Source organism: Biomphalaria glabrata, chromosome 1 (assembly GCF_947242115.1).
Source record: "Biomphalaria glabrata chromosome 1, xgBioGlab47.1, whole genome shotgun sequence".
Lineage (NCBI taxonomy): Eukaryota > Metazoa > Mollusca > Gastropoda > Planorbidae > Biomphalaria > Biomphalaria glabrata.
In genome coordinates, this window is record NC_074711.1 from 81,726,724 (window position 1) to 81,798,812 (window position 72,089).

The 72,089-nt window shown below is 36.3% G+C and overlaps 1 protein-coding gene across 3 annotated transcripts; it reads left to right on the forward strand.

Annotated features, from left to right (window-relative positions):
• The first annotated feature begins 14,529 nt into the window (after positions 1 to 14,529).
• On the forward strand, positions 14,530 to 57,769 carry LOC106063298 (disintegrin and metalloproteinase domain-containing protein 9-like). Of its 3 annotated transcripts, XR_008776224.1 has the most exons (23): positions 14,530 to 14,668; positions 19,674 to 19,789; positions 28,646 to 28,722; positions 37,742 to 37,817; positions 38,898 to 38,980; positions 39,075 to 39,181; positions 39,298 to 39,350; positions 39,557 to 39,640; positions 40,420 to 40,491; positions 40,851 to 41,020; positions 41,106 to 41,190; positions 41,588 to 41,721; positions 42,308 to 42,479; positions 44,481 to 44,576; positions 44,899 to 45,030; positions 45,372 to 45,547; positions 46,103 to 46,307; positions 46,941 to 47,018; positions 48,054 to 48,165; positions 48,514 to 48,534; positions 50,777 to 50,912; positions 51,030 to 53,134; positions 53,171 to 57,769. XR_008776224.1 is itself a non-coding variant. In XM_056018053.1 (22 exons), exons 1-22 carry the CDS (start codon positions 14,596 to 14,598, stop codon positions 52,777 to 52,779), a joined length of 4,008 nt encoding a protein of 1,335 aa, XP_055874028.1. In that variant the 5' UTR covers positions 14,530 to 14,595; the 3' UTR covers positions 52,780 to 57,769. The 3 variants fall into 3 exon arrangements, 2 of the variants coding, with proteins under 2 accessions (XP_055874028.1, XP_055874030.1); XM_056018053.1 differs by having other exon boundaries at positions 51,030 to 57,769; XM_056018055.1 differs by lacking the exon at positions 48,514 to 48,534 and having other exon boundaries at positions 51,030 to 57,769.
• Positions 57,770 to 72,089: the final 14,320 nt, after the last annotated feature.

Below are 72,089 nucleotides of genomic sequence, written 5' to 3' on the forward strand. Positions count from 1 at the left end.
GTTTCTTCAAAAAAAGAAGAAGGTCTTATCGCTGTTATGTCACTAATTCTGAATGGTTCATTATTTTGTAACTCATTGTATGTGACAGATTGTGGTTTGACATATTTTGAGCTATTCCCCTCACTTGGAGTCAATGTCCATTCTGCCATCTTTGCTTCATGCTCTACTGATCTCCTCCATGGTTGCTTTGGTCACCCAGCCTTTTTTCTCTTTCCCAGGGGGTTCATGTCCAGACCCTGCCATATTTTCTGTGGTTCTTTGCATTGTATGTCCTAGCCAGCCCCATTTGTGTCTGTCCTCGTTTAATGTTAGCGAAAAGGCCTTGGCTATGTTTTATCACGCTCACATCTGCAATATTTTAAGTTTCAATATCACTGCCTGGTATGGCAATCTGAGCATTAAAAATAAAAATAAACTTTATAGAATCCTAAATGCTGCTGGCAAAATCATAGGCAAAAAACAAACCCCATTTGGGCAGTTTTTTGAGACAAACATCTCTAAAAAAGCTAACAAGATCCTCGAAATAAAGAATCACCCTTTGTGTCAGGATTTTGTGATTTTTACCATCACAAAAGAGATACAAGACACCGATAGCAAAGACAAACAGACACACTCTTTTGTTCCCCTGGCAATCAAATCATTAAATAAGAACAATCTGGTATAAACTTTGTCACATGTAAATTATGAGTGAGTCTGGTTTGAATGTACACTTTGGTTTCTTATAGTTATAATGTTTTTTGTTTGGTGTAATGCACAAATTGTAAGACAAATTTCCTTACGGATAATAAAGATTATTATTATGTTAGAAATGAACGACTAGTCATTCTCTGGCGCTGCCAGGGTCGAGTTTCGCTAAAGAGAAACAAAATTCATCGTAGTCCCTTTAACAGTTTCCACTGAGGAATTTTCTGGTGATGTGGCAGGTCTGCAGCAGTACCGCCCTCTGACAGGCAACGAAGATGTTCCTAGGAATGTTAAGGGCCTTGAAGGTGTCTGTGAGGTCAGTTGTTATTATCCTCTCGGTTGATATAACAATGGGGTATATTGTTATTTTGGACAATTTCCATAGACGCTTAATCTCCAAGCCTAGGTTCCCATATTTTCTTTGTTTTTCTATCTCAGTTTTTCTTAAATTATGAGAAAGTGGTACGGCGATATCGATAATGGTAGCGGTTTTTTCTTTTTTATCGATGAACAGCAGATCCGGGCGATTGAAATCTACCGTTTTGTCGGTCAGAATAGGCCTATCCCAGTACAGCAGATGTTCAGTAGACTAGAGAACCTCTTGCGGAGAGTATTTATAATAAGGGGAAGTGTCCTTACCGATCAATTTGTACGTCAAAGCCAGGTGTTGGTGTATTAACTTTGCAACTTTGTTATGGCGACCTAGGTAGGCTGATTCTGATAGGGCTAGACATCCTGCCATAATGTGTTCAATCGACTCGCCCACATTTCCACATTTTCGGCATTTGTCGACAACATTGAGTTTCAGGATATGCTTCTCGTAATTTTTTGTCCTGATTACTCTGTCCTGTATTGCTGTAACAAAGCCTTTTGTTTCAGGGTAGAGATGACCTGCTTTGAGCCATGTTAAGGAAGCAGCCTTGTCGATGTTGTCCCCATGTAATGAAGCCAGAAATTTTCCGTGGAGTGTTTTTTTTTCCCATTGGCGAATCTCATGCCCTACGTCGTCCAAACCGATATTGACATCAGCATTGTGTAGGTTCAGAGGGGTTGCATCGGAGTCGTATTTCCGTAGGAAGGAAACTAATTTGTTGCTGGAGGCGAGCAGTTTTGATCGTATTTTTAAAACTTGAATCTTACACAATTTGAAGATGTTCTGCAATCCACGACCCCCATCCTTCCTGGGCAGGTATAACCTTATGGTGGAGGACTTGGGGTGTAGGCATCGAAACTTGGTTAGTAATTTTCTAGTGAGTCTGTCAATGTCATGTAGGTCGGTGTCAGTCCATTTGACCACACCGAACGTGTAAAGGAGCACAGGGACGGCCCAGCTGTTAATTGCAGTGATGGGATTACTGCCAGACAGTTTGGTGTTGAGGATTTTATTAACTCTTTGCCTATATTTGCCAAGAAAGTCCTCTTTTAATTTCTTATGGTTTATCTTGGCATTCTGGTTTATTCCAAGATATTTATAAATAGAGGCGGAGTTCAATTCCTCGATGCCTTCAAATTCAATGTTGGTGTTCGTTGCCTTGCCCTTTTTAATGCTTATGATGCCACATTTATCCAGGCCAAAAGACATACAGATATCGTCACTAAAGCATTTTACCGTTTTGATTAAGGTGTGTAATTTTTGCTCGGTTTCTGCATATAGCTTTAGATCATCCAAGTATAATAAGTGGGACACACATTTTGTACATTTAGTGTCAACCCTAAAACCGTTTGCAGAGTCTTGGAGTAATGTAGATAGAGGATTAATCGCTAGGCAGAACCAGAGTGGAGATAGTGAGTCACCCTGGTATATACCTCTTCTTATGTGCACAGAACCTAGTTTATCACGATTTAGGTGCAGGTTTATCTTCCAATTATCCATACAGACTTTCAATAGTTGTTTTATTCTTGGGTTGATTCTATGGATGTCCAGGGTTTTTAATAGCCAATCATGCGGAACTGAATCGAAAGCTTTTTTGTAGTCGATTTAACACATGTGTAAATTTCTCTTTCTTCTATTAGCTTGATGCAATATAATACCATCTATAGTTAGCTGTACTTTACAGCCCATCGACTCTTCAATGCAACCTTGTTGTTCATCTGCTAGTAGCTTATGGGCAGAACAAAATTTATACATTTTACTTTTTAAAAGTGAAGTTAATAGTTTATACACCACTGACAGACAAGTGATAGGGCGATAGTTTGATGGTTGGTTCGGATCCCCTTTTTTGGGGAGGAGAGATGTTCTCCCTTCAGTGAGTTCTAACAGCATTGAAGACGGTTCTGATATTAGCTCGTTAAAACTTGATGTTAGTGGTGCATGTACGGCTGTAAGTTTTTTCAGCCAAAAGTTGTGTATATTGTCCGGTCTAGGAGCAGTCCAGTTGTGGGTTTTTGAAATAGCTGCGGAGACTTCCTCAGCTGTGAAATCCTCATCAGGCATTTCTGGTATTAGGTTGTTTTTAGTTTGGATTTCCTCGATTCAGTCAGCCTGCACATTGTAATGTAGCGGGTCGGACCAAAGCGCCGCCCAGTAGTCGGTAAAGGAGCCGTGTTTATTATTATTATTATTATTATTATTATTGGTGTTTGCTGGGTTGTTTCCTTCACAATAATTTGAGTTTTTGTTCGGACATAGAAAACCTATTATATGTCGCAACTGACAAGAATTTGTTGGTGAATGTCTGGAGTTTGTCTGTGTCGCAACTCGCAAGAATTTGTTGGTGAATGTCTGGAGTTTGTCTGTGTCGCAACTGGCAAGAATTTGTTGGTGAATGTCTGGAGTTTGTCTGTGTCGCAACTCGCAAAAATGTGTTGTATAATGCCTGGAGCTTATCTGTACTATATTGCAATCTGTCACTGTCACATCACAAACTACTAGTTTAAGTCATGAAAACCAAATATTTGATGTCTGAAAAAAAAAAAGAGAGATATGTATCTAAACTTGTGAGAACCTTCCTTTGAGTACATGTCTGTTTTTAACTTCTTGTCAATGTCTAGATCTTTGCACCAAATAGTTTGTCTGCTGACGTCATTTCCGTTTCATTGAATCATTTCTCTTTATATAATATAGGCGTACTTGACATCTCACCAGACAGCAGGATAAAAATAGATTTCAATAATCTTTTATTTATCACATTATGACTATGACAATATTTTACCTTCTTAGTTTTAATCTTGGTTTTATAGTCACGTTCTATAACTTATTGATTTTTAACGGCCCCCGAAATGGAAAAAGACGCTTTAGTTTTGTGTGGAACGTCTGTCCGTCCGTCCGTCTGTCCCGTTTAGATCTCGTAAACTAGAAAAGATAGTGAAAATCCAACATCATAATATTTTAGAACATTCATAATTCTGATGCATAGGCTACTTTTTTCTTTTCTAAAAGCGAAAAATCTAATTTTTTAAATCACTTATGCAAGCAGTTTTGTCATAAAAAATACACCACTTTTACAACTATTCACTATTAATAGTAACAAACACTGGAGTCTCTTTAGTAGGGGAGATTACAACCTAAAATGTCTGTAACACATTTCTGCAAAAGAATTTTTTTTCTTGAGGCTTTGAATAAGAGACTGACCCTTGACAAAACAATTAGATATTCATTATAAGACATCAGTTAACCCAGGTTCACATCTAACTTCACATTCACTTTCACCTATCCTTTGGTCTGCTGGGGCACCACACAAGACCTGTCAACCTTCTTTTCTTTAAAAGTTTGAGAAACACTGCACTAACGCGACAACGAAGTGTTGAATAATTTACACTCCCCATCCCTGTTGACGTAATGTCATAATAATCTCTTTATGTTTTATACAATAAAAACAGATCTGGTGTTGTTGTTTTTAGATAGGTTGTAAAATGAATAGCCTTCTCTCTTTCCAGACGTAGTTGGCAGTGTCTTTGAATTTCTTCTGCTTACGTCAATCAGTCTGAAATGGACTCCGGGGGTTGAGCTTATCGTAAAATCTGATCAAGGAAAAAGTTTTTCGAACCTTGCTTTAAACGTATTGCACCACCGGAGACGCCTGGCGAAAAGAAGAAAATTTTGATTTAAAGGCTTTAATTTTTTTCTCTTTTCAATACACACAATAAGTTTAAGTGGGTTGATTTCTTTACCTTAATCTTACGTAGGCTGTGTAGTTAGTAGAAGCTAAACTATACATTAATCAGGCTTAATCTTACGTAGGCGGCGTAGTTAGTAGATGCTTAACTGTACCTTAATCTTACGTAGGCTGCCTAGTTAGTAGAAGCTAAACTATACATTAATCAGGCTTAATCTTACGTAGGCGGCGTAGTTAGTAGAAGCTAAACTGTACCTTAATCTTACGTAGGCTGCGTAGTTAGTAGAAGCTAAACTATACATTAATCAGGCTTAATCTTACGTAGGCGGCGTAGTTAGTAGAAGCTAAACTGTACCTTAATCTTACGTAGGCTGCGTAGTTAGTAGAAGCTAAACTATACATTAATCAGGCTTAATCTTACGTAGGCGGCGTAGTTAGTAGAAGCTAAACTGTACCTTAATCTTACGTAGGCTGCGTAGTTAGTAGAAGCTAAACTGTACCTTAATCTTACGTAGGCTGCGTAGTTAGTAGAAGCTAAACTGTAAATTGAATTTAAAAATAGATCAGTAAACGTATATAGCAGTGGTTCCCAAACTTTTTTGTCTCGAAGACCCCCTTACCATGTTTTCTGAGCTACGGTATATATATATATGTTTGCCGGTTCATCATCAATTTCTGCAGATATTATGTTTCATATAGGAATTTGTTGTTCTCTGAAGTAGTCCTTAAACATTATATAATAATTAATACATTAATTAGCCTTAAGTATCATTGTTAACGTTTTCGCAAAGAGCAGTTTCTCGTGTATTTCTTGATATTTCACGTCTGGCTCAAATATTGGGTCCGCGGAACTGTTTTCACTAACAGGAGAAGGGGCGAAGGCAAGTAACAGTCGACTACACCAGTAACTTCAAGCATGAAGTGCTCATTAGCCTTCGCTTGCAGCCTACCTAGCAGATGGAAAACTGAATTCAAACCTCTGCTGCCTTGCAGCTGTACCCAAACATGGGAAAGGTTTCGTGGGTCAACCCTGAGGAAAAATAAGGAGCCGGCGTTCCTTAGGCAGTTTGCAACACACAGTGCTACACCCTGTGAAAGCCTGTTATGCCGCTGATCCCAAACTGTATATGTCGTTTGCAAAGAATTACATGAGAAGCTTTTAATGCTATAACTAATGTCATCGATGTGCCCTTGAACTGTATTGTTGCTTAAATAATTTCAGAAGTAGGTTTGTGTAAAACAGTTTTTTAAACTACTTCCACGGCTGGTAAAACCTATGTTTTATCTGTAGTGTTATTCTGTATTTGGTTATAAGTAAAAGAGATATTGTAAGACGCTCACAAACTATCATCTTGTTTATATGATGTAGAAGAGAAATTGTGTGGGTCTATTTTGAACTTTATGTTTGGGAATTCAAACGTTTTTCAAATTTGTATCTTTTTATCAGGGTGGCATCGTCTCAAATGATCTTCCAGTGTAATTAGTTTCATGTGGTCATAAAAGACACATTAACAACCGCTTGTTTGACAAGGGTGGAATGAGTCCCATTTTTTAATTAATCAACGCTGTCCAATCTACATTTCTTTTTGTTAAATATTTATTACATGTAGACAAAATTAAGCTATTTAAATAAGTATTGAAATTAAATGCAACAGTTTTTTGCTTCATTAGAAGGATAAATATTTAAAGAATTACATCAGGTATTTAGCCTGAGGGGCTAAATGAAATAATTACTTTAATGAGATCTGAAAATTAAAGTCACGACCTGCTTAATGAAATCCATGATCATAGACCCCCGTGGACATCTCATAGACCCCCAATTTAATTTTTCACTTTCGTAGACCCCTTAGAAGTTCTCGTAGACCCCTGGGGGTCTATATAGACCATTTTGGGAATCACTGGTATATAGTATTACATTTGATAAAAATCATTTCAAAGCTATTACAGTTATTTACAAGTGGAGACAAACAGAACATATTTGTACTGATGAATTTTCAAGATAATCTCCCTTTTCCATCAGATCGCTTCGAGGGTAAGCTAGGCACTTCACATTAGCTTGACCACGCACTAAGGGAAAGAAAACAAAAAAAAAGAAGGAAAACTAAATCCAAAAGTTTGGTAAAATCCCAGACATAAGAAAGGCTTCTGGATTCATCCATTGTACCAGAGGGCCACGACCTCAACTGAAGAAAACATTAAAAAACTGGAACAGACACAAAATAGAGCAGTGAGATTCATAACAAACGAATATTCACATATTCACATTTGACTAGAGTAACACCTTTAGTAAAATCACTAAATTTAGAAAGCCTTCAGGACAGAAGGCTCAAAAGTAAAGTAGCAATCGTACATAAAACACTGAACCATAATCTTCAAATACAAAAACAAAATTTAAGAAAATACTCAGAAAGACACAAAGATAAAGGCACATTCCTTGTCTCATATGCTAGGACAAATTTGTACAAACACTCCTTCTTCCCTAGTGCTATTAGAGCATGGAATGGGTTGCCTGAGCTAGCCAGGAAAACCAGTGACTTGGCAGAATTTAAGTCATTGGTTAATATGCATGACTAAATGCATGACGCGTAGGACGTAATCATCTTCTTTTTTGAAGTAACGTCTGTATTCTATAAGATAAGACAAAAATAGTAGAATACTTATACACATGTATTGGCAGGAACTTTGTCATGGCCCCCCTAGACTTCTTCGAAAGCATTAATAAAAAAACACTTTTTAACACAAACACTTATATCTAAAAGTATTCCATAGTTTAGAACGAAAAAAATATAGTAATTGTACATTTAATATAATTTTCTTTCATTTCCAATAAAGAAAATATTTAATATGCATATTTTAGTTTTAAAAAAAATATATTTCTGAGTTTGTTTACGCACTGCCATAAATTCGGAGCTGAATTTAGGCTATACAACGAGCACGCTATAAATGGACACTTCTTAACCATGACAGTGTTGCCAACCATGACAGTTCATGACAGTGTTGCCAACCATGACAGTTCATGACAGTGTTGCCAACCATGACAGTTCATGACAGTGTTGCCAACCATGACAGTTCATGACAGTGTTGCCAACCATGACAGTTCATGACAGTGTTGCCAACCATGACAGTTCATGACAGTGTTGCCAACCATGACAGTTCATGACAGTGTTGCCAACCATAACATGTATGTTTTTAAAATTGCCCAGAAAATGCACAAATATAATATTTATTTTAAACACTAAACGTAAAAATGGCTGACAAGTCGAAATTTTCATTTTTTTTTTTTTTGTAAAATCTCTATTGTGGGGGGGGGGGCCCTCTCTAGTGGACTCCCCTGGGCAGTAGCACCGCGTACCCTCACCCAAATTGGGCCCTGGATTAGACGAATTTTTCACTGTCAAAAGTTATCCTTAAAGGTACAGTGGAGTGAGCGCGAAGAAAGGGTCGTCCAGAGAAAAGCTGACTGGGGAAAATGTTTCACGAACTGTCACAGAGAGGACTACGTGGAAAGTCAAGGAGCAGATGATGAGGACAAATTCTTATAAGTGCTCCTTATTCCCTAGCGCCATTAGAGCATGGTATAAGTTACCTGAATTTAGACAACGCCGTAGTGCGTTATAATCTCTTATTAACATGTCCTTGAATGACTAGATTGACTGTATTTTATAGATGAGAAATGATGTAAACACTGGGGTACTGCCTACAAAAATCTGTATAAATCTCGTATTTGTCAAGATACTATTTAAAATTAAAGCATAAGCATGCAGTATTAGAAAGTTGCAGACGCATTAAGACATTCTAGTTTTATCGCATGGTGAAACCTGGTCTAGGAAATTTAATTTGCATTGCATACAAGTAGATGTTTTGTTTTTTTTTTAAGCCGGTTTAGTTATTCACAAAAAGAAGAGAGATAGGGGAGATAACTAGAATTAAAACGTTTAAACTGCAATAAATCTAGTTACCTCCCTTCTTCAATACACTTTAAGTCACAGCAAGTTTTGTGATGAACTGGTATATAGAACAACATCTATACCGGGATTGGAATAGCGGGTACATGAAATCACTGTTTCCATGTAGACATTGTGGTCCTTAGTGTTCATCTGAACATTTTCTTTTGCCCTCCATCGAGTGTGAGGTTTGACCAGCAAGCACAACAAGCTATTCATATTCCTCTGAATGAAATACCAAGTACCTATTATACCAGCATGGACCCTCTTGTCAAGGTTCATTTCTTGCTTGGCTCATTAGGGGTTACTCAATCACAATTAATTATTACTAAATAAACTCCAACGCCAGCTATCCAGGAATAATAATAACAGGCCACTTTAATATCCAATAAAGCACACAATGACATAACCTCTCAAGAGATATTAATACACAAACACCAGTCCAGGAAGCAACCTTCCTGGACCGGGAACAAAACCCCACTGACTAACACACTCTCTCGCACATTCAAGGAAGACTAAACCATTCGGTTCACATCACGTGCAAGACTACTCACATTCATAACTTGGGAGTACATAAACAAGGGATATAACTAGCATACCAAAATATCAACAAAGTAACATTTTCATTCTCGCCATACCTTACTCTCTGGAATCTCTACGATTGCAGGGCAGTTCGGTATGACTATGAAATGTTAATTCAATATTATAAGGAAACAATCTTGGCATTACTTTTAATATTGATATTTAAAAAAAAAAAGAAATGAAAAAGCTTGGGGCAAAAAAAAATGTCTTCGAGTCCGCAGATTATAGATACTCAAGTAATTTTTGCGTCACTTCGAATATCCATTTGCAATCCACATATTTTGACTTGGTTACGGATTGACCACCAACAAGGGGGACTCGAGTTTCAATCACAACTTGATCGGAGGTTTGCTTAGTGGCTAGCTGCAGCACGGAAACCTTCTTCCAGATACCCCCTCCTTCCCTTTTCCACTAATCCATAAAATGCATTGAACCATAGCGCACTGAGCATACTATAAGCATGAAGCATTAAAGTAGTTGCGCTGTATAAAAGCAATTTAAAAAAAAAAGAAGAAGCATCTATCTAATTCTAATCTATACAGATAAAAAGGAGTAGTGTAAATTACAAAGTCTAAGGCCTGAGCACTACTGCAATATTTTCAGTTTCAATATCACTGCCTGGTATGGCAATCTGAGCATTAAAAATAGGAATAAACTTAATAGAATCCTCAATGCTGCTGGCAAAATCATTGGCAAAAAACAAACCCCATTTGGGCAGTTGTTTGAGACAAACATCTCTAAAAAAGCTAACAAGATCCTCGAAATAAAGAATCACCCTTTGTGTCAGGATTTTGTGATTTTACCATCACAAAAGAGATACAAGACACCGATAGCAAAGACAAACAGACACAAACACTCTTTTGTTCCCCTGGCAATCAAATCATTAAATAAGAACAATCTGGTATAAACTTTGTCACATGTAAATTATGAATGAGTCTGGAGTGAATGTACACTTTGGTTTCTTATAGTTATAATGTTTTTTGTTTGGTGTAATGCACAAATTGTAAGACAAATTTCCTTACGGATAATAAAGATTATTATTATTATTACTGGGCAGAATATTTTTTTAGAATATTCTTAATTAATGCAAAAGTAATTGAAACCATTTTCTTGTTTTATTTTTTTATTTAAAAAAAAAGGATTTTTGTTTTCATTTTTTTAAGCTTGTAGAGTCCTCTTTGATCGTGACGCCCTGGGTGGCTGCAGTGTCTGCACTGCAGTAAAATTAGCCCTGAAGCATAATTAGAAAGCCTTTCCAGCGATCAATCGGGATAATGGCGTCTTACTGGACTCTGTTGAATATAGCTCAAGGCAGAGTAACTCCAGCTCTAAGGAGAGGATGCAGTTTTCAAAGTCAAAATCTTGGTAGCCAGTTAGAAATGAAAATGGTCTAAAAGAAAAAGAAAATCGCCACCTAATGAGCTTCCCTATACATTGCAAGCCTAGTTTTGAATGAGTTTTCAGTTGTGTCTGTCCTCCTTTAAAAGGCTTTGTCCTTTCTTTTATCTTCACATAAGCTCGGGCCGGATCTATTAATAGGCAACACAGGCCATAGCTCATGGCCTCTAAGAAATATTTAGCACTGACATAAAAATCAATCTGAGCTTATAAGGCCCAAGGACTCCAAAAGGACCCCATAACTCATATAGCTTAGGGCCTTTTCACGTCTAAATACTTCACTACATGTGCTTGTGTGTGTGTCTGGTTTAATATTGGTCTTATGGTCTAGTCTCACAAATTGCGTGCCCTAGGTTTATAATGGTCATCCATTCATAACTGTCCTCATTAATAGACTATGTCATGTTTGAAAATGCATCGAAAACTCGAGTGTTTAGCTTAACTTTTATTTTATTTTAAATGTAGCTAGGTTGGTAGATCGTAAGCCTATATAGTCTAAAATTGATTTATCATGATCCGTCTGTGTTCTTTCTAAGCCGAATTCTATATGACTATATAGGTATTTAGCTGTTAGGTAATCACCTAATACCGCTATGTAAAAGGAAATAAAGCTCACCAGAAGCAATGTACAATACACGAATGTTGGCTATTTTATTATTACGGAAAATGTGTTGGGTGAAGGACACGACCCAAAAGGAGTCCTCCTTTTGTTGGATGTAAAATGTTTTACATGTTTCGAATGTTCCTTCAGAGTTGAAGATAGTTTACTATTCCAAATCTCCCGCAGGACGACGGGGGGATGGCAGCGGGCAGGGTATGAACCCAAGACCATCGAGACGACCCAACGACACTCCAGTGTGCATACCGCACGACCAGGCAGCCAGGATGTCTGGTAACCCTCTATTTTGGCAGGTGGAGTATTACACTCAGTAGCTTAGCTAGGGTTTATGATGCCTGGTGCGGCAGCTCCTCATGATGCCCTCCAAAAAACAACAACTTTTTTTTTTAATAATGTGTATAAATAATTAAAATATTGCTAATTCGCAAATAACAATTTTACAAAAAGATTCTACAAATGAATCTTACGTGCTTTCTTGTTGGAGAAATTATCAATAATTATATTGAAATCATTTTTTTCCACCAGCTCTTGTTCAATGAACGAATAGCCAAATTAGCGAGTAGTAAATTTGTTATATTTATATAATTCTTGATCAACATTAGTCTTTAAAAGCTTCGCCCGCATGTAACAACATTTCCCGCAAGCGCCAGAAATATGCGTGTCACGATAACGATATTTGGGAATGATTCCGAATGATAGCCGATTTTTTAAATACCAACTGAAGGGCTCAACGGATCCCTGTTTCGAAAGATCGGAGGCATTTTCGCTCCAGACTAAATTCGTTGTTTTTTGTTCTTGCTGTTGTTGGTGTTGTTTGTTTATTTGTTAGTTTGTTGTTGTTTTTTTCAATGTCGCTAGTAACACTATCGAATTTGATTACGACCTGTGGATTCAATAGTTGAAAAGACGCCAAAATTCGTATTTATCTGCCACATTATAAAGTTGCTCAGATCGGGTGATTATTTGTTGATCAATCCGGTCCAAGGAAGAATAAATTTTCTCACCAAAAACTATTTCTTGTATGTAAATACAGATTCTTCACAATTTTTGCCTGGCATCTTTTTCTTGTGGCCAATACATCTTAGAGGTTTTACAATGATCCCCAGATCTGAGCTCATGTCCTCCCGACTTGTAGTTAAAAATGTCTTCAATGTTTTCATTTCGAGTGGTTTGTTTCAGTTATGTATGGCCCCAAAACCCAAGAAATGTTATAAAATTAAAAGACTGCATAGCAACTAACTATTTGCCTGCTTCAGGTCTAGCTGAAGAATTTGTTTCAGCTCTTAAAGCTTCAAACTTAAACCTATATTGAACAATGAAATTGCAACATGAAGCATGTTACTCAGAAGAAAGTTATCTTGTAAGAATAAGATAAGATAAGATAATTTTATTGATCCAATCAAATGGAAATTCAGTTTGACTACAATTGACAACCTCAGCGTGACAACTTTACAAAAACAATATGGATAAAAATTCGAACAACTTTCACTCACACACATACACATTCACAACTAGCGCTTTATGAATTTGACTTCTATATACTTCTCGATGACGACAGCTGATCTTGTAACACTCTGACCGAAAGTGGGATGAAGGAGTCTTTAAATCTTTCTGTTTTAGTCCTAATGGAAAGGAGACGACCACTTCGTTCAGGTCTGATGTAACAATGGTTTAATGAAAGCATTGCTTTTAGAGCTCAGACAAACAAGACATTAACATAGGCCTATAGGCCTACTAATAGCAGCACTAAGCAGGGTCGGAATGGGTCTTCAGGGATTTAAAGAAATCTAGTATGTTTGATTTAAGATGGTCTACAGGCAACAGCGTAGATGTAATTTAAGAAACAACATCGGAGATTAACAGAGTATCAAAATAAATACATTTTAAGTTTACATTTCATATAGGCCTACAGTAATTTGTGTTGCGTTGTTCATGTGGGCCTATTAGCAATGTGTAGTTTTTATTGAAAAGCTCAGAATAATACTCGGGGAAAGTTTTGATGCCCTTCACCACATGCTGCACATGCGGCCCGCACCACCCGCACATGGCTGAATTTACAATGTAAAATCTGACAAGATATTTAAGATATTGTAATTCGAGCGCTGATCATTGTACTCCGTGGGCCCATATTAAAAGAGACCATTCTAAAATCTTAAGTGTATTGTTATAAACTTGGTGGTGGCACAGAGAGGGATAGTGGTGTGTGTGTAGTCAGCCGACGCAAATCGCCCCAGGCCAGCGCTAGACGAGCGGTCAACCGTGACGAGCTACGACGTTCGAGTAGGATCGGCGTCGTGAACAGAGCTCAGGAGCATCACGAGAGTCGTAGTCACCTGACCACCCAGAAACGTCGAGCGGCGTTCTGTCCGGTTCTAGAAGGCCAGTAGGGACCCTATATAAGAGCGGAGGTGTCGCAGTCAAGACGGTTCAGAAAGCGGGTTCACGACAGGAGTTCAGAACACGGTCGACTACAGCACAGTTCAACGGTGTGGTTCTGTACGGAGCATTACGACGGTTCAGTGCGGAGTACTGTCAAGTACAGTTGAGACGAACGGCGTCTTGATCTTGGTCTGTGATCGAGTCCGACACAACGAGCCCAAGTGTGTGAAGTCAGTCCCGAACTGTTGAACCCAGTGCAAGCCCGGAACGAGACGGAGAGGCCAGTGCAAGACTTGATACGGCGGAACGGTGTTATTGGAGAGATATTTGTACTGTTCTACGTGCTGCCAATTGTACAGTATTGGCTGTTATTTATGGACATTAAACCTTTACGTTATTTTGGAGCCCTGACTTGTCAAGTTCTTTAAGTTGGTGGTGTATGGTGCAGTTTGCAGAGAGCCTAGATAGTGAGATTCGTAACAGTATAAAGGGCCTTACTGCAACTGAAATCGAGCCTTTCAACGTTGGTCGACTGGCCCGTTTGGGTACAGGCCCACCGGGATTTTGCTCAAATGCTCATATAGTAGGCCCTATAGGCCTATAGCCAGTCCACCACAGGGTATTCCTTACCTATCATACACTGGGGAAGTAAAGGCGGTTGCTCGATCTGCTTGATCATAGAAACTGATAAGCTTCTTCTGACCCATAGATCTTGGGGGTCTGAAAGGAATACCTTTACTGGCTTTACCTTTTAAAAATTTTCGGACTATAATCTTTTAATATTAGCAACATATGCAACCAAGAAAAATAACTCAACTCCTTTTTCCTACTGGTCCGTACATCCGTGCACGGAGCATATTTTAATTCCGTCGAGACGAGAACGGAGAGCGTCAGACGAGTCTGCTAGTTATGCAGTAATGGAGAGGCAGGAGCGATGGAACAACGGAAAACATGGATATATGGAATATTGTGTTATGTACTTTCATTTACCTTGACGTTTTACATAGGTATTAACTCATTTCAATCAATTAGTCTTTCTGTAGATTGCTGTCATTCTAAAGCTATCTGGATCTATTAAGTATTATTCTAGTAGGAATGGCATGGGATTGGGATAGGCCGTCAGTGAAATGTTTTATTTCTTTATCATTTCCAGACAACTCTTACTGCCTTGACTCTTTGTTGTGTGTTACTCATATTCTTCTTATCTCTGACTAGAGTCTCGATCTATAATTATTACTATTAATTATTATTATATTAAATTATATGGATATAAATAAATACCACTTATTTGACGTAGTAGACTTAGTAGTCTTATTCAACTTTTTCAAACTTTTTGTGACTCATCTTTGACTTAATTTGAGTTTCAAGTTTGAGCTTAATAATAATATTTAAATATTAGTTATTCATGGCTTGAACTTGCCAAGAGCAAGAGTCACAAGTAAGAGTAAGAGTAACACTGACTGTGACTGACTCAGACATAGACCTGGTCATAGACATAGTAATATTAGTAGTGAATCTATTGACTGTTTTTACATACTTTATTACTAGAACTAATGCCTAGACCTAGATCTAGATTCTAGTAACTAGTCTGTAACTAGATCTAGAATCTAGATGTAGATCTACATGTCTAGATTACTCTAGATCTAAGTATGTATCTTATCTTATGATACAGACGTTACTTCAGAAAAGAAGATGATTACGTCCTACCTACGCCTCATGCATTATAATTATAACTATACTAGATATAATGTACTAATATTAATATTGTATTAAATATACTAAAAATGCAAAATACTTAGTCTAGAATACATCTAGTCTACTCTAGTCTAGAGTCTAGTAGAAGTAAGTAAATCATCTAGAATCTCGTCTATAGATGTCTAGACAGTAGATCTAGATTCTATTGACTATTCTGTTATAAGTTATAGTATTTTATGATGATTAATATTGATAAATTTAGATTTTTTACTTGTTTATCTAGAGTCTAGAGTATTTGTCTAGAATCTAGTCTCTAGAGAATCTAGTCTAGATCTAATTATATTATAAATCAAAAACTATCATGATAATCATAATCATGAAATCCCTATATAATGATTTTTTTTTAACTCTTAAAAATCAAAAAAAGCATTAGTGCCATTAGGGTTTATTAAAAGAAACTTCTTCAAAATTAAATAAGAACATAAATCTAAAATGTTAGGCCAATATAGAATATAATATTATAGTAAATTATAATAATAATAAGGCTTGTCTTCGAGTCCGAAGATTAATAAGGAATGCAGTATTTCCAGCGGCTGCGCAGCCCCAGCTGTGACCTGCATATTTTGCCACAGCCAGGGCAAGCATAACCATTGTCTGCAGGTGGTCGATTTAGAATTTCTTTTCCTCGTCTGTGTTTGTCCTCGGCAGCAAATTTTCTTTTGGTCTCAAATGTGTATCCGCGGCCTTTGTGAGTGACCTCCAGCTGTCTCATTCCGACGCCGCATGCAGCCAGGTGCTCTCTTCTATGTCAGCCAAGAAAAGTTGACGCCTAAGCTGGTCTTTGAAGCGTTTCCGTAGGGTGCCTCTGTTACGTAAATTATTCTACTTATATATATGCATCCCCTTTGTTTATGGGACCCCTCAAGAACAGAAACTAGAACAGACACAAAAATCTATATATAGAGCAGTGTGATTCATAACAAGTGTGAACAAATATTCACATTATATTTGATTAGAGTAACACTTTAAGTAAAATCATTAAATTTAGAAACACTTCAGGATAGAAGACTTAAAAATTAAATAGCAATTTTTATACATAAAACATTAAACCATGCTCTTCAAATACAAAAAGAAAACCTAATAAAATACTCAGACACAAAGATAAAGGCACAATCCTTGTTCCATATATGCTAGGACAAATTTGTACAAATGCTCTTTCTCTAGTGCTATTAGAGCATGAATCAGCCTGCCTGAGTCAGCTAGGAAAACCAGTGACTTTTGGCAGAATTTAATTCATTGGTTAACATGCATGACTAGATTTACCTAGGAACATGCATAGGACCTAATCATTTTCTTTTTTGAAGTAATGTCTGTATTTTACAAGATAACATAAGATAAGAACTAATAGACAGTCAAGAGACTAGATTTCACTAGACTCTAGATTTAGATTTTTCAAGGACTACTTTCTATACATAGGTCTAGTCAATCTAGTAGTATTAATATATAAGATAATTAATTATAATATTTAATACTTAAGGTACTCATCTAGTACTGTCACTTGGAATAGACCTACAAGATCTATTAGATCAATATATTGATCTATAATATTCCTAAAGACATAAATAGAGATCCAACTCTAGCTAGAGGCTAGAGTACAGTCTAAGTACAATCTGGGGTCTGATTGTACCTATAATATAAGTAAAGTCTAGTAAATTACTCTACTTCTGATAAAATGTCTACTATGTGTAGTCTAACAGTAGATCTAGATTTATACAGGGCCAGCCTTAGGCATAGAAGGCAAACTAGGCAGCTGCCTCTGGCCTGTAATAAGTGGGGGCCTTGCACATGACTAAAACAAATTTTGAGAAAAAAACTGAACTCCAAAATAGTAGAGCACTATGACTTGAGTTGATAGTCCAGACTACTTAACACACGACCTGGTAAACATAGATTATATTAATATATTAATAATTAGTAAAGGCTCTAAACTAGACAAATAGGCTAAAACCTAGACTAGAAGTATAATGGCTGATTATATCCCCAGCCCTTGCCGCCTCCCCTCTCATTGTTAGCATTACAAGTTAGTCCAGATCTAATCTAACTTCCATTAATTGTTTGCTCTTTAAATGAGTGCACTTTATAAATTTGAGCTCTTTAATTGGTCCAGTTTTCAAAACAAATTTTAAGTTTGTTTTTTTTAATCCATTTTATATGTGTATAAATACATTTTAATAAATAAATCCCTTATTATTTATAAGTAATGTGTAATAGAGAAAACAGTAGAAAATTGTATAATTTCTGTGTTTCTTTATTGTAAATATATCCTATTTTTTCAAACAATAATGTATTATATTTTGCATGGAAATATATGATCACTAGAGCCTTCAATGGGATGAATGAGTGCAAAAAATAATAATTTATGTGTATGCTACACTTATTATTAATCATCAATAAAGTCTATTAAGCTTATGTATACTCAAGTAGCTAGATTTAAGACTAAGCACTCTAAATATGCTCTCTTTGGCCTTGATACAAATGATATGTTTAATTGAATTTTAGTCACCAGTCCTAATATTCTAAGTTTGAGATGTTATATATGAAAAAAAAAAAGATAAAGAAAATGGTGTATAGTCTACTAAAAAGCTAATAATATTTATAGAATTCCAGTGATAAGCCTTTATTAATTCAACTGAGGTACATGCAAATTCTTGATCAATGCTCTCCTCTCTAATTAAGATACTGTAGTTGTTTTTTTCTGTGGGAATTCTAGAGTTAATGGCAAAAATAGAAAAGGAAAAAGCAATCCCATAATGAATTTTTCATCACTGATATATTTTGGTTTAAATGAGTAATCTTTTAGTCTGATTTCTTTGATTTATCCTGCTAGTTTGCTAGTTGTCTAATTGCTGCTGCATTTGAAGTTATCTCTGCTGAAAAGAAATTATGATGTTTAGGGTTTTGTACCAGTAGTAGTTAGTCTGTCAATGTCAGGATCTCTCACTTCTATGTAAACACAGAGGCTGATACACTGGGTGGTTGAAGACACTGGTGCTGAGATTTGCAGGCTACAAAGTCTAGCCTCTGGGAGTGATGACAGTGGCCTTGGAGTGAGAGATAAGTGACTCTCTGTCTGTTGAGAGAAGTAGCAGTACTAGATTTAACTCTGGAACTGATCAGATGGCGAATGATGTTTAGTTCTAAAACCAGGCTGTGTTATCACAAGTACCTATCAGAGGTGAGGAATTGGTGGGTGGAAAGAAAATAACAGAAACTCTGCTTGGCCTCAGTCCCTTAAAAACATAAACATAGATTGAAAGATTTTAAAGACTCTGATGACCTGCTAGCCACTGTCAACAAACACAAATCTGAAACTTTATGGCCATATCACAAGGTCCTCAAGGCTCACAAAGACCTTCCAGTGCCAGGAAAGGAAAATAGGCAGAAAAAAGTAATGGGAAAACAGCATATATACAAGAATGGAATATCATTGAAAGAGATTCTATCCAAGGGACAAGTAATGGAGAAAGATGATCAACAGATTATATGTGGTGCCCCAACTGTTCAACAGTCTATGGAATAAGTGAAGATGAAATAAAATAAGTTATTGTTATGATAATACTAACTGGTAATAATAATAAATAAAAAAAAAACTTTTCCAGGAGAAAATGATTCATTCTAAAGAATAAACTTCTATCCTTTAGATAGACCTTGACTTTTCTGTGAAGCTATGTAGTACATAAATGTTCAATGTTTTAGTAAAGAACAAACCATTGGGCATTTTCCTTAACAAATGTCAGGCATCCATTAGAGCTACTTTCTCATTCCCAAGTACTAATCCCACCTCAGGAAGTCTACACTATAATGTGAAATCTGTACCCCTGTAGTTGGCAACTATACACTCTCAAAGCCTCTACCAGCATTCTCTATGATTGTAAATAGTAGTTGTTATAAAAATATATTTGAAATGGTATTGAAAATGAAATGATAAAAATGATTGTTAGTACATTTATGTGAAGTACAAGTGTTGAATAATTAAGAACAAAAAGTGTGTTTTCATGGGGAGGGAGGGGAGACCAGCACTACATTGAAGTAAAACAAAAAAGACAACAATGACACAATGTTTTAGCACCACAATAATATCAGCACACAGAGTTATCTGATTCACTGTCAATAGTTGTTCCCAATGGGACGCATTGTCTACAGGATAGAAGAACATCTCAAAGCATATATAGGAACATCTGAGTCACTGTTGTAGAAATGATGACAGTCCTATTTGAAATGTTATTGAATTTTTATTTTTTTTTTGTTTTGTTTCAGGGGAATGTAGAGAAGTAAATAAAAGCAAGAAAACTCCATTCTTTCATCGACACCATGATTGCCTTGTTACTCTATTTCACAATGGTCATATCATAAACACTACACTAGTAGATGGGGTAAGGCACAACTTTTGTTTTAACTAAAGTAGACTTTTTTTTTTTAATCTTGCTGTCACAACATCAGATGGTACGATGTCACGATGTGTTGTGACGCCGGGGATTTTACTTGAATTCAATAGTTAACAAAAAATGAAGATCTAGAATCACAATTGACAATTCTTTGATAAAACAAAACTCTGGAACTTTATTTAAATATAACGTAAGTACAGTTTATGTACAAATTACAAATCAATGAGCATGAACCATATTACAAAGGCTTTTCAAACAGAGCTCTTAGAAACGTGTCTATCTACAAGAACCTTATTTTATCGACTGGCTTTTCTTTCTTACTACCGCCAATTCTCTGGCGCTAACTCTTTTCAAAAATGTCTTTGTTTAAATTCAAATCAACCAATAGATTTCAAACATACTAATTACGTCCCTTGGGTAAATCCTGACTTGAATGTCAAGTGTCTAAATTTGAGGATTAAATCCCGAGACTCATGTCGAGGGCTTATATTTCTTTCAAAAGTGAAATGTACAAACAATTCTATAATGTAATCTGTGACATATTACCCCCCCCCCCTCCATTTAGCATTTGTATGGTAATAGAAATGCTCATATGTATTAAAAATATTTAAATATACACAAAATACCATACATGAAATTATAGAAAAATGGTTGAGGTAACATATGACAAAATAAAGTCAACTTGGAGATAAAAAATATGTAAATGCAGTGAATAAAATTATTGATGACTTTGAACACCTGTTTCACTATACAAGTGGTTATGAAAATGAGACAATGCTTGTCATGAACAATATCAAAAGTTGTACAAAGCATAAATCTTGAATTGAATAAGTTATGAAGCTTCATGATGAAATTAAAATATGACATTATAACTCATTTGTGAAAATGTGTACATGGAAAAAAATATATTGCATATGAAAAATTGACATAGAAAAAAATAATTGTGATAGTACATGACAATCTTCTGAGAAAATAATACTCAATGTGATATAAATCTCAACATGAAAAATTCCAATTGTCTGTCATGTATCTGTACTATCATAATAGGATATATGCAATAATAATATACCTGAAATAAAATGCTCATGATTTAAAAATTAAAATGTCTGATGCATGTCATATGCAAAGATGCTGAAACATAATTAAAAAGTATCTTGAATGAGTGACCTTCCTCAGTGGGTTGCTTGGTGCTAAAATAAATGTAACATCTGATATAGAATACCTGTTGAAAAAAATATGTGGAAGAAAAATATATATACAATTATGTTAAGAATTAAATACATCTGGAAAGTGTGTCAGCGAAGACATTCTCACGTCCAGGAATTGTCTTGACCTCAAATTGGTAGTCTGTAAGTTGTAGACTCCAACGAGTCGTGAGTTAAACGACTGTTCGCTAACTTCTTTGAGTTTAGAAATGCTAGTGGTGCATGATCAGTTAGGAGTGTGAAATGGGCACCTAGTAGATATCTGGAGAACTTGGCAATGGCCCATACAATGGCTAGACATTCCCGTTCGATGGTTGAGTATCTGGTTTCAGCTGGTGACAACCTCCTGCTGATGAAAAATACTGGGTGCAAAGTCTCTTGGCATTCCTGTGAAGTGTCTTGGTATTTCTGCATTAGGCATGCACCTATAGCTGAAGATGAAGCATCTGTGGCGAGGTAAAATTGCTTCTCTGGATTCGGAAGTTTGAGAATAGTGTCTCTTGAGAATTCAGCTTTAATGTTCTCGATAGTGGTATGTAGCTTTGTAGACCATGGAATCTTCGTTGGTTGTCCTTTTTTAGTGAGTTCAATCAATGGAGCTTTGAGTGCTGTGTAACCTGGTATGAAATGTCTGTAGAAATTACACAGACCCAAAATACTTCTCACTTGCTTTTTACTGGTGGGGACTTTGATGTCTAGTATGCGTTGAATAATGTTCTCTTGTGGTCTCAGCGAATTGTAGCTGACTTTATAACCCAGGAAGGATATTTCTGACATGGCTAGTTCTACCTTACTAGGCCTTATGGTAAAACCATGTTGTTTCAGTATGCTGAAAACTTCTTGTAGCCCTTTGATATGTTCGTTCCATGTCTTATGGAATATGCAAATGTCATCTATATATGACACTGTGTCGGAGCGATTGCCTAGTATGCTGTGAATGGCTCTATTAAAGGTGCTGCTGGCGTTAACTAGACCAAATGGCATGAAGTTGAAATGGAATAGTCCATAAGCTGTGGTGAATGCCGTAAACTGTTTGCATTCTTGTCTGACTGGTATTTGGTAATAACCTCTGGATAGGTCTATTTTGGTGAAGAACTTTGCCTCTGAAAACTTGGTCATAAGATCTTCAGGATTTGGCATAGGATATTAGTCGAGTTGGGTTATTTTGTTCAACTGTCTGAAGTCGACACACATTCTTGGAGTTGTCGTTTGCTTTCGTTTGACAAGAACTATTGGTGCAGCATATGGAGAGTTGGAATGTTCAATGATTCCTTGCTCTAATAGTTGATTAATTTCTTGTTTAAGAAAGTCTCTGTAGTGTACTGGTAATGGATAAGGTCTTGCTTTAGTAGGCTTGGAATCAGTAAGTATTATATTGTGTTCCGCAATTGACGTTTTGCCTGGAACATCTGTGAATATTTCTGAATTTTCTTTGAGAATGGTAGTCAGTTCTTTCTGCTTTTGCGGTGTCATTGAATTGAGTTTGATGTCTTGCCAAAATTCAGTTTGTTTGGTAGTTGTTTGTGGCATATTGATGTCGTCAAATCCAGACGTGTCATTTTCATCTTCTTCTGGTATGACTGCAAGACATGATATGGCTCTTTCATTTTGTTCTGGGCTTGTGGAACCTTCAGTTATTGTGTTATATTTTTGTAACATGTTGACGTGATAGATTTTCTTTTTGTTGTGTATGTCTATCTCATAATCAACATCTGTTATCTTTCTGAGTATGGGGAATGGACCTTGCCATTTGATGAATAGTCTGTTGCTTTTGTCTGGTAGTAACAGACATACTTGATCTCCTGGTTCAAATTGTTTCAGTGTTCTGTTTCCATTGACTCTCATTCTGGTATTGGAGTTTGCTATGGCTGTGGCTTCATTTGCTTTTTCACATGCAGATATGACTATGTTTCTGGTATCTTGCACATGTTGAAACGCTGTCTTGGTTTCTGATGAGATTGAGTTTTGGCGAATAATAGCTTCTTTGAGGATTGCCATTGGTCCTCGTGGGTTGGCGCCATAAACCATCTCGAAAGGTGAGAATCCTGTGGTTTCTTGAGGACTTTCTCTGTATGCAAACAGAGCTGCTGGTAGCAATAAGTCCCAATTTTGCGGATTGTCGTGTGCTATTTTTGAAATGCACCTCTTCAAAGTACCGTTGAATCGTTCGCAAAGCCCGTTGCTTTGGGGATTATAGGGCGTTGTGAACTTCATCTTGATGTGGTACATGTTCATGAAGTCTTTGGTAATGTCAGCTGTGAACTGTGTGCCTCTGTCAGAGAGGATAACTTCTGGGAAACCAATTCTGGAAAATATCTCTGACAAAGCTCTGGTTATGTCAAGTGCTGTAATGTTGACTAGAGGTACTGCTTCTGTCCATCTTGTACATGTGTCAATCAATGTCAGGAGATATCGATGGTTTCTTGCTGAAGCTACTGGCATAGGACCAATCAAATCAACTGAGACTTTTTGGAATGGCTTGTCTGTCAATTCCATATCTTGAATTGGTGCCTGTGATTTGTTGTTCTTAGGTCCTTTGACTTGGCAAATATGACATGACTTCACGTATTTCTTGACGTCTTTAATGATACTTGGCCAATAAAATTCTTTGAGGATTCTGGCTTTAGTTTTGACTACACCCATATGGCTGGCGTGTGGAATGTTATGTCCTGTTGCCAGTATTTCTTTCCTGTATTTCTGTGGCACTATTATTTGCTGAATGGTATTGTCTTTATGCATGGCATTCTTCACCAGGAGGCCATCTTGAAAATATGGTTTATTTGGTAGATTCAGCTGTTTGTTTGCTTGAGCCTTCTGATAAAGTATTCGCAATGTTGGATCTCGTTTCTGTTCTTCTTTGAAGTCATCATGTGTGAAATATGACTTGTCTTGATGGACTTCAGTTTGACTAGTTAGAGTTCTTGTATCATTGTTAGAGACTCTGGGCATGTCGTCTTGTTCTTCAAAGTTCAACAATGGACATTCGGGAATTGGAGGTGGACTTATGACCGGTAGGGATGGGCTTGATGTAACTGGGGGTGTCCATGTTGAGTGTTCTTGATTGTTGCTGGCTACTGGACTAGTAACTGGTTCTGTTGCATTCTGCATATCTTGAGTAATTGAGGTAGCCATGTGATTATTTTGGCTAACTTGTTCAGGTGCCCAATGTTCTTGTTGTCTGGACATGGATCTTGTCATTACTGCTAAACATTTTTGACCTTGCTCTATGGCATTTGTCCATTCAGTAAGTTCTTGAGGAGTGCATTCTTTAACTCCTTCTATGTTTCCAATGATTAGGTCCACTGGTAGATTGGGTGTTACTAATGCTTTTGTTTGACCACTGAAGAATGGTGTGGTAACATAAATGATGGCTTCAGGCAACTTGCTGACAGTTCCGTTGAAGGCAGTGGCTTGGACGTGGTTGCCTGTGAAACGGTTTGCGTGTACGAAGCGTTCATGTACTAATGTGGACGTGCTTCCGGTGTCACGAAGAACTTCCACCTTCTTGTCTCCTACAAAGCCTGGATAAAATTTGAGACCATTTTACTTTGCAATGACTGTCATAGTTGAGTGCTCATTGTAATAGCTTCTGTTAGGCATATATTGTGGTCTGGAGTCCTGTGAATGACTTCTGTAGCGAGGTTTGTTGTTATCTGGTTTATTATTTCTAGGTGCTTTGTTGAGATTGTATTGCTCTCTATTGCTGTATCTTTGAGTTGGTGATGTGGGTCTATCAAAATTTTGATTTTTGGAGACTGCCTGTTTTTTCCAACATTCGTGAGTTTGGTGACCCTTTTTATGGCAATATGAACATTCTGTGGTTCTGCTGCGGCATTGAGACGTGAAATGCCCTAGTTTATGACATTTGTTGCATTTGACTTTGTCATCTGACTTATATCTTGCATTTTTGTCTTGAGCAACGCAGACAAAATTTTCTTCAACAGATGGTTTGACTGAATTGTTTGGATAGGCTGCTCTATATTGTCTGATGATCTTGGTTAGTGTCTGGATATCAGTAGGATTTCTCTCTATAATGTAGGATTGAATATCTTCTGAGTGAGCATGGGTGATGTTGTCGATAATAATATGTTGACGAAGAGCTTGGTAACTTTCTTCTATTTTTGCCATGGATACCCATCTATCAAACCACATCGACATATTAGCTACAAAAATTTGAGGATCATCATTTTGCTGTGGCCTTTCATTATAGAATTTCTTTCTATAGTTGGCTGAAGTTGCTCCGTATTGGCGCAGTAGAGCTTCCTTGATATCAGAGTAAGTGCTGCGTTCATTGATTGACAGTTGTGAGCAAATGTTGACAGCTTTGCCAGTCAAGAGGGTAAGGAGTGAGCTCGACCAATGTGCTTCAGGTAGACCGGATGTTGTAGCTATTTCTTCAAATCTTATGAGATACGAGTCCATATTGTCAATGTTTTCGTTGAAAGCCGATATTTTGTTCATTAATCTGTATTTGTCAACATACTTGAGTGACCTTGAATTGGAATGCTTTCTTTATTTTGCCTTTCGAATTCCATTTTTTCTTTTTCATGTTGTCTTTGCTTTTCGGCGTCTTGCAATTTTTTTTCTTCTAATTGCCTGCGTTTTTCAGAATCTTGCCTTTGTTTTTCAGCTTCTTGCCTTTGTTTTTCAGATTCTTGCCTTTGTTTTTCAGCTTCTTGCCTTTGTTTTTCAGCTTCTTGCTCTTGATATTCTTTCTCTTCTTGTTTCTCTGCCCACTGGTCTGGCTTTGAAATTTGCTTTTCTTTGGCAAATTCTATTAATTCGAAGAATCGTTGTGTTCTAGAACTGGAAGCCATATTTAATTTTTTTGTTGTTAGTTTCTTGTATTGGAGCAAAATCTACAATATCTGGATTTTGGCTTTATCTCAGATATAATAATAATATAATGACAAAGTTCTTGAAGCCTCAATTTGCTAATAAATTCTTGACAGTAGACTTGTAGTTACTGGAGTCGTATGATTGAATATATAGATCTATTGAGCCGAGTACTTTTTACTGGTTTAACAGTTGGTTAAATCTGGTCTTCTGTTTACTTTGTGCTGCACAAATGATTATTTACTGGTCTTCTTTATAATGCCAGTTATTTGATTTACTGGTCTTTTTATAATGCCAGTTATTTGATTTACTGGTCTTTTATATTGCCAGTTATTTGCTTTACTGGTCTTTTTTATTGCCAGTTATTTGCTTTACTGGTCTTTTAATAATGCCAGTTATTATGTATATTGGTCTTATTCCTTTTGCCAATTACATATAATAATAGATTTCGTGAGTAAGACGTAACTCTAACGAAAATCTTTATAAAAGAATTATCGATAACCAACTGACCTGTTAAACACAGAAATTCTGTCCTCCGTTAAATAAGAATGAAGTTCCTTTGAAGAGTTTTAGAAATTGGTCCTAGGTCTTGAATAAATTTCGTTAAAAGTTGTCCATGAACTTTTGTCCCGTCGGAGGTGCCAGATATGTCACAACATCAGATGGTACGATGTCACGATGTGTTGTGACGCCGGGGATTTTACTTGAATTCAATAGTTAACAAAAAATGAAGATCTAGAATCACAATTGACAATTCTTTGATAAAACAAAACTCTGGAACTTTATTTAAATATAACGTAAGTACAGTTTATGTACAAATTACAAATCAATGAGCATGAACCATATTACCAAGGCTTTTCAAACAGAGCTCTTAGAAACGTGTCTATCTACAAGAACCTTATTTTATCGACTGGCTTTTCTTTCTTACTACCGCCAATTCTCTGGCGCTAACTCTTTTCAAAAATGTCTTTGTTTAAATTCAAATCAACCAATAGATTTCAAACATACTAATTACGTCCCTTGGGTAAATCCTGACTTGAATGTCAAGTGTCTAAATTTGAGGATTAAATCCCGAGACTCATGTCGAGGGCTTATATTTCTTTCAAAAGTGAAATGTACAAACAATTCTATAATGTAATCTGTGACACTTGCCATCTTCTAGTCAAATCCACCATCCTTAGTTTTCTTAAACCACATAAACACTACCAACCTAAACTGAAGCACTAGCAATGAGGGGAAGTTTCCCTTCACTCTATACATAAATAGCATCTTAAATATTTAAAATAGCGCAGGACATTTCCTAAACATAATGGTGCCTTGCAGAGAATACTACAAGATAATTAATGTTGCCTGAACTTTACTTAGACTTAGACTAATCGAATATTATATATATATATATATATGCAATGAAAAAGAAAAGGTTTTCTCTTTACGTATAGATTTTAAGGTTGTTTTACTTTGGAAAAATACTTATCTAAGTTTATTTTAAACTAGTTTCTTTAAAATTATTTTACTAAAACAGGTAGTTGAATAGGAAAGGTATTGGGTTTCAGCTGTGGTAAGTGAATGAAAATAGCTTTGAAGTAACGATTAGAGATGTCTATATTAGAATTCAGTCCTTTTTCTATGTACTGTTTATATCATGATCAAACATTTTGTTTAGAGTATCACTGCATATTCTGATTTCAAGTTTTTAATCATGAGATTCACTCATTCTACTCCTCTGACTTTTAAAATAGTGAACTCTGAATGGAATGTCACTTGGCATTTAAAATATTTATTTTTATTATTAATATTATTATTATGTAAAAAACGAACTGATATTCAATCTCTGGTACTGCCAGGGTCGAGTTTCACTAGTAAAAAAGTAGTTAAGTTCCCCTTTCAGACCAAGCAGTCTTTAGAGCAGATGATGTTAAGGTCATCTGTTTCATTGGCCAATGGTTAACGAGCATGGTGTCATGTGGTCAGCACAATGACCCACTGCCTTTACTTTCCCCAACTTTTGGAATTACCAAAATTTGAACCCAGGACCCCAGGCTTAACCAATCAGCCACTGCCCCCCCCCCCAGCTTCGTTAGAGGGAAACAAAGGTTAATTGTAGTCCCTTTAACAGTGTCCACTGAGAAATTTTCTGATGGCAGGAATGCAGCAGTACTGCCCTCTGACAGGCAACGAGAATCTTCTTAGTGATGATATTATTATTATATAAATCATTATCATTATTTGTTGTTATTATCATTCTTGTTATAATTATTACTTGTATTATTATTATCCTTATTACTCTTATTGAATCAACTGGACTCTTGAATATAATGTTCTAAAGATGGTTTTAGAATTCAAGTTAGGTCTTGAAATACAAGAGCATTGTGTTCATCTTCTTAATTTCCTTACAGCTCTGGTTTATTTGTTCCATCAAAAAATGTGCACATTGTTTGTGAGGGAAGGAAAAAAAAGTGGGCTTTTGTTGTAAAATCAATAAGGCTGGGTAATCTTTTCTGCCCATGAATTATCATTGTGCAACAAATCCTTGCCACTAATCTGTAAGACAAATGTGATTGGCTTATTAGACAAACATTAACAATCATAGTGGTTCAACTATTTGCTAGATACCCACATTTCAGTCGAGTGTATTTAGTACATTAGTATGTAGAGCTGGTGGCATGCACACAGCAGATGTAAGATTGCTGTCCACTTAGCAAAGTTTCTCTGGTGTCTAAATCTTTCAACATGTCCTACACTCCTACACCAAGAGTTCCATGCTGTAGTTGACCCTAGTTTTAATTTCACATGTCTGTGACAGGTTCAACATCTGGAGAATGTAACTGTCCAGTTTTTAGCCTTTGGTCATCACTTCGTAGTGGATCTCAACCAAAACAAGTAAGTTCACCTGCTATCTTTATGTCTGCTGCAATGAAAGTTGCTTTGGTCACGTTTTGGCTGGCTAGTTGAATTGAATTGATCTCAGAGAAAGTGTGTGTGTGTTTGTTTCTTTGTGTGTATCATAAAAGAGAATTAACTTATTACTAAATTTCACAAGATTGTGTAATTAAATTGTTAATTAATGAACATTATAATGAATAAAGAAGTGAATTAGTGCTTGGTCTGTGACCATAATAAATGCGTCCCGTCTGATGAGTAAGAAGCAACCGATCAACAATTGAATGCAACTTGGGAATTCCATCACATTGTGATCGATCTACAATAGATTTTTACTCTTACATTTTTTTAAAATTATGTTTTAAAACTGGGAGTAACTTTTACGTCTAAAACGCTAAAGGGGAGAGAACATTTACAGCTTTTTTGAACTTGTGATGTGCACTGTAAGGCGCTTCCGCGCTGTGTCTTATGAAGGGGTGTCACACACAAATAATGAAATCAAATAACACAAGCGTAAGGCCGACACTATAAGTTAGTCGACGCTGGTAGCCAATGTCGAAGAAGTTTAATAACAAAGGAAACCGTCAAATGTCAAATTAAATCTCTACTTCAGTTACTAAAGTCGACCTTACTATATGGCTGCCAATAGGTCTTCTGTAGTTACTTCTTATATCCTAGTCTTGTTTTTTTATGGCTGCCAATAGGTCTTATGTAGTTACAGGAACAAAAGTCAGATTATTTGCAGACGATTGCATAATATATAGAACAATAAAAACAACACAAGACACAGATATTTTACAAAGAGAATTAGATGAATTACAGAAATGGGAATCAAATTGGAGCATGTGTTTCCACCCAGAAAAATGTCAGTTGTTAAGAGTAACAAAAAAACTAAAACAAATTAATTCCACTTATCTCATTCATGGCAAACCAGTAACACGGACTAAAAACGCAAAATACCTAGGTGTTATAATAAATGAAAAACTGTCATGGAATCCACATATTGATGAAACTACAAAAAAAATCAAACAAAGCATTAGGATCTATTAAAAGAAATTTCTATAAATCAAATAAGAACATAAAACTAAAATGTTATTTAACCTTGGTTAGGCCAATAATAGAATATGCATCCTCCGTTTGGGACCCCTCAACTCAAGAAAACATTAAGAAACTGGAACAGACACAAAATAGAGCAGTGAGATTCATAACAAACGAATATTCACATTTGACTAGAATAACGCCTTTAGTAAAATCACTAAATTTAGAAAGCCTTCAGGACAGAAGGCTCAAAAGTAAAGTAGCAATCATACATAAAACACTAAACCACAATCTTCAAATACAAAAACAAAATTTAATAAAATACTCTGAAAGACACAAAGATAAAGGCACATTCCTCGTCCCATATGCTAGGACAAATTTGTACAATACTCCTTCTTCCCTAGTGCTATTAGAGCATGGAATGGGTTGCCTGAGCTAGCCAGGACAACCAGTGACTTGGCAGAATTTAAGTCATTGGTTAATATGCATGACTAAATGCATGACGCGTAGGACGTAATCATCTTCTTTTTTGAAGTAACGTCTGTATTATATAAGATAAGATAAGATACTTCTTATATCCTAGTCTTGTTTTTTTTTTTTTTAATTCGTGGTGTCATTGTCTCTAAGTCAAGACTTTCCCTTTTTATGAAACAAATAACGTTTTATGCCAGATTCCTAATCGTGCTAGTACAGCTCCCCCCTCCCACTAAAAAAAAAAAATAGCCAGTCAATTTTTTACCTATTGTTTTGGTCTTATTTTGCATATGTATATATATTTTCTAAAGCAAAATAGTTCACTTTTAGAGAATCATCAGTAGACTTTCTAAGGCTATTATATCTTTGCATCTAGAAAATGCTTACCTTTTTATTTATTAGTTAGTAGGGTTTTTTTCCTGTTTTTTTAATGGTTTTCATGCATATGCAAACAATAATTTTAAAATCGAAAGGGTTCAATAGGTTTTACAGATCTAAGTGTGACAGTCTTAGAAAAGAAATTATGGCTGCTATCTCTGAAAGAATTATTCACAAAATATCTGTTCGGAATAAACTTTAATGTACTAAAAATGATCCTTGAATTATAAGTAAACCATAAGTATTATTATTATGTAATTCTGTGAAACACTGACTCCCACTATTCATGGTTTAGTTTCTGTGATAGTTATTTTTGTATTTTCGAGTGCATTTTAAACTCATCTAAACATTTCTATCGATTGTTCCACCTAGAGCTACTTTTTTTCCCCTTGAAACTTCTTGTCTAGATGCAAAATTTACATTTGGTTGGTTTGGCTAAGAATTTCGCTATTAGGAGTAACGTGTGTGTGTGTTTTTCTTTATTTTATAAACCCATTAATGCCATTACTACAGTAGGTACCAATTAATTAACTTTGAATTATAATGAGAAAGAACTAACGACGCACATTTTTTTAAAAATGTGAAAATAATGTTAAGGACTACAATGTTCGTGCGTCCATGTGTTCTCTATTGATATTACATGTTCATTTGATAGGTCCCTTATTTCAATCTTGTATGTCTATAATGGAACTTCCACTGACCATTTCCTGACCTAGTATGCGATACATTCTTAGAACGGAGTCCCAAGTGTGGGGCGAGCCAACGCCCATCTCTTATAGGGGAGGCAAGCTCATCAAGTGGAGTTGATCTGGCAAGTGGGGGCATCATCACACTGACCCACTGCTCACCCCTCCACTTGTTTGTTGTTGTTTGTTTTACTGGCACTTTGATTTTTTAATGCCAGTCATTCAATCAACCAATTAGCCACTATCTGTTCCTTACGTAACTAAAATGTTGACTAATTCAAATTATAGGTCAGTTGCAATCCTAAGTTATCCTTCTTGGTGTACATTTTAAAAAAGTAAAGAGTTCCCCTTTCAGACCCCTGCGATCTATAGGGCAGATGATGTAAAGGTCATCTATTTCCTTGGCGCATGGTTAACGAGGGTGTCATGTGGCCAGCCGAACGACCAACCGCCATTATTTTTCTCTAACTAATGTCAGGTACCCATTAGAGTTGGGTGGACTCTGCGGCGCCCTAAAAATCCCCGAAATTCAAAATCAGTCTTCACCGAAATTCGAACCCGATACCCACTCGGTTCGGAAGCCAAGCGCTTGACCACTCAGTCACCACGACCCCGATGCTAAATGGTTTAGAGCGGCGCAGATTTGATGACGAAAACCAAAGAATGACGTCGCCATTGTTGATTAGGCATTTTGATGTAAGTATGCACGTTTTATAGTTTAGCCACTACACGAAGTCTAGTTGTTTGATTTATTTAGATGTTTGTGTTCGAATTGGATCTGGATCTAGTTAAAACTATACTCACGAGCTAGATAGATCTAAGAATGGTAGATCTAGATCTTTAAACGAACGCCTTTTTATTTTGTTGGAAAGAGAGGCCAGTAATAATGTGTCTCGCCTCCTCTCTGCCAGTAACACGTTTACTCTATGCTGACTATAAAGGGAAAGAAGAAAAATTGAGCGTTTATGTATGCAAGGAATGTCTCATTGTCTTTTTATTGTTATTAAAGATTCCCAAAGGGGTGAAGGGGAGTGTCTTGGCTCTCAGTGTGTCTATTCAACAATGTATCCAATGGTCTTGTTGGCCCTCAGTGTGTCTATTCAACAATTTATCCAATTGTCTTGTGTTGTTGTTTTGGAATCTTCACAATTGTTGTTCTCTTAATGTCCCAAGACTTGGGTTGTTGGGTTAGAGCTAATCGTCTAATGCTCTACCAAGTTCAACTTGGCGAGGGGGATAAACACGGCGTAGAAAATAAACAAAGCCAATCGCACTGGCACAGAGTCCGTCTGTGTAATGAATCGCACGTTACAAGTGCGCATTGCCCCCTCCCCTCCGCAGTCATGTAAATCCTCCTAGAGTTATGCATTCCTCCGTGAGTCAACACAGCATGGGCTGGACGGTGACCATTGTTTGTCCAAGCAGATTGTTTAAGGCAGGCTAGTGGCGTCCATCTTTCAAACACAAGGCGGCATTCAATTAGGGAGGAATCATTTTTTTTAGTGCGAGAAGGGGGGTGGTGAGTACGGTGTATGGTATTGAAGGTCTTGACTGGACCAGGCATTGTCAGATCTTTTGAAACTTTATTAACAGACATTTCTACTAGTTTCTGTAACAGACATTTCTGTTAGGTCTGTGACCGACAGACTGGAGTCGAGATCTTAACAGACATTTCTGTTAGGTCTGTGACCGACAGACTGGAGTCGAGATCTTAACAGACATTTCTGTTAGGTCTGTGACCGACAGACTGGAGTCGAGATCTTAACAGACATTTCTGTTAGGTCTGTGACCGACAGACTGGAGTACAGATCTTAACAGACATTTCTGTTAGGTCTGTGACCGACAGACTGGAGTACAGATCTTAACAGACATTTCTGTTAGGTCTGTGACCGACAGACTGGAGTCCAGATCTTAACAGACATTTCTGTTAGGTCTGTGACCGACAGACTGGAGTCCCGATCATAACAGACATTTCTGTTAGGTCTGTGGCCGACAGACTGGAGTACAGATCTTAACAGACATTTCTGTTAGGTCTGTGACCGACAGACTGGAGTCGAGATCTTAACAGACATTTCTGTTAAGTCTGTGACCGACAGACTGGAGTCGAGATCTTAACAGACATTTCTGTTAGGTCTGTGACCGACAGACTGGAGTCGAGATCTTAACAGACATTTCTGTTAGGTCTGTGACCGACAGACTGGAGTACAGATCTTAACAGACATTTCTGTTAGGGTCTGTGACCGACAGACTTGTGTCCAGACTAGTTATTGTCAACCCATTTCTTTGTTACTGACGTAAAGTATGAAGGACTCCTCCAGTCTCGGGAACCATCTTCTTCAGTTTTGAACCTCAAGATTTCTGGCACATTGAGTGACGTAAAACTGGGGGACTGGTGAAATGAAAATGTCACATCTCAGGTTTCTTGTCGAGGGACACTCAACGTTTCTATTCTTACAAAAAGTCAAGTATCCCTTTCAGACCTTGCCTTCTCTACGTCATCTGTTTCTATGGCCGACGGTCAACGAAGGTGTCGTGTGGCTAGCACAAAGACCAACCGTCTTGACTTGCCCATTAGTCTTACATGGGAATGTACAACTTTTTCAATTAATCATAATTATAATATTCATGAGAGAAAAGGGGTTGGAATTAACAATTATGCATTACAAAAAAAAAACAATTCATAATTATGAAATTACCTGTGACGAGAGTGAGTCTCTTGACACTACTACCATTCACACCTGCCGTGGCCCTATATAACCTAGGAGATGTTAAAATCAACCCAAACATTATAACATGAGCACATGGCTGTGTATGCAGTGATTAATTGCCTAATATTGAGCTTACCAGCCAATACCACATGAGCACAAGGTTCTGTAACATCCTCAGAATGTATATACCAACTTCTTTCTGTCAGTTAATGCTCTTTGCTCCCCAACGAAGTTTGCAGAAGAAATAGATTCTATATGCCATTATCTTATCTTATAAATTACAGACGTTCCATCAAAAGTGAATATAACTACGTCCCAAGGGTATTCGTGTGTCAGTCTAGTCGTGCATGTTAACTAGAGACTTAAATTCTGTTATGCCATTGGTTTTTCGGGAGGACTCATGCACATTGTTCCACCCATGCTCTAATGGTCCCCATGAAAGGAAGACATCTACGAACTTGTCCTATCGTATGGTATTTTATTAGGTTGTGTTTTTGTATTTGTAAGTGTCTCTTTAATTTAGTGATTTTACTCATGGCGTCACTCTAGTCAGCTGTGAATATTGATTTATTGTCAATCTCACAAACTTTAGCCTCTGTTCTAGTTTCTTAGTTTTATTGAGTTAAGGGATCCCAAGTAGAATCTAATATTAGTCTAATCAAGGTAAAATAGCATTTTTGTTGTGTGTTCTTGTTTGATTTGTAAAATTGAATTTAAAAAAAAAAAAAAACTAACCAAAAGAGCTGTCGATTGATAAAGCCAATCCAATTTTTCAGTGGGAGATAATCTAGAAATACAAAGGAAAAAAAAGGTTAACGAGGATTGAAGCTGTTTAATTTCATTTTGTTAAATCAAAACTATTTTTTTTAAAAAAAGGAAACATACTGCATGTCTAATTTATCAGTGGTTATGTTTTGGAGAAATAGTTACTAATTTAAATAGGTAAATGTATAGTATCAGTGCAATAGTCTGACCTGTTATTAGAATGTTGCTTTGGGGGGGGGGGGGGGTTGAAATGTATGTTTCATGTGACCTACGTGCCCAGTCCTCTATTCCTCTCCGCAGTGCACTGTCAACTGTACACTGGAGGATTGCATTGTGTTTTAAAGGGGTCAGGACCTTGTGAAGCGAATTTCATTAGTGTGAAGACTTCGGGGTCAGTGCATGTGCAGTGTAACATGCTTGGCTAGTGAAATGTATATGTCTTAACTGTAGACCTAGCCTGAGGACAAGCCACCAGAAGGGCTTCAACTTGATCCTAACATTTATGAGGACTAGGTCCGATTGAGGTCAATATCTTGGATGTAGGTCGAGGCAGTAAAGTGGGGTCAGTCGGCGCCTTCGACATAGAGGTCACGGAGCTCACGGGTCAGTGCACCAAACGACTACTCACTAGAGTAGATAACGACCAAATCACCCCTCCCCCTCTCGAGGATGTAGGCTTGGACTTAACATCGCCCAGTTGGTCATAGCTAGATACTCCTTCCCCCTTCTTTTTTTTTTCAATGATCTATGTCATTTTATGTCATGGCTAGTTTATCTAGTAACACACACACACACACGCTGTATCAGGCTCTCTAGCGACACACGACAAGCGTCTACTAATAGCAGCTCTGAATAGTTGGGATACAACAGAGCAGTTTTGTATTGCAAGCGTATTCAATGCGAAATGCTTATTCTTTAAACTGTAATTTCCTGCTTCTTGGATTGTTTTCCTTTAGCATTGACTCACAGTATGTCTCATTCTACGTTCTCTATCTGAACGAGCATGCGTTTATGTGACTGTTTAACATGACTTTTGTTACTGTTTAACATGACCTTTGTTACTGTTCAACATGACTTTTGTTACTGTTTAACATGACCTTTGTTACTGTTTAACATGACCTTTGTTACTGTTTAACATGACTTTTGTTACTGTTTAACATGACCTTTGTTACTGTCATGTATTTAAAAAAGAAAGATTTCTTTTGGCATTGACAGGGTGTAATAAAAACTAAAAGTACTAGTTCGTGTAACTGGACTTGTCAAAGGCATTGATTGCCCATTCAAGAGTGTCTGGACATTGAAAAAACGACAGGCTCACACAGAATATCGTACGATACTTCTCTCCCCTGTCTGGTACATCTTACCCTAGAGTTGTCTGCTCCGATGCTTTGAATATCTCCCTGACTTGACGTTATATTTCCTTGTAAGACTACTTTGGGCCATGTATCGATCTTACCCCCCCCCCCCAGTCTAGTTGCAATGCCAGTATATAGCCAGTGGTCGATATGTACTTATCTCACACATTCATATTATTTCCCTCGAGCAAATAGCTCAGCCCATCTTAGCGTAACATAGTGACCTTTGAACTTTGATTGAGATCGTGAAATCATTCGCACAAATAAGAGACTTTTTATATGTGTGTGTGTGTCTGTGTGTGTATATATATATATATGTCAGATAAACTTTTATTGTTCTGTTTTATATTACTTTTTTGTTTTTGTTTATCAATGCATAATGTGGATCTGACTTAGGGTCTTGAATGTAAAAAAAAATAATTAAAAACTAACATAGACACTTTTGAGTAGTTCTAGTATCTCTCTTCTCTCTCTCTCTGCATTAAAGGTTATCTTATTTAGGCTGCAATGGAATATCATAGTCACTCTCCCCTCACACTGACACACATATTTATTTATTTAGATAGATATGCAAACTATGGCAACCTGATTGGCTCTAAGTGGGAACATTTGTACACAAATCAATAGCTAGCATATCAAGGGATTTACATTCATTGCTGCCCTACTTTCATGGTGATCAGATCATTGTAGGCTTATGACATGTTGCTGATTGCAAGAATGAATTTATTACCAGATACTAACTGTATAGAGAGAGGGAGGGGAAGGGAATGTCCTCATGTTGTTTTTTACTTGTGATGACAAGTGACCATCAAACATGATTCTTAACAATCAACCTATCCATATGATTTGAATTTTTGTATAGTTTGTCAATTTGTCCATCCATCTGTCATGATTAGATCACAAAAACTAGAAAAGATATTGAAAATTGGATTTTATATTTTGTAGCTTGCAAAGTTTAGGTGCAATGGTTACTTTTTATCTTCTGAGAGCGAATTGTTTGATATATTTTCTATTGTACGAGTTACTAATAATTTATGGTTTACGTTATTCTTGTTTTCAAAAGAGAAAGAATCCACTTTTTTCTCTACATATTAGTCACAATTTAACAAGATTGAACACCATTGTTTTATTGTTATTTATTACTTTTATTTTTTGGGCCTCTAAAGTCAAAAGCCTTTAAGACACTTGACCAAATGGAAAGACTTTTTTTCAGAGGCCATGAATAAGACATTGGCTATTCACCAACTCCTTTGTCCAATTAGATGATCATTTAATTACATCTGTTTGACAAGGCTCACACTGAACTATATATTCCTAACAGTCAGTTCATTGAATTATTTAAATGTTAACAATGTAATAATAACAATGTCAGCTGGCCAAAAAATACAATGACATCAGCAGCACTTTCACACTGCCCGATGTCTATTTGGTATGGAAGGAGGTAGGATCTCGGTTGTCGATGCTTCATTGCTGATATTTGTGCTGAAAATATGGAAACCTGGCTTGTTATCTGCATTTCATGTCAAGTGGATGACCTATGGGTGGACCCTAAGAGGGCTGCCTCTGAGTTTTACACAAACTCTCATTGTAATCTCTTTTTTTTTTTCAATTCCAGGCAGCTCTTTACTGAGACTTATGTAGAAAAGTTGGTTCATTCTAATGGTCAGACATCAGAATCTACTCAGACAGCAGTAAGTAGATATTACTTATTTCAAACATTTTTAATGTATAAACAAAATGACACCGTTCTCAAGTCATAAAATGACCCAGCTCTAATCATTGTAATGGGTACCTGACTTTAGTTGGGGAAAGTAAAGGTGGTTGGTTGTTATGCTGGCCACTTGACACCCTGCTCATTAACTCTTGGCCAAAGAATCAGATTAGCTTAACATCATAGATCGCAAAATCTCAAAGGGAACTTTACTTTTTTTTTTACTGCCACATAGAACTTGGAGCTTAAAGAAAGACATGTTTAGTTCAGTAATTTTAGATGAGGTTTTTGTTTGCTCAAGTTTCTAAACAAAAAACTATTTATAATTTACTTGGAAAAAAAAATATTCACTAGATGTCGAGTAAATTGAATTTTGTGACATTGTTCCCTTAAAAAGATTTAATTTGCAAAGTTATTTCAAGACTGTGTTGCTATAATTAGCTGGCATTACCACAGAGAAAATCTGTTGGTCACACAGAATGTCATTGATTGATTTTTGCTGCATCCACTGGACTCTTTGTTTCTATTATAACTCTCAGCTCTTTGTTTGGTCATCAAATTGTTGTGGGATTATTTTTTTTTAACCAAAGTTCTATTTATTTCTTCATGTCCTTTCAATGAAACCAAATATAGTTCTCCTTTTTTTTTTAACTTATAAACATGTTAGTCTACCAAAACAGACTTTTGGATCTATTGGGCAGGTAAAGTAAATCTCATCTGTTTCTATCTTATTTTATCTTATATAATACAGATGTTACTTCAAAAAAGAAGATGATTACATCCTACGCATCATGCATCTTGTCCTGCATGTTAACCAATGGCTTAAATTCTGTCAAGTCATTGGTTTTCCTGGCTGGCTCGGGCAACCAATTCCATGCTCTAATAGGTTGAAGGTTGACAAGTGTGTCATGTTGCCAGCACAATAACCAACCAGCCTTACTTCTCCGACATATGTCAGATACCTGTTCACTAGTCTTCAACAGGATTTAAACTTGAGACAATTGTAAAGTAATTCTGTGTGTTAGTAATAATAAAGTAATAAGATTTTTTCTTTCTCTAGAATAAAGAGAACTGTTACTACCATGGCAAACTACGTTTTCACTCTACATCAGAGGCAGCCTTAAGTACATGCCATGGATTAACGTGAGTAGCTGTAGTAGGAATGTGTCTATTTGGTGTTAAGTGTTACAACTTTTGACCAAAGCTTTCAAGAAAAATTTACCATTGTCTCTTCTAGGGGATACATAACAAATAAATATGAAACCTATCATATAGAGCCACTCAATGGAAGAATACATAGAGTTTACAGAAATCAAGATCAGAAAAAGTTGTCACTTCGATGTGGTAAGAACATAGCACAAGATATTGTTAAAACAAGTCGTGCTAATGTTTTTTTTTTTTTTTTTTTGTTGCTTTTTTTTTTTTTATATTAAATTGTAACACTTTCTGTTTTATAATAGGCACTGAAGGCCATGATTCTAGGTTACATAGCCATCAAACAGTTGTCAAGCGAGTAAGTTGAACCAATTCTTTGTTGTTGTAAAGAAAATTCTTTTGTAAGATGAATTACAATTTTTATTTCTTTGTTTAGAAGGGTTTTATTTTGTCACTAATTAGATGTATCAATGTCAGATTTTTCCTGGTGATATGACTTGAATACAAAAATAAAAGTTTTTTTCCCTTGCTTTTCTTTTAACTGTTCTTTCTCTCTCTCAACAGCATAAACGCAGCATTGAGCTTCCCTATGACAGCAACATTAACACAAGATATGTGGAACTTTATCTGGTCAATGACTACAGGACAGTAAGTATTTGAATGTCTTAAGTTGGTCCAAGCAATTAAGTTAGTTTTTTATGAGATAATGTTCACCTGTCGTTAAGCCTCCAACCATTAGTTGGCTGTTTAGTCTTCACTTAACTCTGAAGAAACAATCAGATTTTTTTGTTGTTCTGAGTAAAGGAAATGGCAAGATTACAAGATGTGTTTCTTCTTCATAATTATTACTAGTGTTACATCAAAAGGATAAAACAAAAGCAGACTATACAGTCTAATGTTACTTATATATTAAAACCTTTACAAGAAATGGCAATCGATGCAACAGAGTCCTATGAACTTTTAGAAAACAAGAATTGTTTAAAAGCTACAAAAGTATTTTTCAATCTCTGACCACTTAACTTTAGGTGGTGTAGCTGTGATTTATAATTTCCTTTAGTATGCTATCATTGAAGAGAAGCATCTTTCTTTCTTTAAGAGAAGCTAGTCAAATCTGTTTTGAGAAATGTTCAAAGTCTATCTCTACATTTGTATGTATACAAATTAAATAATAGTTTTAAAGATTAGTAACCTTATTGTTAAATGGCAAATATTTGTTAGTATTTCTTTTTAATGTTTTTGGTCAACACTTAGTATCAACAAATGTTTTTTATTCAACTAACACGTTGTATCATCAAATGGTAACTCAACAAAGTTCATTGTTGCAAAGCATTGTCTTCTTCTATAGTAATGTTATCTTTCCTTTTATTTGGTGGTTGATATTTAACCTTTTGACTAGAATAATGAAACACTCTACTTTGTGTTTCCAGTTTGAAAGGCACGGCAAAAAGACAGATATTATCATCAAAAGATCCCAAGACATAGCCAATATTGTTAGCAGTGTAAGTTGTTGAATTGAGTTCAGTCTGCTTGATTCACCGCAAAAGAGATTGTTTCAAGTGAATGTGTTTTAAGTGAATGTTATAATCTAAAAGTACTAGTGATATTTACTTATATATTATATATATATATTCTCCGTGTAAATAATAAATGTTGAAGTTATGTTTAAAAAATATTAAAGTCATGAAACTCTTAACATTATTTTTAAAATCATTTACCTTTATTTGCATTGTCTACCTTTTTATTATATTTTATCTTTCAAATTGTCTAATTCATTGACCTAAAAGTATGTGTGTATTGTTTATAACTACCTTGACTCAATTGAGGCAGTGTTTGATAAAAATGTTCTTTCTATGTTCAGCTCTACAGACAGTTGAACATCTATGTAGTGCTTGTGGGCGTTGAGGTGTGGGTGGGAGGTGACCAGGTCAGTGTGACTGTCAGTGCTGACAACACCATGGAAAATTTCTTACGCTACCGCAAAGAAAGAATCAACCCATACCACCACAATGACAATGCTCAGCTTATTACGTGAGTAAATGCCATTCACTTGTTTTTAAATATCTACATTATATGGGACTGCGGTAGTGCTCACATCCCTTTTCTTTTATTGCAGTGGTATCTTCTTTGAACATGGGGTAGTTGGTAAAGCCATTAAAGGGCCTATCTGCACCCACCAGTACTCTGGAGGGGTCAACATGGTGAGTCGACTTGTTTTGCTTGTACACAATGTTCAACAACCTCTCTTTGTTTGCACTGCTAAAATGCTAGACTCAATAAATAATGGTTTGTACATCTTAAATAAAAAAAAGTTGACATAAAATTGAACACAGTTTAATGTCACATTTTCATTTGTAATTGTGTTACTAGAGTACATGATGTTTTGGTATTTGTTTTACAATTTACCATTAATCTTAATCCAGTATTTGCACCTAACATGTCTCTAGAACTTTATAATGATATAAATTTGATCTAATACTTAACAAAGAAAGGGTACTAAATTATTAAATTATTTTATATTATATTAAATATTTATATTATATTTATCAAAGGCTTTTTCTTGTATAATCCAATTGAAACTTATTTTAATAATTTTAGGATTATGGCGGAGTTGTGACCCTTGTAGCCACCACTGTAGCTCATGAGATGGGACACAACTTTGGTATGGAACATGACAATGATACTATGTGTGAATGTAGAGATGATAAGTGCATCATGGCTGCCACCAGTGGGTAAGTTGAATACCTAACAATCAATCAATAGTTTAGAAAGTGGACGTAATTCGTGTAAATGTAATAAGAATTAAGCTAACACAGCAAAGAAACCTAATACAAGGCTTTATTAAGCTAGAAACACATATGAATTAGCAAAAACAATATTCATAAAGCTAAACACTACATCAGTGTTGTGAACGCATTCTCACAACATCCATTATATCTATTATGTCCCTTGAGTTTCATTCTAGAAGTGCTGTGACAGTTTGCATATCAAAATCCATCCACTTTTCTCAGTCAACAGTAGGATATTGAGAAATAGGCCAGACCATTTTTTTTTTGTTATGTTGTCCAGCCAGCTTTTCTTTGGACGACCCATCTTCATGCTCTCTCCACTGTACCTTGAAGGGTGACTTGTGACAGTGAATCATGTTTGACAACTTGACCAAACTGTCTCTTCACAGAATTGAGAAGTTCCTTATTTTTGCCAAACTGTTGGCATGACAGTACACAAGCATAAAGTATCAATGATTTCACCACTTTGGTAGAAATCATAATACACAGATATTTCAATAAGCATATTTGTATGACTTTTTGATTACAGCCAAATCAGTCCTAAGAGATGGTCATCTTGCTCTCAGAATGCCCTGGCTGAAGCTTTTGATCTGGGTATGGACTACTGCCTACGTAATCTACCAACATCTGTCTACGGTGGTCCTATTTGTGGAAATGGTTTGAAAGAAGATGGAGAGGACTGTGACTGTGGTCTGAAACAAGTAAGTTTTAAGAAGTTGTTTTCTAGTTCTGTGGTCTGAAACAAGTAAGTTTTAAGAAGAAGTTGTTTTCTGGTTCTGTGGTCTGAAACAAGTAAGTTTTAAGAAGTTGTTTTCTAGTTCTGTGGTCTGAAACAAGTAAGTTTTAAGAAGTTGTTTTCTGGTTCTGTGGTCTGAAACAAGTAAGTTTTAAGAAGAAGTTGTTTTCTGGTTCTGTGGTCTGAAACAAGTAAGTTTTAAGAAGTTGTTTTCTGGTTCTGTGGTCTGAAACAAGTAAGTTTTAAGAAGTTGTTTTCTGGTTCAATGGTCTGAAACAAGTAAGTTTTAAGAAGAAGTTGTTTTCTAGTTCAATGGTCTGAAACAAGTAAGTTTTAAGTAGTTGTTTTCTAGTTCAATGGTCTGAAACAAGTAAGTTTTAAGAAGAAGTTGTTTTCTGGTTCTGTGGTCTGAAACAAGTAAGTTTTAAGAAGTTGTTTTCTAGTTCTGTGGTCTGAAACAAGTAAGTTTTAAGAAGTTGTTTTCTGGTTCTGTGGTCTGAAACAAGTAAGTTTTAAGAAGAAGTTGTTTTCTGGTTCTGTGGTCTGAAACAAGTAAGTTTTAAGAAGTTGTTTTCTGGTTCTGTGGTCTGAAACAAGTAAGTTTTAAGAAGTTGTTTTCTAGTTCTGTGGTCTGAAACAAGTAAGTTTTAAGAAGAAGTTGTTTTCTAGTTCAATGGTCTGAAACAAGTAAGTTTTAAGAAGAAGTTGTTTTCTGGTTCTGTGGTCTGAAACAAGTAAGTTTTAAGAAGAAGTTGTTTTCTGGTTCAATGGTCTGAAACAAGTAAGTTTTAAGAAGAAGTTGTTTTCTAGTTCAATGGTCTGAAACAAGTAAGTTTTAAGAAGAAGTTGTTTTCTGGTTCTGTGGTCTGAAACAAGTAAGTTTTAAGAAGAAGTTGTTTTCTGGTTCTGTGGTCTGAAACAAGTAAGTTTTAAGAAGAAGTTGTTTTCTAGTTCTGTGGTCTGAAACAAGTAAGTTTTAAGAAGAAGTTGTTTTCTAGTTCAATGGTCTGAAACAAGTAAGTTTTAAGAAGAAGTTGTTTTTTGGTTCTGTGGTCTGAAACAAGTAAGTTTTAAGAAAAAGTTGTTTTCTGGTTCTGTGGTCTGAAACAAGTAAGTTTTAAGAAGTTGTTTTCTGGTTCTGTGGTCTGAAACAAGTAAGTTTTAAGAAGAAGTTGTTTTCTGGTTCAATGGTCTGAAACAAGTAAGTTTTAAGAAGAAGTTGTTTTCTATTTCTGTGGTCTTAAACAAGTAAGTTTTTTAAGAAGTTGTTTTCTAGTTCTGTGGTCTGAAACAAGTAAGTTTTTTAAGAAGTTGTTTTCTAGTTCTGTGGTCTGAAACAAGTAAGTTTTAAGAAGAAGTTGTTTTCTGGTTCTGTGGTCTGAAACAAGTAAGTTTTAAGAAGAAGTTGTTTTCTATTTCTGTGGTCTTAAACAAGTAAGTTTTAAGAAGTTGTTTTCTATTTCTGTGGTCTTAAACAAGTAAGTTTAAGAAGTTGTTGTTTTCTGGTTCTGTGGTCTGAAACAAGTAAGTTGTAAGAAGAAGTTGTTTTCTGGTTCTGTGGTCTGAAACAAGTAAGTTGTAAGAAGAAGTTGTTTTCTGGTTCTGTGGTCTGAAACAAGTAAGTTGTAAGAAGAAGTTGTTTTCTAGTTCAATGGTCTGAAACAAGTAAGTTTTAAGAAGAAGTTGTTTTCTATTTCTGTGGTCTTAAGTAAGTTTTAAGAAGTTGTTTTCTAGTTCTGTGGTCTGAAACAAGTAAGTTTTAAGAAGTTGTTTTCTGGTTCTGTGGTCTTAAACAAGTTAGTTTTAAGAAGTTGTTTTCTAGTTCTGTGGTCTTAAACTGAGTTTTAGAGTGAGTTGTTTTATTGTAGGAAAAACTTATTAATCATGTGTTCTTTTAAAAGAAGTATACTTTCGTTCAAGTTATGTATGTTAGTATCATCTGTATAACTTTTTGTTTTTTTTACAGGATTGTGCCAATCGCTGCTGTAATGCTACATCCTGTAAGATGTTTTCAGCTGCTCAATGTGCTTCTGGGATGTGTTGTGATTTTGACTCTTGCAAGGTAACTGTACTCACTAGCTATTAACTTTCATGGATCTAAAAGTAGGTGGGTGTCAATAGTAGGAGAGAATACATACAACAATATTTTATTATTAAAACAAACAGGGTTGGCAATTATTGCTATTATCTATTTCTTCTAGTGCAGTGAAAGTAAAAATTTCACAGTTTCAGGGCCTCATAAATCACATTGCAGCTCAAATTCTTGAATTTCAAAAATCTACATTTTCCATTTGGGATTCACTCATCATAAGACCCTTCAATAGGCTGTCTGCTATTGTTTATCCTTTAGTCACCTTACCACTTATTTCCTAACCATCTGCCAGGTGAAAGAAGCCTCCACAATGTGTCGTGCACCAACTGGTGAGTGTGACCTTGGTGAGTTCTGTGATGGGGTCTCTGAGAACTGTCCTGCTGATGTCTTTGTACAGAATGGGGTTTCCTGTAAACATGGGCAGGTAAGTTCTGCATGTCTCTTTGTTTTATTCTGGCCTTAATACTTGCTGACAAATGGGTTTACTACCTTATTTATTCATTATTACCTTTCCTTGATCATTTTAACTGAAGCCATTCTATGAGGTCCTGTTGTAAATTTCGGAATGTTAATTCAATATTTCCAACAAAATCTGAATATTAAAATTACTTTTAAATAGTTTTGTGCTTGTTTTTAATTTGTACCACATTTGTGTATATTTTTGTTTCAGACTTTTAAAGCTATTATTGGTGTCACTTTGTTACTGTACTCTTAGAATATGAGATGTTTTTTGTTCTAAAGGTTTTTAAAATTTTTTTGTTTTAGAGTTACTGTTATAATGGTCAGTGCAATACTCACACTGAACAGTGCAAGTTGTTATGGGGTGACAGTGGACGAGTTTCGGACCCCATTTGTTTCCAGCAGTTGAATATGAATGGTAACAATGATGGTAATTGTGGCTTCAACTGGACAACAGTCAAATACAAGCGCTGTGATAAAGAGTTAGTGTTCTTGTTTATAATTTCACATTCAAGCAAACTTATTGATGTCTTGCACCGTAGGGTTGCTTTAGTAGTTTTTTTGTTTTAATGCATCAGGAATTTAATGTAGTTAAACTACCATAGATATATAATAGTTATACTACTTGTGTCAAACCAAGACTATAAAAGATGTGTTTTAAAATAGCTTGGCTTGGCTACCTAAGAAGGGGGCTCAAGATTCGACACCGGACTCGGGCAGAGTTGTGTTTCCTGAGCACCAAAAGGCAGCACGGAAAAACTTTCTCCTAGATACCCTCCTCCAGAAATTTAATGTCACGATTAATGATATGATACCTTTATTTAAGCATTTGCTATTTTAAGTGACTTAAGGTATCTTTTCGGTTTTAGTTATTAACAAAAAACTCATGATTGTTTAAGGTTAAGCTTTTCATTTAAATTATTTGTGATTTATTTTATGAATATAAGTAGCTGTTTGACACAAAGATATTTGTTATGTTCCTTTAATTTTTTAAGCATCTCTTTACTTTGAGTGTTTCAATATTTTACTGTCTTCAGAAATGTCATGTGTGGACTGTTACACTGTGTTCATCTCAATGAGAAACTCATGTTCTGGAGAGATAACTTGGCCATTGATATGAGGGCTTCCTTTTTGTCAAGGGGCAACAAACAGTATGTCTGTCGATCTGCCATGTTGGATGTTGGATTGGACATGCCAGATCCAGGTTTTGTGCCTGATGGTGCTAAATGTGAACAAGATAAAGTATGTTGGAAGACTCTAACCATGTCTTTTTCTAAATGTTAATACCCAAGTAATAGTTTTATATCGTACTAATAGTTTTATCAAATCTGTTATTCCGTCTGTGCATTTTAAACTCTATTCAAACTTACTAATTTGCATTTGAAGTCCTATTACCCATATTCCAATAGCTTTAAATTTTATATGGCCTATTCCTTATAAAAATGCAGACAGCGACCCTTGTTTTTTTGCTTTTTCTGAGTTTTGGATGTCCTTTTAGAAATTAAGATTATTACATACTATCTCAGACCTCCTCCATTATGGCAAGGGGAAGGCAGTGGACTGGGTTAGAACTTCGGGTGCATACCACATGACAAGCAGACAAAAACTATGGATAGACTTGAACATTTGTAAAGAGGCTCTGAGATGATGTAACAAAAAAAATTAAATTGTCAAAATGCACTGGTAGCTTGGGCTCAGTAATTTACTAACACAGAAGACAACTCTTTTTTATTAACTATATGTATAAAAAAATTCATATACCATTGAGGTGTTTGACCTAAAGCAAAGGTTCAAATTATTGAGTTTGTGGCTCATGATTTAGGGATCAAGACTGCATGAGTATACTTTATCTATGTCTCTTTTTTTATCTCCCAGATCTGTATCAACCAACAGTGTGTTCCACTGGCCAAGTTAAATATAGAACAATGTGCAGACAACTGCCATGGTCACGGAGTGAGTGTGAATGAATACTTTTTATTTTAAACTTCACAGACATAAAATTTGAAACCAGTAGACCACACTTATTCTAGCATTGCTTCTTTAATGTTGGCAAAATCTACCTCAAGTAGGCTCAGTCTCTAGTCATACACACACACACAGACAAATTTTCCCTCTCGATAATTAAGTAGTCTTTAGTTTGAAAAAGTTACATCAAATGACAACTTAAACTAAACATTTGAGACACAAGTATACTTATGTTTACTCTTAGAAAATATTTGTATTATCCATTAATATCAGTTGCATCACAATGATTTCTAGTCCTGTCACTTGTACAATTCACAAAGGAATAAACAATTAATGTTCTCCTTCCTGCAAGTACTAGTCATACATGGTGGAGTTTCACAAGAGACAAATCTATACATAGCTAGCAATACAAAATTCAGAATATACTGATAAACTATGTAGTTTTAAAAACAAATAATTTTGTAGCACAAAATTATTGTAATATTTAGTTTACAAGTGAGTTTTCATTTTGTCTATTTCAGAATCCTCATTTCATTTCTTCCCCCCCCCCCCCAACCCCTCTTTTTTCCCCATTTTATTCTTATAACTTTATCTTCTCTTTACTTTTACTGTATTTTATTGCCTAAAAACTTGTCTTTTTGAAAAATAATCTGGGCCTTAAAAAAAAAAAAAAAGCAGATTACTGTGATCGACTTAATTTTGAAAATTCTTGCTACCTAAAATTGAAATTCAAGAAATTTGTCATTCTATTTTAATGAATATTCTATGGTCTGCTTTATTGAAATCTATCTAAAGTATCTCAAGTCTGAGACTTACTTCATTAACATTCAAATTTATCTTGAAAAAAAAAATACAGAATTCATAAATTTGTTTAAATTTTCCAATGACTATGAGTGTTTAATTAATGTTTGACTTTGACTTGATAGTTTGTTTTATTGTTTGTATCGTATCAAAAATGCCTTACTATTTGACTCTGTACTTTTGTTCTAGTTTATGATTGGTCTTTTTTACTTTTTATTTTAGCTGTGTAACAGTAAAGGCAATTGCCACTGCCACTCAGGCTATGGTCCACCTTTCTGCGACAGACCTGGCTATGGTGGCAGCATTGACAGTGGACCTGCTAGTAATGAATATGGTAAGTGTCTGGCAATGCTAGGCTCAGTTTTTCAAATATAAGCTGCACATATCGTTCTCGTTTTTCTTCATTGTTAATCACTGTACATTTCTAAATAAATTAAATAGAATTTAGTCTTCCTAATTGATACTGTTTATTAAAAATAAAATTCTTTTAAATGAATCATCAATTTAATATCTTGATGTGAAACAAAAAACTGTCATTTTTCGTCTTGATATTTTCTGACATTTATCTAATTGTCTTCTGCCTCCATTTATGAACCCACTTTTGTATGGATGCTAAAAGTGAACTTTGTACTTGTTGAATGTTTAATTTGTGTCTATTGAACAATTTGTCTCAATGTTTTAGAAACAGACTCTTTCCAAACATGTAAGTTGCATTGAAGGCTATGGGTAAACTTTTAAGTTGGATTGGTTGCTTTGAGTTGATTCATTATTTTCAGTGTATTGGCTTTGATTGTGCAGAGGAAAAATTATACTTGCAATTTATATAGGTCACTCTTTAGTTTCTTCATTCATTTTTTTAAATTGACAAACTTAATCATTTGTTTTAAATGCGCTCCATTCGACATATGATTTAACTCTTTCTCTCCATAATTATTTTCCATGTTCCGATGGAATTATTTATTCCCTTTACTCATTCATAGTGCACCACCTTGTTATGATTATACTTCAATAACATTTTTCTTTGGTATTTTTCCTTTAATGTAGAATTCAATGGAAAATTATGACACTTTTATATAGCGCCATTTAATTTATACATCAAAAAAAAAAATTTGATTATGAATTTTAAAAAATGAAAACTCACTGGATCTAGATATAGTAAATATTTTACAATACAAATAGAATAAGAATGTGTTTTTATGAAATTTATCCATTATACAAAATATAGTAAACAACACATGTATGTAAAAACATAAAATGGAAATCTGGAGCTTGTTAACCCTTGTTGCTACAGTCACAACAAAGATAATTAATTAGGAGAGGCTGGATGCTTATGAAAGGGAAACTATTCAAGTTTTAGGCAATGAAAAGAAAAGAAAAAAAAAACAATTTTAAAGCAATAATGGAGTGGTCAGTCTGACTGAAATGAGGGATCAAATGGATAATGGTATCATCAATCTGACAGAAATGAGGGGGTCTAATGAAGAATGGTGTCATTGCTTTGGAGAGAAAGAGTTAAGTTGAATGTAATTAAAGTTATGGCTGAATTTTGTAGAAAATAATTTCATACACTGTCATGAAACATTCCCAAATAGCATACATGAAGTTCTACATTTCAAGGTCAATACCAAGTATTGTATAGAAATACACTCAAACACACTTTTATATATATATACACACACATATGTTTATAAACACTTGTAGAAAAACAGGATCACATATAGACTTGCATATTCACTTTTTAGAGATGCACATATGTTGACACTTGTAGACATCACTTCTTCACTAGTAGACGTCTCTTTAAGAACATAACTTTGTTGACTGCATATATATATATTTTTTTTGTGTTTAAGATCATTACTTTATTAATAACATTTTTTCTATTGTGATCACAATGACTTTATTGCTAGGTAATTAAGTTTTAAAAAACAAAATAGGAATAAAGGACTTTTTGCTTTGACTGTTGTAGTTATTGTTCATTTTAAAATACCTCGTTGCTTCATTAACATTTCAAAATGATTTTATTTTGTTTTTTTTTAATGTGTATCGTTAACTGCTTTTAGTATGGGAACATTTTTTTTTCAATTCTCATGATGTTTTGTGAAATAGCTTCTAACTCACTGTAGTATTATACAAAATAAGTTTGTGTTTTCAACTGCCTCTAAAAATCTACAGTTCATTCATTCATTTACTATGCTGGCTCCAAATCAGTGGTTCCCAAACATTTTGTCTCAGAGACGCCTTGCCATGTTTTTTTTTTTGTTTTCTTTAGACCCTCTGCTTTTATAAAGTCATTAACTTTAAATAGATGTATTTTTTTACTGATTTGAGTTCATTGTCAAAGCTTTCGCAAACAGCAGCTCTTCATAGATTTCTTGATCAATAATAAAATAAACATGTGCCAATAATAATGCTTCATTTAAAAAGTTAACTTCAAGACAAGGTTGGCTCATATATATGATTTGTATATGTATATATATATATATATATATATATATATATATATATATATGTATGTATGTATGTATATGTATGTATATATATATATATATATATATATATATATATGTATGTATGTATGTATATGTATGTATATATATATATATATACACACACACATATATGAAAGGTAATTCCATGATGGGAAGTTAAAATCACGACCTTTTTAAATGAGATGACTATCATGAACCTTATTTACATCTCATAGATCCCCCAATTCATTTGTTCATTACATACATCCACTGGAAGTCATCATAGACCCCTGGGGGCCTATAACAGACCACTTGGGAATCACTGCTCTAAATTGTGGAGTTCAGTTATAAAAATAAACTAATGAATTAGTTAGTTTTAAAAGTCTCTAAGGAATGTTTCATTAAGTATATGTTTGTAAGTATCATTATACACTGCCTTAATTAGAACACATAAATAAGTATCATTTCTTTCTCCAGCCAAAAAGGATGTCTTGATTACTGTTTTGGTAGTCTTACTCCTGATTGTCCCCCTTATCATAGTGGCTGTTGTAGCCTTTTTAAAGAGAAAACAATTGGAGAAATGGTGGCAACAAATACCAAGTTTGAAATACAGGCATGTTTTTCCTCTATTACTACAATTTTAAGACTAATCTCATTTCTAACAAGACTGCTTTAATTAATTATATGTAATTTTATATCATTAATAAATGTAATTCTATTTGCATTTCAGAGTTGGCAATAAAAAGCCCAAATGTAAACCATCATCAGATTCCAGTTCCTCAATTAGAAAAGAATTCAGTACAGCATCCCGTGACAGGGAGAATCTCATTTTTAACCCTCAAGGTGCACACACAACAGAGAGTAAAACCAAAGTTTGGAACTCGCACACTTCACACTCTCCAGCAGCAGTGCCTCCCGAAAGACCAAAGCAGCCTCCATCAGTGTTGAAACCTAGCTCTTCAGAGTCCAAGAACACGACAAAGAAAGTCAAATTATCTCTTCCTATCCAAGAAACTGGCGGCCCTCCTTCCCCCAGCAAACAAAAGAAACCCCTTCAGTTTGGTTCTGAAAAGCTTGAAGCTAGTAAAGGTAGTCAAGCAGCTCATTCTTCAAACTCCATTGTTAAAAGGGAGTCATTTAGGGGATCAGAAATTTCTGAACCAGTCCTGGTATGTACAACTAACAGGAACTCTTTGGTTTTGGCAGACGGCAATGTGGATATCATCGGCCCAGAGGCCAAGCTTGTCACTGGACATAAAGTTAATGCTGTGAGTGTTAAGCGTAGCCAATCAGACCGCCCAGTTAGCAAACCTGAGGTCCATCGTCCTGTGATTGTCCCTCCACCACCTGGTAACTCAACTTTAAAAAAATCAGCCTCAGCAAGATCGCCTACTAAAGTCAATCCACCAGTCACGTCATCAGTTGCAGGGTCTAAAGGAAATACATCAGGGTTTAGGCCGCGCCCAGTTCCACCAATACCTACAGAGGAAGAGGATGACACCCAGCCTATTTACACCAATGAAACAACAGACATGAGTGATCTTCTTTCAGCTATAGATGGGGTCCTGAAAGACTCCTCAACCCTCTACAGCAACATGTCAGGCTCCGTACAAACACCAATTCAGGAGACCTCACCTCCAGCCCCTCCAAGATCCACACCAGCAATTCAACCTTTACCACCTAAGCCTCCTTCATCCACAGCTACAAGCAAGCCTGTAAGACCAGCCCCAAATAAAGTCCCAGATGTCTCAAAAATAAACAACAAATCTGCCTCTCTCAGTTTTAATATTGAAAGGGACAATACAACTCAAGTCACTGACACAAAAGTCAGCAGTCAGGATAGTTCTAAACCAGCTGCAGAGTTGAAATCCACAAAACCTAACACAGGTGTTAAATCTAAGAGAGATATATCTTCTGAAAATAGTGATAAAATCAAAGGTGCTGTCTCAGATGAACTTCGAAGCAAAATTATTAATAGATCTAGTCCACCTAAAAGTTCTAGCACTCTTCCAGCTAAGCCTGGTTTCCATAAACCTTTGGCAAAGCAAAATAGTTCAAGCGGTCAGCAGTCAACTTCATCTGTTACATCTAAACCTACAAAGACAGACAATGAACCTATAAAAGCTATATCCAGCAAAAATATCCCAAGTTCATCTACAATTAACAAACAATCTAATGTCCCTAAGACATCTGTAAACAACAGAACTATTGCAGATATAAAGTCTAGTCTAGCTGCTAGGTCTAGTTCACCGACAAATAGTAGCACTGAGAATGATGGTAAAAAAGTATCTGTGAGGAAAGTTTCTGAGGCAGAGAAGTCAGTACCATCTGCTGACAAAACAAAGTCAGCCAAGCCAGAAGGCTCACAAATAACCCGTGTCCAGTCCATGACAACCAATAGACCTTCTTTGCCTCCTAAACCTGATTCATCAAATGCTCCGGGAGCTCAGCCAAAACGAGTTCAGAGTTTTAGAATTTAATCTTTGGCCTTATTTCCAAATTTTTTTGTTGACCTTAGTTTCAAGTCTTGCCATCTTTTTGTTTTTTTTGGTCTGATAGTGTCCAATGCTTGTTTAATGCTCTGATGACCAATGGTCTAATTTTGTATACATTTGAGTTTAAATTTTGTTTTGAGTTTAATGCTGCACATTTGAAACCTGATGTATTTATGTAAATTATTTATTTTTCTAATGTTGATTTAATTCTATAGTGTTATGCTTTTTAATTTGTATTCTCTATGTCACTGCCTGGTCATGTGGAATGCACTCTGGTCTGTTGGCTAGATTGTCCCAGGTTCAAAACCTAGATGCTGCCATCCTCCCTGACCTTTAGGAGGTTTGGGCTAGGATGTAATAATCTTCAAATCTTGAGAAGCATTTAAAACTTGTAAAACATACACACAAAACAAGTCGCAATATTTGACCCAAAGGGACATAGAAAGTGGCTTAATAATAGGGGGTAAAAAAAAGTTAATATTAATTAGTATATACAAGCTATAGGCTTGTGATTTTCTAGAAATAGATAATTCTAATTTGTGTATAGGTGTCTAGTGTTCTATAGTTATCAGCTTAATGGCATTTAGCTAGTAATTTCAGTCATTTATTGATAGATCAGATTGTGTCATAGAATGACTCATTGAATTGATCTTTGTAGCAATCACTCAATCACTTGTGTGTTTTCCTTCAAGTGGATCTATTCACTTTTTCTTTGTCCTCGTGAGTCAATAGTTCTAATGAGACATCCTTCCTGGCCATAAATTCAATAATTTAAAGATCTGCAATTTTTGTTTGATTCTATCTTTTATAACATTTTGGAATATGCCTATTGTAAATATTACCATTAGACTTGAGTAACACCTTTAGTAAAATCATTCACTCCAGTACAGTAGTCTAATATGTAAAGTTACATTAGTACAGAAAACATTTTTTATTCCAAATTCTCAAAGTGCTCTTCTTCTGTAGTCCCATTAGAGAATGGAACAGGTTGCCTGAATCAGCTAGTATAATGATCTAGTAGAATTTAAGTTTCTAATTAACATACTGGACTAGATGGATACATGTAGTTCCTAATGTAATTACATTCTTTGAAGAAATGTCTGTAATTTATAAGATACTAGAGATATATTACCTGCGGGTCTTAATTTGCGTATCACCGTCAATATAGTCTCTGAGAGTGTTTTGTAAACAATTAAACAAAATAATAATGTTAATACAAAATAATAATGTTATAAGTAAAGCGAATGCGTAAATATAAAAATAGTATGAATTGTGCTATCAAAATAGCTAATCGACTTAAATCCAATTTTTCAAATAAAAACATTTGCTTGTAGGCCTACAAATATTTGATTAATCTGAAAGGAATAGACTTCATTTTGTATGTTCATGTGTTAAAGTATGAAGTAGATCTTGAGTTAGACATAAATCTAGGCTTGGATAGAGTTCATTCTGCACGAACGTGAAGGCTTCGCTCTGCGCATGCGTGACCTTTTTTATCAGATACGTGATTTATTAACTATTAGAATATATCTCAACACGGCTTCGCAGCTTTAGCGAATGAATGTATGAAAAATGCTTTAGAAAAACAAATCTGAATGTTAATTCGATTAAAATATGAAATGAATGGACTATAATTAGTATGTTCATGTGTTAAAGTTTAAAACTATCTTTGCAAAGAGAAGTTATATCATATTAGAGTTTTAGGCCTTGGAACAGAAAGATGTGTTATTGTGTAACATTACGGTATTGTCTTAGAATGAAAGAATGTACGTCAGGAATTCTAAATTAGCAGATATAAGGAATGAATTTATGTAAAAAATGCTTTTGAAACACAAATTTGAAGGTTAATTTTATTAAATAATGAAATCAATGGACTATATTTTGTATTTTCATGTGTCAAAGTAAAAAAACTATGCACAAAGTGTAGTTCTTAAAATTAGATCTAGATCCTTTCGATCTTTTCTCATGTAAACATGGCCTAGATCGAATAAATTGCAATGCTTTCATATAGTTGGTCCATTTAAATTTTTTTTTGAGGGTCTTAAGTTTCTTTTAGGGCTACAATACATACACTACAGTCCCAGTTAGAGCCCAAGGAACATATAGGCCAAGTTTTATCAAGATTGGTCAAACGGTTTTGATTTCTATTCGGCACATACATATATACATACGCCTTACATTCTACTTTATAGTATAGATGAGAAAGTAAAATAAAAAGTGTTGTTTTGATTCAATCTCTTATTTCTCTTAGGTTTCTGTAAGTGAACTCAAACTGTGACCCTACTAGAGAGGACTTGTCTTTCCTCAGTAACCATGGCATTGTTTTATAAGGGTTAACTTCTTGTTCATTGCTGTGTTTTGTTGGTATAGAACTGTCTACTAGTTGGAAACAGTTGCTAGTTGAACTATTGATATACTGTAGTGTGACATATATCCACTTTCAGCTCCTGTGCTACAACTATTTTTTTTTTCATTCCTTAACTAATTAGTTCACTGCCTTCATATTTATTGGTGTACAGAAACATGTCATTTGTTGAGTTGTATTTTTTTTTATTTATTCACTGCAAAAATTGTAATGTTTTTGTTTTTGTGTGTGTAAATCTGGTAAGTACACACACTAGTTCAATATACTAAAAAATGTCCCATATATTTTTAATTATACTTATAAATATTTACATTTACTATACAAAGTAACCCTGATTATAAAAAAATAGACCTAAATAGCTGAACCCTTTACACATTTTGGATATTGAGGTTAAAACCAATAATTTTTGTATTATTGTTGGTTAAACAGTTATTTGATTAGGCTGAAGTCAAGAAAGAAAATGTGTCAATGAGTTAAGGGCTATAGACACTTTTTAAATCTCTAGACATGTTTGTGTCTAGAAGTTCTTGATCTTTGAAGAGTCTGATTCCAGATATTCATTTGTTGGCTATATGAGAAACATTGTCCATTCAGATCAACTTACAATCAAAGAGAAACTAATAGAAATTGTTTTGCTGGTGTCATGACATTATAGTTGACTTCCCCTGCCCGTTAGGGCTCTCAAGGATTTTTACTTACTTGTGAAATGTATGTACCATTAGGATACATTATACTGTCTGTTGGTCCTTATGTAACAAACCAGGATAGAGTTTGGCTGACAATAATCTTATTGTGATTTCATTTTATTAAAATTTGTTTTATGTGAATGACAATTTGAATTGCTATTTGTGTAAGTCACTTTTTTTTTCTCATCTTAATGTTACCCAGAATGTAGTGTGTGATTGGGGCATGATTTACCCCTTTTTAAACCTGTTCAAATGGAACATGATTGTGTAGTATAGTCTAGAAGGTACAGTAGCTAGAACAAATGACCCTCTCATACACATAAGACAAGAAGAAGATTTCACCAGGTCTAAGACTTTTTGTTTTTGGAGTCTGATCAAAGATAAAACCAGACACAACAAAACTGTTTATCTTTTTGCTTTTATCAGGGATAGTTTGATTAAGCTTTTGATTTGTCATTATTGTTTTATATATATTTTATAATATATGGTAATAGAGGAAATCCACATCTGTCTACTTCTATTGTATTGGATTTTCAATTTTTGTTGAAGTAAAATGAAGCAATCCTATACACTGGTTTAATTATACGATATTTTTACAGTTGAAGAGTACAGAAATGAAAAAAAATAATTTTTAAATGTATATTTTATTTTTTATGATCATTCTTACTTTCTGACCTCTCTTTTAATATGGTCATTGTGCACTTAATTTTGTGATGCAATTCTAGATCACACTGCATTTTTTTTTTAGATTGTATCATTTTTGTCGTCACAATTTTTTTTATAGAGAAACTCCTTTTGAACAAGATTTATACCATGTTTAAATTGTATTATTTTCTTTGTATTTACTTTGTCCAAGACTGTGTGATCCAAGGCTTGAAAAGCTAACCAACATGTTTTGTTTTTTTTCTTTTAATGACATTTTAGATGGTAGCATTTATTTAACTAAACTATACTTAAAGCTGAAATTAATTTGTAAATATGTTTTTATATATGCAAATTTTTGGATTTGTGACCAAATTTTCGTTTGAAAGCAGCCATTAAGAATTTATTTTCTAGAGAAAATGAGAGCAAAATCTTTCAAGAGTTTTTTTTTCTCCTCACCCCCCCCCCTCCCAACAAATTCTGTGTTAACTCATGTAGGATATTTGCATAATTTAAGATTAGTTTCAAAGCTTTCTGGGGGTTTTTTCTTCACAGGAAATCCTCTAGTGGACCTTCAGGTATGAGTGGATCAAAGAGCTTACAGACCTTACATCTATTTAACATTTGGACTTGTATACAATAGTTGTAAATCAATGGATTTAGGATAGACAATCTAGTCACATGTATAGGCATTAGCATCACTGCCAAAGGTTACAGTTTACTTAGTTGCACTACACAGGTCTGATGTCCCAGTGCTTGTGGTCCATATATCCCTCTAGTAGATTCTCATTGTGTTTGAGCTACAATTATAATTGCTCTGCCCTGCCCCTTTGATAAACATTGTTTCCTCTATTGACCCAGCCCATCTCATAGCCAATTGAGTGGGCTAGTAGTGTATCCAGTTGACTAGTCTTATCAAAATGTATGTTTCTACCTTTGTAACGTCTGCCTGTATTCCTGTGATGATATTTTGTATGCTGACCTGCCATGTGCATCCAATGCTTTCAACCAATTGACTAAGAACATGAATGAAATCTTAATAAAAATGAAATTCATAAGTCTGATGAACTAGAGATCTTTAGGCTGATACACATGATTGGACTCTTCATGATCTTCTGCTCACTGTTACTATAATTAAAAAAAAAAAAAAAAAAAACTTCCTCTTTGGTTCATCAGCTACTTGAGTTATCTTTCTTGTTTGAGCTTGTCATCATAACATGGTTTCACTTGAATTGATTTCTGGTTGACTTATTTCATTAAAGCCATTCTCGTACCATCGTTATTCCTGTTTCTTTGTTATTTTTATTTTTTGTTGTTTCTGGTTAGGTATTTGTGTTCTCCGATGATTTTGTAAGCCGCTGTCAAGAAGTTTTTTTAGAACCAGCTTGATAGTTTGATTTCATGAAACCTGACATAGCATAAATGTAGACATTGTCAAGACTGCATTTTACATTGCCTAGTATTTTAAGACACTTCAGGTCTTAGTAGAAGACTAGGACTGTTTTACTGGATCCTTTTTGGAAATTGGTTCGCATTACATGGACCCTTTTTGTCAATTAAAATAATCTACTAGCTATAACATCAAGCTCTTAGTTCAACTTGAATAATGTCACATGACCCACCCAGATCATTGACCTCTGTGTGGCTAAGTGCGTGACTGGCGAAATGCTACCGATCAAAATGATTTTGTGAAATCTGGATGGTCAGATGATTTGTTCGTCTGGTCCTGCGCAGCTGGTATGTAGAAACAAATGCAGTAGACAGATTCATCTCCCTTGACAGCACACTCTCCAGAAATGGTAACATCGTTAATGAAATCGACTTGCGTATCGCCAAAGCCAGTGCATCCTATGGCAGTGTCTAAAAATGTTTGGAATAGACGAGGTATTACCACAAGTACAAAGCTAGGGGGGTCTATCGAGCTGTCATTCTCCCTACATTGTTCTGTCAAATAAACGTGGACAGTTATACAGAAGACATGCAAAAAAAACTGAACCACTTTCACATGTTCTGTCTCAGAAAAATACTGAATGTTAAATGGCAAGTAAAAATAAATGTCACTGAAGTCTTTCGAAGAGCCGGCCAGCAGAGAATCCAAGCTATCTTGTTGCAGTCTCAGCTGCGATGGGCAGGCCACGACTGCAGAACGGAAGACCGCCGCATCCCTAAACTACTCTTTTAAGATCAATTAAGGAAAGGAAAGCGCTCACAAGGAGGGAAAAGAAAACGCTTCAAAGACACTCTCAAAGCGACATTGAATGCCTTCAGCATTGACCCTGCCACCTAGGAGACAGAAGCACATGACAGAGCATCATGGCGTCGCACTGTGAAAACTAAATATATATTTAGAATAGTCAAATAGGAGGGTTCATGGTCCGTGCTCGATCAGAACTGCTTTCACTTATTGAAAATTTAGTCTTTATACCGGTATATGTAACATTTATTCGATGTTTCGGCAATTAGCTTCCCATTTGTATGTATTCTTTTAATATTTTCCAGCTAGCTTCACAGTCCCTAAGCGTTTTGTTCAATTAGACATTCAAGAAATGAAACTATTTCTGTGATACACTATTGTTTAGAATAATTATGAAATAGCAGATCTCGGTATTTCGTGGTGGATACTTTTACTACATACCATCATTAAGAATGTAATTATAGTCATTCTGCGTTACCTTCTCATGGACAGTTTTTTTATTCTACATCTATGCAACCCGTGATGATAATCTTGGGGAGCTTGACGCTTTGTTCCGATGTAATTATCTCACACTTGATAATAAAGTAGTTTTTAACAAGAGCTCAACGCAAATAGAGAAACCATTTACTTGAAGTCCGTGTGTTTTGTCAAGACATTGTCCTTAGATGTGGATCATTACGAGTTTTCTATTTGACTTCTGCTAATAAATAGCTCCTGGATGACCTGCCCCTGACAGTACGCTAGATTACAAAATGAAATAATTTATCTTGGACTTGGCGCGAACTAGGAAATCTATGACGTCTATTGACCCTCCCCTTCCCTTGAAAAAATGTTTACAAGGAGGTGGAGTTCTGCTTTCAGTCGATTAGGTCTTTAAAAATCTGATTATGATATTTAGACTTGTATGGGATACACAAGAATCGTTTTCCGATTTATTTGTCGCAACCATTTGACGTCTGCTAAGCATTCAAATTTATTTCTGGCACCTGTGGCTGGTGAGATTAAAAGAGTTGTAGAGATTTTTTTATCAATAGATATTTTGGGAAAAACCTTCTTGTATTACGAAAACAGCTCTAAATATTTTCATATATATATATATATATATATATATATATATATATAGAGAGAGAGAGAGAGAGAGAGAGAGAGAGAGAGAGAAAGAAGAGAGAGAAATGTATAAGAAATTTAAGTATTGTAAGAGACCAATGCTGAGGGTATGGTCAAGGTGGAGACAGATGAAACTATCTATGGTCTAGACTCCAACATTTTCTTACCACACATATCCCACTTCTTCTTGACCCTCTCATAGACACACACATGTCCTCCTGCTGGACAGAACCATTCCCTGCCCATTAAGCCTAATACTTGCCATGAAAAAGATATATCCCGTTTCATTTGTCTCACTAGATGACAGCCAGTCGCCTGAGCTTATGAAATATGAAATGCGTTTTGATCTTTTTTAAACATTTTATTCGATTCTTTTAAAATAATATTTTGACTTAGATTTGTAGCAGACCTAGCAGTGGAGTTTCTCTCATCAAGTGGGAATATTTACTGGTGAACCATTTTACTGTTTTAATGGGAGGGGGGGGGGCGGGCTTTTTTTTTATTTTTTGGTATGCTTTACTAAAGTTGGAAAATTCCAAACAGATGTTGCGTTTTCTTGTATTGGTTTCTTGAAACCGGGTACGGTAGATCTACAGTGTTGGCAACTTTCCTGCTATTGATTAAATGTAGTCGCGTTACCAGGTTTTTTACCTAAGGTGTTGTACCAGGATACCAGATTGAATCTCAGGTGACAATGAAAAGTGATAACAGAAAACGTCACAATTTGCTGGTTTTTAAATTTTAGTAGATGACAATTTTAAAACAGATGTTCATCTCCTGTGCGAGGCTTTCTTTACATTCTCAGATCTCTCTCTCTCTTTATCTCTCTCCGTCAGTCTCACGCACTCCTCCCTGTCTCTCTCTCTCTCTATCTCTCTCCGTCAGTCTCACGCACTCCTCCCTGTCTCTCTCTCTCTCTATCTCTCTCCGTCAGTCTCACGCACTCCTCCCTGTCTCTCTCTCTCTCTATCTCTCTCCGTCAGTCTCACGCACTCCTCCCTGTCTCTCTCTCTCTCTATCTCTCTCCGTCAGTCTCATGCACTCCTCCCTGTCTCTCTCTCTCTCTCTCTATCTCTCTCCGTCAGTCTCACGCACTCCTCCCTGTCTCTAACTCTGTCTCTCTCCCCCAAACACAGCCACCTCTGGCTATCTTTCTGTCTTTATTCTCGGCCTCTCTTTTTCAGACACACATTTTTTCCTTCTCTCTCTCTCTCTCTCTCTCTCTCTCTGCCTCTTTATCTATCTATCTATATATCCATCTATCTATCTATCTATCTATCCATCTATCTATCTTTAATAAAAAGTCATTCATGGCTCAATGAAAAGGGGATAAAAAAAAACAGTTAAGGTGTCAGAAACAAATGTGTCTGTTATTACGTCGTGACCACGAGCTCCTGATCTCCACTGCCCACAGATTGTGACGTTGCAGGTCAGTGTTCAGGCCTTCAGTTATCACAAATAACTCGACCGGCTTTTGACATGAAGTAGTTACTGAATTAAAAAAACAATAGCTACACTTTTTTATTTGAAGCATGATATATCTATATATATATATATATTTATTGATAAACTTTTCTATTTTATAGACTCGGGCTTAATATAAGACCGTTTATTTAATAAACTATTATTTGTTCACTGAAGTAATCATCTGTTTCTCATTTTTAATTAAATATATTTTTAATTTAATACAATGAAGCCCGTTGGATATGTCCTCTCGGAAAACTAATAGTTCTATACCCTACAGTCCCCTAGCGTTCTCACAGCTTGCCCAAAGAAAGACTTATATCCAATAGTGTGTACCATTGAAACATAGATATCAATTCAATCGTGACATTCGACCAAAAGTCTAACCAGGTCAAGTGGTTAGGAAAAATAAGAGTTTCATTATTTTGAGTCATATTTTATTAAGTTACACAGTAAATCAAAGAAATCTTAGCAAACGACACGAATAGGGAATTAGCAAAGGTCGACAACTCGACATTTCCAACAATTAAAGATAAGAGCCTAGCGAGGAGCAAGTGCTTAACATTTTGCAATAATTTAGAACTTAGTTGGAAAAAAACTTTTGTAGCTTAGGGTATTAAAAGTATTTCATCATTTTATTGTTTTATATTTGATCCTTCCAAGAAGTTCATTGTCTAAAGCTAGTAGATTTGATTTCGAATAATTTATTACATAGCATCGTACCATAGGGAAGGGAGGTAATTCTTTTTGCATATTGTGTTCCTCAACAGAAGTCAATGTTGACATGTCGCATTGCAAAAGTCTTTTGTTTTCTATTGAAGTTTAGGCGTGGGGGTTGAGAAGTAAATAAAAAATGGCTTTTAAATTCATATATCAAATATATATATATAAATATATATATATATATATATAATTATTACTGTGGCATTTTACGTCTCGAGAGACGATCTTTTCCCTTTGCAACTTCTTGTGTGACTAAAGAGGCCAATCCTTGATGCACCGCTGCGATCGCAGGTTGGGCATATATAATCACCAGGCGCTGTTGAATTTTCACCCTTCTTTCTGCTTCTGTTGTGTATGACATCTGCAATCCATGGATGGCTGCCTGGTCGTGCGGTTTGTGCGCTGGACTGTCGTTCAGATTTATCGATGGTCCAGGGTTCAAACCCTGCCCGCTCCCATCCCCCGTCGTCCTGTGGGAGGTTTGGACTAGGAACTAATTATCTTCAACTCTGAAGGAACATCCGAAACATGTAAAACACAAAACAAACAAACAATCCGTGACCCTTATAATTATATATATATATATATATATATATATATATATATATATATATATATATATATATATATATATATATATATATAATATATATATATATATATATATTATTGTAATGTTAATAAAATACAATTTTACCAAGTGTCTTTCTTGTGCTTGAAATCTATGCATAGTCTGCTTGTGGATCTCTGAAGGAGAGTGATCCTTTCTATTTCAATTAATTGTAGGCCTACATAAATATGCACACACGTAAAAACTATTTTAGTTTTAAGTTTTAAAATGTTGGTGTTTGTGTGTTCTGAAAGAGACAGGAAATTGCAAAAGAGAAGATAGAAATTTTTAAAAAATTAATGGAGTTTCAAGGTAGCGATTCATAAGGACAATTTTTTTCCGAAAGGCTCGCATCAATTTTCCTTTTTTAGAACAATGAGTGATATTCCTGGATAAACGTAGACGGTAGTTAAATGTAACTGTTTACATATGCCTATTAAAGTTATTATTGACAATATAAAAATACTTACCTCTAACATTTTAATGTTGCTCTAGGACAAGATTGTTTCGTGGCAATGGTTATTTTTACCATCATCTGCCAGCTAAAGTTTCTATTTCACCAGCGTCAGACGTAACGTTTTCACTAATACATAAATTATCTCTTCCACCCACACATTCACCCACCTTCGTTTCCCGCTCAACCCCCCGTTTTCCCGCCAATACTTCAGTGTACGCCTCTTTGGACCTCCAAGTTGCGATAAGTACTAAAAGTAATGTGTGGTCGTCTGGTCTCGGAGGTCTGCCGCGGAGGAACACAAACTAAAAACTAGTGCCTAGTGACAAACAACAGACGAAACAAACCAATTGAAACGAAATGCCGCCCTCCTCTCTCCCCCCTCACCCTTTCTAGACCTGTCTACAAGACAAGATCTACTGTACAGGAGGGGTCTAAGTGTCGCCACGCACCGCAAACAAACATGGACGATATTAACCAGCTAAAACTCTCAAATGGTTTCTTTCTTAATGTTCCGGTATTTAATCTCCCCCACTGGTAGCTGACAGGACCAGACGGAGCCCACAACATTAGCAATAGTTTGGTCATACAAGATCATTTATTTTTAGAGCCTATTTACCTTTCTGTAATGTGTATATGTGCAGGAGTTGAATGCGCGCGTTCTAATTAGAAATCATCTGGATGTCAAACTGTGTTCTATCAAATGATAGTTTCATGAAGGTAGATAAGATTCGATCCGTTGTCTAGTGGGGTGAAATATAAGCTCCGGTTTACGTTCGTTTTTTTAAACTATTATGCATTCAAAAATTAAAAGTCTATGAATTAGATCAGATTAATTATTCACGTGTAGGATTTTTTTTAAAGGGGATCTAAACAAATGAGATAAAAGATGCCAAAATGATTCAAATATTTAAAAAAAATGAAACAAAAGATGTCGAATGTTTCAAATCTATCAATACCCAAATTAAACGATTGTGAGGACAGCCGACTCCAGAACGTGAGACTGAAAAGATGTTTTATTGTAATGAGTTAGATTTTGTTTAATATACAATTTTATATTATTACCAAAGTCTAATGAATTAATTGCATTTCATCACAAGTTGACTTTGTCTATATTATAATAAAAGTTATATTTAGTTTTGTTCACAAGGGAGGTTATTCTGTTTTTTTTTTCAGGTTTTACACGTTATAATATAATACGCCTATATTGGTTTTGTTGTCTACCAGCAGTTTGGAGCTACAAGTCATCGACTGTTTGTTGTCTACCAGCAGTTTGGTGCTACAAGTCATCGACCGTTTGTTGTCTACCAGCAGTTTGGAGCTACAAGTCATCGACTGTCTGTTGTCTACCAGCAGTTTGGTGCTACAAGTCATCGACTGTCTGTTGTCTACCAGCAGTTTGGTGCTACAAGTCAACGACTGTTTGTTGTCTACCAGCAGTTTGGTGCTACAGGTCAACGACAGTTTGTTGTCTACCAGCAGTTTGGTGCTACAGGTCAACGACAGTTTGTTGTCTACCAGCAGTTTGGAGCTACAAGTCATCGACTGTCTGTTGTCTACCAGCAGTTTGGTGCTACAAGTCATCGACTGTTTGTTGTCTACCAGCAGTTTGGTGCTACAAGTCTTTACAAAAACGTTCAAGCAAGCGACATGCAGGGTCTCGTGCAATTTGGTGTGTGTTGCAACTGTAACACTACGTGTATTGGTATTATCATTGAAGTGTTGTTGTTTTTTTTATAGAGAATCTTACCCACGCACTGCGTCTCAGCCTCATAGTGTCGCTCAGGTGGAAACGATCGTTATATGAGAGGAATAGACCAATAGGGAAACAAAGCAGAACCCTCGTTAGGGTGCCAGAGGTCCGAGTCCATTGCACTTGTGGGGATGAAAGAGAGCCCCATGTCAATATCTACATACCGTTCCACAAGAGGATGTTTTATTGCGGACACCCTCACGGCTGGTGCGATACGCGGAAGGAATATTGGGACATTTTTAACCGCTGTGCTCGGTCTTAGGCCTCGTCTCTTTCCCGTGAGTCTTGGGATATATGCCATTGGCGATAGGGCTGTAACAAATTAAATCTGCTTGGATCCCTCGCTGACAGAAGAGTTTGTTCAAAGGCATAGAGCTTCAAGTCCAGGACTCAATTCTCAGGGCATAAACAAAGAAGAAAATCGTTTTCCGTGTTCTTCTATCATGGTCCAGTCTCTTTTTTTTGTGGACGTTTGGGTGGGCGGCTGTTGGGTGGGCGGCTGTTGGGTGGGCGGCTGTTGGGTGGGCGGCTGTTGGGTGGGCGGCTGTTGAGTGGGCGGCTGTTGGGTGGGCGGCTGTTGGGTGGGCGGCTGTTGGGTGGGCGGCTGTTGGGTGGGCGGCTGGGAGTATGTGGAAAAAGTAACCCTTAGCCAATACAACTGTGTTAAAGTCTAAGTCGAGATTTAGGTTTAGGAAGCCAAGCGATTTAGATTTGACGGAATGGTGGACTAGGTGAAATTCCCAGCACTTGTCGTCGGCCTCACACAGTGTTACAATGTCACAAATATCCCCGTCTGTTGTTATGACAGATAACGTTCATGAGTATAAAAGGCTCTAGCCTCGTTATAGTCCCAGCACTGGCTAATTATGCAACTCAGTTACATTATACGCAGCATTGACGTCGCGTACGAAGCAGCCTTTGAATGCCGCAAGATACCTTGTCGACTTCCATAAAACTCCACTCTTGTGTGCCAAATGTCTAAACAGTACAAATCCCATAGACTTAGCTTCTCGTCTGAAGTTATTTTTGTTTGGAAGTGTAATGATTTGTTTGACCTTGTGATTGGGTGGGTTCACAAAACCACCATTCAAATAGACAAGAAAATCATAGATTGATATTGCGCACTTCAGTCGTCTTGTATGCCACCCCAGCTCCTTACCCTAAAAAAAAAAACATTTTTAGTCAACTGGTTAGACTGCCGCGGGGGCGCAATGATTTTTGAAAAGGTTTGCGCATAGACTCTAAATGATTAGTTTTGCTGAAGATTGTTGTCAACATGACCACAAATGAAAAGCTTACGCGTACACAAATAGATCCTAAACCTCTTTAATCTTGTTTCTATGTCTAGTCGTAGATGTGTTTACTGGGTTTAACTTTGGGTTTAACTTTAGCATACATTCTAAGTACTATTGTTTAGGTCATAGTTTGGTTTGTGCAAACTTTATCAAGATTGGCTGTTTGCAGACGTTCATTTCAGGGAGTTTTTTTTAAGTTTTTTTTTTAAAGCATTATCAGCCAATAGAAAAAAATGTACGCTAACTCGCGCTGTCGTCTGCCTTTTTTTTTTGTCAGATATTTGAGTCTACTTTTTATAGTCTAACAACATAACATTAAATTACCGTAAATCGAAAGATAAAACGGGCAAACGAAGTAATTTAATTTCAATAAAATCCAGAATTTGATCAAAACTTCATTCACTGCGTCGTAAAAAAAAAATAGCTGTATCACTAAAACAAGAAACATATTTAAATTTTTTTTTAACAAAGACAATACCTCCTTTTATACAACTTATAGAGCGATTATTTTGCTCGTAATAACAAATAGAGCCTAAATATTAGATTGTTATAAAAACTGAACATATTTTGCCCCCCACACACCCAAAAAAAATAATTCCTGGTTGAGCGAATTTATAAGTCTACTACACATTATAATATTCCAATGATAGGCCAGGCCTTTTGATCTAGATCTAGAAGTCGGTGCGAACAATGTTCCTGGTGTTGATGGTCTATTTTGTTGATGATTCTATATGCCAATGGTGCATGCGAGTTCATAGAAGACACAGCAACAGAATGAATCAAGAATATACTTGATAACGCAGGCTGATAACTTCAAACAATTTAATGAACAATAAAAAGGGCACAGTCCTCTGTCGTCGCTAGCCTAGCGTCGTCCTCCAAGGCGTATTGTCCGTTACTCTTCTTGTTCCGTTCTCCTACTTTTTTAATTACTCGTCACGTCACTATGGAAAAACCCGATTAACCTCAACTTCTACGCATCTTGTGTCATTACACTGGGCATTAATATATTAAACTCTTTAATAGGGTCTACATACGGAAATACCCGAAGACGTGTAGTTTGTTCAAAATAAACATTTTCTAGTCCACTAGCCAACTTTAAATTATTTTCTTTTATACGTTGAAAATTATTACGGTCGAACGGCCTTAAGTCGAGGACTCCAAGGAGATCCTTTAAATTTTTTTTCTCTAAACCACATCAGTTGTATTTTTACTAACTGTTTTTGTTTAGCGCCTTTTCATGCTTTTGGCCTTCTCAATACGCTATGATCCTATCACTTGTCTGGACCAGTTAGAAAAGGAGAGGAGAGAGAATGAAGGGGGGTATCTGTGTAAATGCTACCGTGATCGCTTTTTAAATGCATTTATATTTTTTTTTTAAAGCCTGAATTTGAACTCGAAGGATCAAGCCTCCTCAAGTCAGCACACTAGCCAACGTGTCAAGGAAGTGCTTATGAAAATAGAAGGTTTTATTGTTACCTATTGTTAACTTCGGAGGCGCGGTGTCTGAGCGGTAAACCCCTTGGCTTCTGAACTGGGAGGCCCTGGTTCGAATCCAGGTGAAGACTGGAATTTTTAATTTCGGGATCTTTGGGCGCCACTGAGTCCACCCAGCTCTAATGGGTACCTGACATTAGTTTGGGAAAAGTAAAGGCAGTTGGTCATGGTGCTGGCTACATGACACCCTCGTTAACCGTAGGCCACAGAAACAGATGACCTTTACATCATCTGCCCTATAACAAGGTCTGAAAGGGGACACTTTTTATTGTTAACTTCAAACTTTAAAGCGGCGACCTAAAAAGTATAAAGGGGGACTAACTTATACCACCACACCTGTCAAATACAATGTCTTTTACTTATTCGATACCAAACAAAATAATTCATAGTTAATAATAATAATAATAATAATAATAATAAGCTAATTGGTTAATTTTGATATTGATTCTTGTGTTGTCTGGTAAAAGAAACAATTGTGCAAAATTTCAGCTAAATCCGAGATTGAGTGTGGGAGAAATGACGTAATAACGTGCACGAAGATTTTACTATATGGAGAATTATTTGGAGAGCTGACAAAAGCTTTGTAAAATCATTTATATACATTTTAGGTAGTAAACATTTGGTTTTCTTAAAAAAAAAACGTGCGTTAAATTCGATGTTCTTTTCCAGCGGTTCCCAGATGACCGATACACCTCTTAGTGAACGCCGCTTATAACTTTAGAGAGCTTTTGAATAAAATGTTTCGTAAACTCTTTGGTTAATTTACTGTTTCATTTTGTGCACTTTTTTTTTTTTTGGCATACATCTCAAATGTTCTTTCCAGTCGTCATAGATCTCAGTACATCTATTGCGACTAATGAATTAAGTGCTCTCCCTTTTTCTTTTGTCTATTTTTAGTTTCTTCTTTCCATTTGGCCACACAAGTCTGCAAATATCAGATAGACAATACTGTCTCGGGAGTCTCCGCTTCGCTACACCCACGTCCCTCGAGCCCTCATGATAGGACTTGGAGTTCTGTTGACAGTCAAGATAACGGAGGGTAGAGGGTGGGCTGAGCTGGGGAGAGAAGGGGGGGGAGGTGATCAAATTTATCAGCCAAACTTGACTTCCACCTTTAAATTGCCTCTTGACCTTACTTTGCTAGAACTAGAAAAGTGAAACCGTGGCGGGAGGGGGTGGGGGTGGATAGAGTTTGAAAATCAGAGATCTAAGTTATATTCTAGTAGACGATGTCACTGCCAGGGGATACACTACAAGATGACGTCATTTGGACAGCATAAGCTGGGTACGTGTAGGCTTACTGTGAGGTGACATGTCATTACAGGGCTAGATGACATGTCATTACGTGGCTAGGTGACATGCCATTTGCATCGCTAGGTGATATGCCACTGCAGTGATAGGCGACATGTCATTACAGTGCTAGGTAACATGTCATTACAGTGCTATGTGGCATGTTATGACAGTGCAAGGTGAGATGCCACTACAGTGCTAGGTGACATGTCATTAAAGTGCTACGTGACATGCTATGACAGTGCAAGGTGAGATGCCATTACAGTTCTACGTGACATGTGCAAGGTGCATGGGCGTAGCCGGGGGATGGGGTTCACCCCCCCCCCAAATGAAATTCCCCCTGCGGGGGGGGGATCGGAGTTTAGTGACTGATTTTTTACTTTGATTTTCTTTATTTTAGGTGAGACTTTAATACTAAATCATCACTTGTCCCAGCGCAGCCAATGGGGCTTTGAGTTTAAAACTTCTACCAGGGAGTTTTGTAGTTGAATCTCCCACTTCTATAAAAAAAAAATAATAATAATAATAACGCAAACGACAATCCCCCAAATTCCAAGAGTATTATATAAGATAAGTATAGCTAAGGAAGAGTTTGATTTTAAACCCCCCTCCGAAATTAACGATAAAAGCCCTCTTCAATATATGACTATCCATTTTTCAGTCACCAGATTTTATGAGCATAGCCAAGAAGGATTTTATGCTTAAAACCCCCCTCCAGCGGGGTTGGCAGCTAAAAACCATCTCTTTCATATAAAAAGAGCGAATTACACACTAAAAATTCTATGATCGTAGTCGAATGGTGTTTTGAGTTTAAATGGTGTTTTGAGTTTAAACCTCCTTTCAACGGCGTTTGAAGCTAAGAAAAAGACTAAACGTGGCTCAACAAAGATGGTTAAGACGAATTTTAGGATTCAATTATAGAGATCGGGTCTCAATAAAAAAAATCCAATGCGAACTGGGTGTCGACCCCTTAGTAAGGTTGTGACAGAGCGTCACATGAGGTTTGCGGGACATGTTTCTGACAAAAATAATTACGCATAATAAGAGTTGCGATGACATGGAGGCCATTTCAACGAAAGAGCAAAAGGGTCAACCTAGTACAACTTGGCGCCACACTTTCATGGAGGTCCTCAGAGGAAGTGGGAAGAGGCTTCAGACATTGCCAGTGACAGATTTGTGTGTAAGCAGCTTGCCGCCCAATGCGCCGAACGTTGCGGGAGGATCTAAGTCAGTAAAAATAGCAGATTAGGTTTTTGAAAAAAAAAATTATACCAGGATAATGCAATGTAGATACCTCAGAATATGCATTTTTTTTAGCTTTCAATACCGGAAATAGTGCTTGGCGGCGGGGTTCGGAGCTTACAACGCTCCTCCCCACCCAGACCCCTTTGCTGGCAAGTCTACAATTTTTCCACTAACTCCGGGAAGAACTCATTCTAGGATACAATAAACGTCTTCCGAAAGAATGAAGGGTCAGAATGTAATAAAGATTAATTATGTGTGGGCGCACACACACACACACACACACACACATATATATATATATATATATATTGTTACGAATCTCACTATCCAGGCTCTCTGCAAACTGCACCATACACCACCAACTTAAAGAACTTGACAACTCAGGGCTCCAAAGTAACGTAACACTTTAATAGTTGAATAAATAACAGCCAATACTGTACAATTGGCAACACGTACATTGTACAAATATCTCTCCGAAAACACCGTTCCGCCGTATCAACTCTTGCACTGGCCTCTCCGTCTCGTTCCGGGCTTGCACTGGGTTCAACAGTTCAGGACTGACTTCACACACTAGGCTCGTTGTGTCGGACTCGATCACAGACCAAGATCAAGACGCCGTTCGTCTCAACTGTACTTGACAGTACTCCGCACTGAACCGTCGTAATGCTCCGAACAGAACCACACCGCTGAACTGTGCTGTAGTCGACCGTGTTTTGAACTCTTGTCGTGAACCTCCTTTCTGAACCTTGCTGTATTGAGCCCCTTTTCTCGACCGTCTTGACTGCGGCACCTCCTCTCTTATATAGGGTCCCTACTGGCCTTCTCGAACCGGACAGAACGCCGCTCGACGTTTCTAGGTGGTCAGATGACTACAACTCTCGTGACGCTCATGAGCTCTGTTCACGACGGCGATCCTTCCCGAACCGTCCTGTTGATACTCGACTCGGTTGACCGTCGTAGCTCGTCACGGTTGACCGCTCGTCTAGCGCTGGCCTGGGGCGAATTGCGTCGGCTGACTACACTCACACCACTACCCCCATCTGTGCCACCACCAAGTTTATAACACTGCCCCCTCCTTAGATCTGTCCGTCCCGGACAGGATCAACATCATGACATTGGCTGTAAAGTTTCATCGCTGCAGGCGGGGGTCGATCAGTGGCAGTTGGCTTGCCTCTTGAGCTTGATGGAGCCATCCATGTTGCAGTCAGCAATGGTCGCTTCCTTCTCCTCCTCCAATTGGCCTTCCCCTGGTTGCATGGACGTCGTGCTTTCATCGCCATCCACGTTGAATTCAGAAAACGTTTTCTTCTTCTCCTCCAGTTAGCCTTCATCTGGTTGCATCGATGTCGTTGTCGCATCGTCATCCATGTTGCACTCAACAAAAATAGCCTTCTTCTTCTTCTCCGCCAGTTGGTCTTCATGTGGCTGCAGTTATTTCTTGGTAGGATCACCATGCACATTGGACTACGCAAACGCCGCCTTCTTCTTTTCCTCCAGTTGATCGTCCTCTTGTTGCAGTGACGTTGTGGTTGCATCGCTCTCTTGTCGGTCGGTACTGAGGACAGCCACTTGACACATGGAGAGGTATAGGATGTAAGGGCTGGGGATACCACGATCGTTGGCAAAAGAGTTGGCTTCATAGGGCTTTGCGAAGAAGGACTGGGATGGGCTTCAAATCCACATGGCGAGGAATTGTGCGACAGGTCATCATCTTCAACCTTGTCTGGAGGGCATGCTCGTGGGGCAGGTTGGTAACACTCCTCATGCAAAGGTCCCTCGTCTTCGGCTTCAGGCTCCATTCGGCTTTCTTCACCACCATCAGGACCTCTCTCCCTCGTCTCAGTAACGGGCCAATCGCCTGTTGGTTTCAGACCTGGTCGATGACTTTCATCGTGCCAATTTCCATCAACTTCAACGTCAAGCTTCCTTGGATTCTCTTTACCACCATAAGGACTTTCCTCTCCAGTCTT

Coding starts and splice junctions, on each gene's coding strand:
- LOC106063298 (XM_056018053.1), top strand. CDS start 14,596: ATGGAACAACGGAAAACATGGATATATGGAATATTGTGTTATGTACTT. Junction 19,790..28,645: donor ACACTACACTAGTAGATGGG/GTAAGGCACAAC, acceptor TGTCTGTGACAG/GTTCAACATCTGGAGAATGT. Junction 50,913..51,029: donor ATACCAAGTTTGAAATACAG/GCATGTTTTTCC, acceptor TTTGCATTTCAG/AGTTGGCAATAAAAAGCCCA.